The following is a 72,089-nucleotide window of genomic DNA, read 5'->3' on the forward strand; positions in this document are numbered from 1 at the left end:
GATAAAGTCAGAGAGGCTAAAGTATTAATAGAACGCCCCATATAGTTGGACTCTGTGCTCAAACTGTGAGCTGGCCTGGGAGCCTTACGGGACCTCTTCCTGTAGCAGGTGTTCTGCCTTGAGGGCTCCAAGGGGGGAAGTTGAGTAAGTTCATCTGAGAAAAGGTCAGTTCTATGGTGTCTGCAAAGGATCAAACTGCTCTGCAGTGCGATTACGGCGCGTTCTGTGGATATAACTGGAGCCTGTCTGCTTGAGCGTGAGAGGCTGACAGGCTCTCCTCAAGGAGCCCTGTTAAGGTAGAAGGTATAGAGTCAGAGGCACACGCACACACACACACACGCACGCACGCACGCACGCACGCACACACTCATAATACACACACACTCATAATACAGACACACACACACACACACACACACACACACACACACACACACACACACACACACACACACACACACACACACACACACACACACACACACACACACACACACAGAGTCCAGGGTGTGTGTGGACATAGTAGCTCTCATTCATCTGCTTGCGGTAGCTGCCTGTCTCCCCCTCCTCCTCCTCCTCCTCCTCCTCCAGTCCCTTCAGCAGCTTTTTTCATCCTTTCCTCCTCTTTCTCCTCCTCCCTCCCTCCTGCCCGGCCAGACCACGGCCATTTTAAGTTCTGTAAAGGTGGAAAAACAGACAGACGGATGGACAGACAGACAGACAGACAGACAGACAGACGGGCGGTCTGGACAGACCCATAACACAACGCCGGGCCGTCAGTGAGACACTGACAGCCGCCACACCGTATTAAGCTGCGTGTCCACAGGGGAACCTCTCTTCTGCACGGCTGGCTTCTTTTCCTCTCGTTATTTTCAGCCAAAGGACACTCTGTTGCGTGTTTACACCAGGCCCCCGAGAACAGAGTGTGTTTTTATGGCTCGGGGCCGTTTGAGCGCTAGAAACTAAAATTGTTTTTGACTCTTTTTATTTAGCAAAAAGAGCGCTTCCTTCCAGCATGGTAAACAATAGTCATTTAGCATCTTTGAAAGTCATGGCTGGAGGTTTGTTCGACATGGCTGACCCAAACGAACCAGAGAGGCGTCCACCATCCTGCTAAAATGTTCAGTTTGGATGTAACGTCCTCGTTATTGTCATGTTAAAATTAGAAGTTGTATCAGTAATGTTGTTACAGTTTGTCACCGCTCTGGTTTGAATGAATCAATCAGCAATGACGCTTTGCAGGTCCTCTCATTGTCTGTCTCCCCGTCAACCTTTCTCTCTCAAGTGTGGGTGTTAGTTTTTGCCCCCCGGTTGTCACCACCATGGCAGCGCAATAGGTGGGCGGAGGGCTACTGATCTGCCACAGCTGGATGCTGCCACAGCCACTGTGTGTGTGTGTGTGTGTGTGTGTGTGTGTGTGTGTGTGTGTGTGTGTGTGTGTGTGTGTGTGTGTGTGTGTGTGTGTGTGTGTGTGTGTGTGTGTGTGTGTGTGTGTGTGTGTGTGTGTGTGTGTGTGTGTGTGTGTGTGTGATGTAATGGAGATGTGAGGGAAACCCTTCAAAGTGAGGACATTTTGGCTGGCATGGTAGTGAATTTAGGCTTGGGTAGGCCTACTGTGTGTGTGTGTGTGTGTGTGTGTGTGTGTGTGTGTGTGTGTGTGTGTGTGTGTGTGTGTGTGTGTGTGTGTGTGTGTGTGTGTGTGTGTGTGTGTGTGTGTGTGTGTGTGTGTGTTAATTGGTGTGAAGTGGGGGGTCTATGATTGGAGGCTCTGGGAAAACAAACTCCCCCCTGTAGTAACAGATCGGTGAAAGTGAAAGAGGAGGTACTCCCTCAAAACTCATTCCACTTTGGCCTGCAGCAATGAGGCCGCTTCAGATTCCTCCCTTAACATGTCAGTGACAGGGAGTGCAGCACAGTTCAGTTCCCAATACCCTTCCCCACAATCAGTGGTGTAAAGTACATTTACACAGTACTTAAGTACAATTTTGAGGTACTTTTACTTTACTGGTGTATTTCCAATTGTCTATACTTTTACTTCTACTCCACTACATCTCAGAGGCAAATATTGTACTTTTACTCCACTACAATTATTTTAGTTACTAGTTACTTTGTAGATATACAGTATTACATTATAAAACATACATTAACCACTTTAGCCCTATTTTATACCTAGGCTATTTGAAAATAGCCGATCTACAAGCTCACAACGTGTCGCATCACAACGCGTTGTGAGCTTGTAGATCTTCTATTTTCAAACATTTTGTACTTTTACTTTTGGTACTTTAAGTACATTTTGTACCAATACTTTTGTACTTTTACTCAATTCCGGACCTTAACTTGTAATGGAGTACTTCTACAGAGTTGCAGTCTGGCCTGGCCATCTGTACATCTGGACTGACCCAGTTATAATGTATGTGCTATAAATAGATAAATATAGATATAAGTATCACGTATCTATCACCAATAATATGGGCATACATCTATCGTCCAAGAAGGGATATTATACAGTACATTATATGTATAGATTATCGACAGTGGATATGATGTGAGACTGATAGTCAATATATACAGTGTGAGCCAGCTACAGTACACAGTGGGAATATTTATAAACATTTACAGTCAATCCACGGTGATTATATACAATCGATTGATGGTGAAACATTGACAGCAGTTAGCCTAAACAGGCCTCAAATGATGATACTAGAGTACATTCCAGTAGTCGCTGAGCTGGGGTCATGAATCCAAGGACAGGACGGAACGCATGGTGGCTTGGTTATGTAGGACAGTGGTTCTCAAAGTGGGGTCCGGGGACCCCCAGGGGTCCTTGAGGGGATTCCAGGGCGTCCCTATAGCTAAAAACCAAATGGACCTTTAACCAGTCTGACTATAACACTCAGATTTAATGGGTGTTCCGTGGCCTAAATTCTAAATCTTATCTCGGAGCACAGTGCACACAACAATTTAATTGAATCTCAGGTAACCTAAGTATCCACTGCATTTTACTGGGTCATTGGCTTTGGATTTATGAGGCTGAAACAGGGAAGACTGAGAGCTATTATGCGGTTAGATTTCAGAGCGAGTCATTTGCATTAAAAGAGTAGCTCACCCAAAAGATTACTTATTTTCTATCAATTACACACAAGCCTCGAATTCATGGAGATTTTTTTGTTTTTGTCGCATTCGTGAGCCAATGATTTGGGCCAATAACTTTAAAGGCCTACAAAAGTCTGACGCTTTAGGGCAACAGATATTTTTTAACCTGGTGAGACAGAGAGGGCTTTCGGACTCCTGTATTGGGGTACCGTGGAATATTACATGGCTAGATGCAATAGTGAAGCAAAACCTGGGGGTCCTTGAAATAATAAAAAAAAGTAGGATAATGGCTACCGGCACGAATCTCCCAAGTCTCTCAGTCAGTGTTGAGGGGTTCTCCTCATCCTCCGTCCTGCAACCCCCTCCAGACTGTCGCGTTTATATGCTACCAGCTTTCCTCCTCATCTTGTTCAGCTGAATGTATGAATGGGGGTAAGTGTGCAAATGTATGGTACTATGTGTTCTCAAACCTTTTCATGTCAAGGATCCCCAAATTGATATGTACATGGCCGCGGTCCCCCATTTGAAAATGCCATTTGAAAATGAGAAGATATGTTTAAAAAAAAAAAAAAAAAAAAAAAAAACGGTATTTTTCAAAGATTTTCCAAAAGATTGTGATGCTATGTTGACACTTTTAGCTGGGGACCCCCTGGTACCCCCTCAAAGATCCCTGGGGGTACCCGGACCCCACTTTGAGAACTCCACTACCCCAATCTCGCGATGTCTGACATAACACCTGCAACCATGGCAATATTTGTGCTTCTCAGCTGTTGCGCACAACAGTAACACCTTCTATGAAATCATTGAAATGTCTATAATGCTTTAAAAAAAAAAACTCATAAAGCAATAATCAGCTTATAACACCATATAACTATAGTTATAAGCACTCATAATGCTTTATATCAATAATTATAACATATTACAGAGCATTTTATAATTAAAGTATCATAATACTTCATAATCCCTCAGACTTTTTCATTTGGCCAAGATTGTAGTGTATTATAATTCTAATAATTGTGTTTTAATACATTATAATCATTTTATAATCACTGTTATTATTGTCTAAAGGGCTAAGTGGTCATTTAGGTGCTTTAAGAAAAGTGGGAAACAATGGCATTAACTCTATGTGAGAACAACACTCAAAAGGTTTCTATCTACCCCTCCAGGAATGTCATTACTTTACTTAAAGCACCCAATGACCGATATAGTGACTTATGCTTACTCAATAATATATTTAAACAGTGATAATATCGATTATTATATATCATTGCTTCATAATGTGTTATGATTATTGACGTTACTATAATTATACACTTACGTACATGGATGCTTCCATTGCCAGTTCAGACATCATAACACTCAGAAGGATGTGGTATAGCGGTTGCACAGCTATTCAACACGTTTGGGATCTTTTCCAGTGGTGGATAAAGTACTCAAATGATTTCCTTAAGTAAAATTATATCAATACTGCAATATAGAAATACTCTGTTACAAGTAAAAGTCCAGAATTCAAAATTTACTTGAGTAAAGGTTCAAAAGTATTGGCATCAGAATGTACCTAAAGTACCAAAAGTAAAAGTACTTACATTTTTGAAAATAGCCTAGGTATAAAATAGGGCTAAAGTGGTTAATGTATGTTTCATAATATTATATAGCACATATTTATATCTGAAAAGTAACTAGTAACTAACGTTTTCAAATAATTGTAGTGGAGTAAAAGTACAATATTTGCCTCTGAGATGTAGTGGAGTAGAAGTAAAAGTATTGGAAATTGGAAATACTCAAGTAAAGTACAAATACCTCAAAATTGTACTTAAGTACAGTACTTAAGTAAATTTACTTAGTTACTTTCCACCACTGACCTTTTCAGACATCTTCCTTCAGCTGAAAAAAATATATTTATACATTGTCAAGCAGACGTGTTGGTCGACAAATATGATATTTTCCCCGGCAAAAACAAAAACTAATTGGAATGGCCAACAATAGACCTTTGTGTGGCTTGGACAAATACTGTATTTGTGATGGCCTAAGGGGGAATAGATATTTGCATGATGGCTGTTTATGATGATCAGGAGGTGGATGATGATGCAATTGATTGATTGATTGATTGATTGATGCATTGTAAATTAGAATTGTGTGTACTACTTTATGTGCATTATTGCACAGGGATGTGGATGCATTTCAGTTTGTGTAGAAGCGTGTTCTGCTGTGAGCACAACAAGCCTAAGCACATTTAGTGTGCACGCTGGAATCTTGGGATATCAGGCTGATTCCCTCATTGCTAGCTAAGATTTCTTGTGTTAATATAACACAGAAATGATTCTAAGGAATTGGAATTCTCGGGCACAATACACCCCACAGTACTGCACCAGTGCACCATAGTCCCACCTCTTATATTGTCCCCAATCCCCATCTATATGTCTGTCTGTGTGTGTGTCCAGCTGTTCACACACCAAGCTAATGAACTCCAAGTGTCCCGTCCCAGTTGGCACAGTGGTGTGAGTGTCCCCGTAGTTCTGGTCAAAGGTCCATTCTTGCCTGTATTCTGCCTTGTTAACCACTTAAACCCCAGCACCCATACTGTGGGGAAAGCTTTCGCAGGAAATAGCTGATCGACAAGCTTGTCGATCTGCTATTTTCTGTGAAAGCTTTCCCCACAGTAACAGAAAACAGAAACACACTAGTATACACTCTTGGCTTGTTTCCTTTACAAAGCATGGCAGTAGGTCAGGGAGCCCAGATTATCTCGCTGACGGGGGGAAAGGTAGAGATAGACAGAGAGATAGACAGATGGATGGACAGATACAACACAGGCAGACAGACAGAGAAGAATACAGACAAGCAGAGAGAAAGATGCCCAACGAAACAGTAAGACAAGCAGAGGGACACACTCAGACAAATGGATGAGTGAGAGACAGACGACAAACGACCGATGGACAGGCATGATATTACAGATTTGAAAAAGCACACTTTCATTGTGCTGCATCTGCTGGCACTGTCAAATGTGTGCACGCACACACACACACACACACACACACACACACACACACACACACACACACACACACACACACTGACATACATTCTGGGGTGGGGTTCCCAACAGGTGAGGTTTGTAACTTGTACACCTGTGATGGCTGATAAGATTACTAGAGTGTGTGTGTGTGTGTGTGCGTGTGTGTGTGTGTGTGTGTGTGTGTGTGTGTGTGTGTGTGTGTGTGTGTGTGTGTGTGTGTGTGTGTGTGTGTGTGTGTGTGTGTGTGTGTGTGTGTGTGTGTGCGTGCGTGCGTGCGTGCGTGCGTGCGTGCGCGCGCACGCGTGTGTGCATGAACTTGTGCTTGTGCAGTTGAGCATGCGTTTGTATTCCCTGTGTCCCTCTCAATGTGCGGTTGCGCATTTGTTTGTGAGGGTGTGAACTTTTCTTCATCTATTGTTTGTTACATCTAATCTGTGGATTGTTTGTGTGGATGTGTATTTGCTCTGCCAAAAGCGGTCACGGAAAACGGATTCAGGACTTTTATTCACATGAATATCCGTTATGATGCTTCTGTTTCACCCATTTTCTTTGTTATTGTACGTACGTTTACAGCTCCTGTTCACGGACAAATTAAACAAAAACAAACATTAAGCGCACACACACACAAACACACACACACACAAACACACACAAACACACACAAATGGCCTTAAGTGACATGTAAATTGATTTCAGAGAAAGTCACAGTTGAATGTATTTTCCCCTGTCTTTATCTATGTTGTATGCGTATGGTATGTCTGTACGTTTACACGTCTACAAGTGATTATGTGTGTCATGTGGTCGACCTTAAAGGATAACACATGAGAAAATAACTTGCATTGCTTCTTCTATGTATTTTTTAAATCTGTCGTCACCCTACTTTCCTCTTCTAAAGTGGAGACAAACTTGATGATGGAAGCAAAACTGCCTCTGTGTCCCGGGGGCCATTTTACATACAAGAGTTGTTTCTTTGTCCATGAATATATTACACAGATTAAGGTTACACAAAACAAATATTTCAGTAAGTGCAGTATTAAACAATCAGAGATTTTCTTTACACTAAACAAAGATACATTATTTGATTCGCAGCAAATATTTGCAGCAAATAATCAGAGTCAGGAGGATATTTGCTGAGCTATCCTTGCCATAATATTGCCTTCTTAAATAACAGAAGTCTCATTCTCAAGTGAACTATCCTATCATATATTTACAAAATAATGGAAATTGTTAAATGATAGCAGATAATTTAAACAAATCCATAGCAGTGTTACCGATTTGAACTGGATACGTTAGGGATATTGGTTGATTGTGGTAATGATCTAGGTAAATATTTATTTCCCTCATAATGGACTTTGAAATAAACCTCTTCCTTTATTTGAAGGATATTTATTTAATAAACTGGATTTATAGATCACTTATTGAAACAACGTTACAAAGTGCTTTACATCAAAAAGATAAATCAATTCAAAGAACAGGAAAGAAAACATGGCAATTCTTGATGACAATGTGCACAAAAGGTGCAATGTGTAATACAAACATAAAGAGAACCAACATTCAAATGTCAACATCTAAATTATGGATAGGCTCTTCGCCAAAAAGCAAAGCAATAACACCAGATTACCAACATAAACCAAAATGGAAACCAAACGACACCCACTATTCCTTTGGACCTTAATCAGGCAAGAAAGAACTCCCAGGTAAAACCCCTTGACAGGAAAACAGGAAGCAACCTTGGTTCACAAAAGAGGGGCGGACAGGTGTGCAATAGATGCTGAGTGGGCATTGGGCAACATGATGTAAAACCAACAAAGAACAAAATGGTAAACTATTATCATCAGGCTTAATGAGGATATGCCAAAACTTTGAACCCGACCGATATATTCGTTTGGCAGATATACCTGTATAGTGTATAATTCATTATTTGACCTTTTTGATGATATCGGTAACAGCAATTCGGCAGCCGATGTGTAGTTTTCAAATAATTTCAAAATATCTACGAGCTGTGAGTTTGTAGCTATTGAACGTTTTTCAATAGAGCTTACATGGTATCTTATTGTTTTCTTGTTCATTGTATAATTAGTTAAATGTTCTTTTCATAATGAAATGTAATATAAAAACATATAAAAACGAAGATAAAAGACTCTCTTTGATAGAGTATCTATCAAACTATAAAGACTACCCCCCCAAAAAAAGGCACTTTTTTTTCTTTTTTACAAAATGTCGGCCAAAACAACGGCCAATTGAAGAAGACTGAGACGCAAGAGAAAAACGTCTTGCCCACCAAAGAAGTCGTTGAACAGGAGAAGGCAGCATCATGAAGACATCATTGATGCCTACATTTTGGCATATCCTTCATTATGCCTTACGTTTTGGCTTGTGTCTTGGCTTAATTGTGTAATGCTGTCTTTATTCTTTTGTTATTTTTATTGTTAAATTAGTTTTTCTGTTTTCCATATTTCTGCATTATCACACAGTATACCACCAGCAACAAATGACTGGATAGATTGGAGATGGAGAGACTCAATGACATACAGAAGTTATTCTTGGTACCCATAAGTACCCAAGGTGTCAGTCAAAGTAAAATGGTCCACGCACGCCGCACAAATACACTTTCTGGGTCACTCTCCCCACCTTGCACACCTTTCCTTCAGCATCTAAACAGATTTCGTCATAACGTTTTCCCCCTGCTTTAGCAGCACATGGCACAGACAGTTAGCCTACATCAGATCCTGTGTATTGGTAAAATAGAGACATTCATTGTAGAAATCCAGTCCCATCTTATCTAAAAGCGCTCTTATTACCCCTTCTGACAAGGTGTGTGTGTGTGTGTGTGTGTGTGTGTGTGTGTGTGTGTGTGTGTGTGTGTGTGTGTGTGTGTGTGTGTGTGTGTGTGTGTGTGTGTGTGTGTGTGTGTGTGTGTGTGTGTGTGTGTGTGTGTGTGTGTGTGTGCGTGCGTGCGTGCGTGCGTGCGTGCGTGCGTGTGTGTCTGTGTGTCTGTGTGTGTGTGTCTCTTGTGCTTGCATGAACGTGTATCTGTCCATATGTGTGTGTATCTGTCTGTGTGTCAGCAGCATGTCTCAGTGTTCGTGATTTACAGGGCAGTGGACAGTGGTAGTTGTCATGTCAATTCTAGCAGTGTTGTCTTAAGGTCTAGCCACTGCACAGCACGCACACACACACACACACACACACACACACACACACACACACACACACACACACACACACACACACACACACACACACACACACACACACACACACACACACACACACACACACACTTCTATTCCCTGTGACTCAACACATGCACTCCAGATGTCAGGGAACATTCCAGAAAGCCTCATCTCACCCATGGACACTGTGACCCTTCTCGCACCATCCTGACAATGACACCGTCTGGGATCCAATGGTAGAGGCCATGCCAGGGCCACCCAATTACTGGCAATAAAAATTAAGGGCACTCTTGAATCCACCGCGCCGCCATTCTCAACCACGTCTAACTCCACCGCAAACTACTTGAAACAACAACTTTGTGGTCCCGTCGATTTTTTTTTTTTTTTTTAACAACCAAAGACATGTCGACCATTTATTACCTGCCATGGCTTCCTTGCTTGTCGGCGCGGAAAAGTTGGCTCCATCTGAACATTGGGGAGACTTCGCTCCTTGGCTGCCAATTTCATACATGTCTCACTTATTACGGCAATGCCGTAACGCTACAGCTGAACGTCTACAGCTAAAGCTACAATTGTAAATTGTAAGTCGTCCAGTTCAAATAGTCACTGGATGTGCACAATGTGGCTCCTACCAGTGCAAACACATACTCAGGAAGCCCTTCTTTTTTGCCTGTCTAACATCAGCACACTGCTGGTGCACATGCCCCAGCCACTGTATTTTCTTTCCCAGCTTGAGCTGGACTTAGATGTTGAAGACAGGAACCCTGGTTAAGAAAGACGACTGTGAGCTTGTATTTCTTGGTCAGAAGATGTTTTCCTGGGCGATCGAATGGGAGACTACATTTCCTGATCGTACGGGCCCATCGTATGACAGTGTCAGTGTATATCCAAGCCTATGGTTAAATCATCCATGTGATAATAGTTTACACGATGGTTTCGTATTTGTTCGTCATTTATCTTTCGGATATGCCAGATAGCATCTGACTTTCGAGGAAGAATGTCAGATGAGAATATCAGGTTCTCTGGCACACACTGTAGTTTATTTACATTAGAACCACAACATTTACATACTGTCTGTATCTGTCAGATGGCATTATACCTGCCTCATAAATCATTCAAGTCATAATTGCCCCAGGGGTGAAGCATTTTTTTTTTTTTAATCTCATTTAAAGCTTTGATATACATCTGTGCCTCAATAATGAGTATGGGAGACAGTGAGGAGTTTGGGGACATCTGCAGTATGACATTTTTGACTCCCTTCAGCTGGGGGCTCCTCAGCGGCCGCCATATTTAAGATTTTTAACCCTTAACGATGAAAGCTCCTTGAAAGGAACTGATGACTGCTTAATTGTTTATTATAAACATAATATGTTGATACTTAAAGGACGACTTCATCCATTTTCAACCTATCTTAATATAATTGGTCCTCACTAATGCTCATGATAAAATGGTAAAAAAAAAATAAACTCAGTCTGTGTCTCATAGGAGGAGGGCTGTGGACACTTCAGAAACACGCCTACCAGTGACATCATCATTAGGCAAGGTTATTTCTTCCCCTGATTTTTTATTTTCATTTTTATTAACAAGAGAACAAACGCTTCTATTATAGCACGTTACCTTCCAGGAATAGAAAGCCTGCATCTATTAGCCTGGATTCCCCATCGATGATTTCTGAACTGTCCACAGCCCTCCTCTGAGACACAGACAGGTATACAAAAATGGTACCATATAATAATGAGCATTAGTGAGGGCCAATTATATGAAGATAGGTTGAAAATGGGTGAAGTCATCCTTTAAAAGTGACTTGAACTCTAATGAATCAGCTGCAACACTGCTCACAATCTTATATGCAGCCACACTGGCCTGGGGACTTGTATTTTGAAACATAAGTGTTAAATTAATATGACATAAAAATGTAATTGTTCAATATTCATTCAGGCTACTTAAACACCTGACGTAGATAGCAATTAGCTGTGATATTAATTCAGAATGACTTGAGGTACTACTGTACTGCAGTAAGTTACCACTCTGTCCAACAACACAATCTTCTCAGTTCTTACTGAGTCAATGCTACTGTTTCGATCAATTCCCTCTCTTTCCCTCTCGCCCTCCTCCCATTCTCCTGGTTAAATGTAATCAGTTACCTCCTCTGTGTCCCTCTCTCAGGCCGTAGGTTTTTTTTATCTTCGGCCTCTTTGCCAACACCCACAGAGCAAAGTCCAGGGCCCTTATCTCTACCTCTGCTGGCTAGGAGCACTGTCTGTCTGTCTGTCTGCCTGTCTGTCTGTCTGTCTGTCTGTCTGCCTGCCTGACTGAACGAGAGTCTGACAAACGGACTGTCTAACTCAGTGGTTCTCAAACCCCCAGTTTTGTATGCATTAGGCCACGGACCCCCATAGGGGTCCAATTGGTTTCATTTGTACACACTGCGTTACAAACCTGTTCCATTTAGGTTCCTAATCAATCCTATCAATCATTTAGCTGGGGACTCCCTGGAACCCCCTCAAGTACCCCTGGGAATTCCCGGGGCCCCACACCAACTGAGAACCACTGGTCTTAACTGTCTCTCTCTTTGCGTGTGTAATGGAGTGACTTGTTGTGTTCGTCTCTCTGTGCATGGGTCCCCAGAGGGACAGTGCAGTCCGTCATGTCTTCCTGTCCGTCACTCTGTCCGTCTTTCTGCCTGTATGTACCCTGCAGAGCTTGTATTCCTTTTAGTCACTTGCACTGTCCGTCTGTCTATCTAATTTAGCTATAATGTAGGCTATGCATATATATACACACATTATGTGGCATTTTATAATTGATTTACAAGACTGTTAACCACTTAAACCCTGTATACCGTATACTTAATTGACTGGAGTTCACAGGGATCTATACTACTGTAGGTACGCTCCTTTTTCCCCTCTACACCAAATGTCTGTACCAAAACTAACCGATCTACAAGCTCTCTCCCCCCCACGTGAGGGTTTATATGGTCAGGAGCATTATCTGAAGGAATACATTTGAACAACTTTTGGAAACATTTGGCGTACTGGAAATGCTATTAGAAAACACTTCATGGCAGAGCTTCTTGTTAGTGTATTTTCCAGGCGTTATCAGGCATTGTTGTAGTTCTGTGGTTACAGTATGTACGCTCCTACTTGCCAAAGACTATGGTCTCTGTTTCTTACCTTTAGTCAAATAGAGAGTGGTTGCCTGAGGGTTGAACTGTAGGTGCCCCCCCCCCCCCTCCCCCCTCCACCCCGCTCTCTCTTCTCTTCCCTCCCTCTCCTCAGGGCAATAAGTAAAGTAAACAGTGCATCCACCTAACAGGATCCATGGCTGTGTCCAGGATGCTCTGCCTCATTTGAATGTAAGAAACACCTACTACCTCTTTCTGTCTGTGTCTGTGTGTGTGTGTGTGTGTGTGTGTGTGTGTGTGTGTGTGTGTGTGTGTGTGTGTGTGTGTGTGTGTGTGTGTGTGTGTGTGTGTGTGTGTGTGTGTGTGTGTGTGTGTGTGTGTGTGTGTGTGTGTGTGTGTGTGTGTGTGTGTGCTAGCGAGCATGGGTGCATGCATGCATGAATGCTTATGTGTGTGTGTGTGTGTGTACCCGTTGGCCATAGATGTATGTGTCATTCATTGTCACACCCATTTAGTTTTACGGAATAATTTTAGTAATCACGAACCACTTTTATAAGGCACGTCAGTATAGCAGCACACAGTAACACTGAACAAAGCAGAAAACATACCAATACAAGAATTTAACTTCATGCAGGTTTTGACCATAACAGAGAGCTCTTGCTAGAAAACCTATAAAGTTAAGATTACACTTTTGTGTGCAAGAGAAGACCTAACAATCCATGTTCTTTTTTATCATGTTCTAGTATTTTATTATATATTAAATATTTGTTTGTACACATATATTTGGATTTTTTTTTTCACCCAATATGTGTATGTATTTTTAAAACACAAACATTTTGGTTACTGAAATGTCACTTTATTAAAGGTCGATATATTTCACAACTTGAATTATATTTAGTTTGTTATTAATTAATGCCAGCTCAAGCAATTATTTTGTCTAGGTATGTGCCACATTTTTCAGACGGTGGACATTTTGAGTAAAGATCTTCATTTGAGCATGGAAGGTCTTTTTACAGGTGTCCAACATCTATTTAGACAGGCCACTTTTGGAAGATTGCCTTTTGAGTTTTCACTTAATGATTGTTTGCCCATGCATATTGTCACTTATGTTGAAAAGGAGACATTTGCCTGATGCACTTACTGCCTTGTTTGGTTGCTCCGAAGCTTCTCTCGCTCTGCCGTACTCTGTTCAACAGACTCTTATGCTTGGTACACTTGTAGCAAAGAGAATACTTTTAACAGAGTGGAAGACTTCCACCGTTCCTTGTTTCACTAGATGGCTTAATGAGTTTGTATCATTGATACATCTGGAGAGGCTGCGTTGCAACAAACAAGACAGTTTAACAACATTTGAGTACATCTGGGTTCCTATCACGCGTCATCTTGACTCTGCTGTGTGACTGCTCTGCTTTGTATAGGCCTAATTGTTAATGTGTCCAACTTTCAACTTTTGAATTGTGGTACCACTAATCATCATGATAGGTTAAGTACTCAATTAATGCTGAAGCATGTTTATTATGCATTATAGTCTGGTGTGTGTTTGTTTTCTTGTTATGTCTTGTGACTATTGTTGATGTACCTGTCTGTTATGTCTTATACAATCAATACAAATGTACTGTGTATATATAAAAAAGAAAAGGAGTTATTTAGTCTACCGGTAATAAATACGTTTCATTGGCCCAAATTTGGGTCAGAGTACACAGTAAAATCCTCAGTGCTAATTTATCCAATTGTAACTCTGAGAATGAACAAATGTATCCTTCCAAATATTTACCATTTACCCATTACGTTTGTTTACATTTGTACACGCTCAGAGTTAGTGCGCTGTAAATGAACACTGAGAATTTTACTGTGCAGGGTGTCACTGTTTGCGAGAAAATCCAAATCAAATGCAAAAACCTTAGGAATGTTAACGTCTCCAAGTACATGTCTTGCATAATGGACACATGTTCCACTAAAGACCAGTAGTCATAGGTTGCAGTCCCTTAGGGGAACCTTCAACTTTTTGTTAGAAAGAGAGAGACTGACTGTTTGCACCCTAAGGAGATACTCATTATGCAAAATGTGACAAGAGTATCACTCTTAAAAGTTGCCCTCTGGCCTGGCCTGCACACCAAATTTGTCGTTCTGCAAAAATAAAAGTTCTACGGGCCTCCAAAGCCCACATACAGTATATGATTATGCAAAACAGGTAGTTGACCCCACCTTCACTGAAGTACTCCCCTGGGTTCAGTTGAAGGAATATACGTGCCTTGCTTAAGGACATATTGCTTGAAGCCTTTACCCCAATCAACCTTTCCCACTTGGTCTTGAATTGGCAGTCCTCCAGACCCAAGTCAAATCACAGACAACCCCCCTTTATATATTTTGCCATGGGGCATTTTTCAGAGGAGATGGTGATGTTGTGAAATATAACATGTTATCAGTGCTCCATTATCTGTTTTTGGAGTGTGGTTTGGAAACTGGGTCAGCTCCAGGTCGCAGATTCAATTGTAAGAGTTACAAATGGACTTTTTCTTTTTAGTGCCTAAATTATTCTGCTCTGTGGTGCTGAGTTGTTGTTGGTGCCTTTCACAATTCATCAGTAGAAATATTGTCATCCATTTCCTTTTCAAAAGTAGGGGAAAACAACTCTGCACAGGTATAGGGTTAAACATAGACACGATCAGCATAGTCACATGATTCTAGTGTCAGGATATATCACAGTGACATTTTAGAATTTGGTAGGTTAGACTTTCCTGTGTGTGTGTGTGTGTGTGTGTGTGTGTGTGTGTGTGTGTGCGTGCGTGTGTGCGCGTCGCACGCGCATGTGTGCATGTAAGCTCATTCATCTTTGAGTGTGTCTTTGCCTACATGCATGTGTGTGTCTGTCCATATGTCTCCCCGTCTGTGTGTCTGTGTAGCTGTGGAGACCGTATCAGACAAGCGCCTACCTATCTTATCAAGCCAACTGCTCTGAAGGGACTATTGTGTGTGCAAGGTGACAAACCACCTTAGATTCCCAGAGACCATTTCTTTTCATATTCCAGTGACTGCGTGAGTGTATGCGTGTGTGATGTGTCCATGTGTTTGTGTAGGGTTTTAGACGTAGAACTAGCATGATGAAGATTATGATGCTTTATGTATCTTGAACGCCCTTAAACCAAGTTGAAACCTATAATTGACTCGACCTGTCAGAGGGTTGAAGTGGGTGTCACCGTTACGTGACAAGTCTGACAACAGAGGGCTGGGTTGAACAAACTGTCAACAGGCTAACAGACAGGCAGGTGGTTAGACAGGAGGCCAGGTGACATGACGGAAAGCAGACAGACAGGCAGGCAGGCAGACAGACAGACAGACAGGACAGCAGAGGACTGTTGCAGAAAACAGGATCAATAAGTTAACTAGCCACCCCTATTTCTGCTGACATTTGCTAAATATAACTTATCTGCCTAAAGATAAGGTATGATCTCCATTTAATTTAGCTTGTAAGTTCATGTTAATAGTGTGATTTCAGATGTCTTACTCTCAGAAGTCTTAATGCAAACATCACAGACTACTCCTATTAAACGCTAACAGTCATCTGACATCGTGTCTCCATTTATTTATTTATTTAGTGCTATTTTGATAGTTGGCCTAGTGAAGGGTCAAGAGACGTGCATGTTCACATGCGTTTGTGTGCGTTTGTGCTATTGTATGCTGCCATATGTGTGTGACGGAGAGACAGAAACATGGGTCTGTAGTTTATGCAGAGGTCTGTGTTTGGGGGCTCCTCAGTGTGAGCCCTTCTATGTTTAGTCTAACAACCCAACATGTCATGTCACACACCAGAGTCATTTGGTCAGGAGCTGTTTCAACAAGACGATACTATGCGCACAGCACTGCCGTGCTAGCCAGCTCGAGTCACAATGTGTTCATGGATGACCGATGGGACTGATTTCATCTAAGTTCCATCAAAGGTTCCTGCTGCGAGATATCTAGCAACTGGAATCAACTAGAAGAGTGGTTTTCAACCTTTTCAGGCCGCAACCCCCCAAAATAATCTTATTTCAACTGGCGAACCCCCACCTTGACAAGCGCTTGGAATTGTAGAGTTGAGGAGTTGAATTTGGTTTGACTCGGTTCCACAGATAAATATTGTGAAAATAGCAGATCTACAAGCTTACAATGTGAGGCGTTGCGAGCTTGTAGATCCGCTATTTTCACAATTTTTGTCTCTTTCTTTTATTATTTGTAAATTTGGCCATGTTTGACCAGTTTAGTATAGTTTGTTAATTACTTGTGGTGCAGTAATGGTCTTATTTCTTTTTTTTTAGGTATTAAAAAAGTCCTTAAATTGTTACTTTACTGTAATCTGGGGACCCCTCCCAAAAAATCATGTGTGGACCCCCTTGGGGGTCTGGACCCATAGGTTTAGAACCACTGAACTAGAACAATCTTTTGTTGCAACTTTAGTTTCTGGGTCAGAATAGTTTTGCATTTTGTGTGTCAACACAACAAAAAGTGTTCTGCTTATTTTAATTGCCAAAGATTGACTGCAACTAGGCTGAGATAATTTGTTGTTATTTCAAAGCAACTTTGCATCCTTCGCAAGATGATATACTTATGTATATCAAGCAAACATCTATCACGCAACATTGGAAATGTGTTTTTTCTTTTTCAGTCTTTCAGTTGCCTCACTTTTAGTGGTCTCAAAATATTAACTCTTGCCATAATATGCATGCATAATTTGTTTTCTGTAACTGAAAGGAAAAGACAACAGCACTGTTTCTCCCCATAATTTTTGCCTTTTTAATAAGAAAAGAAAACATGAATCAATCCAATCACAACATTCAAACCAACAACAAATGACAAAAAAAATAAAATAAAAATACAATATATTATATCAACACACTTTCCAAAGTCTGAAAAGCATCATAGCTTAAATAAAATACACCTTTCTTCAAAACTGGAATAAACTGAACAAAGAACAGCGTATGACCTGAAAACTCTGCGTCCTCTGTAAAATATACAACGATAATCCTTCAATAGACTGTCAGTTTAAATTGATCTTACAAGATCAACATAATTGTCATTAAAAAAAAGCACTTTTTGAGTATGAGGCTTCCGCAACATCAGAGATTGACGCAGCCCAGCTTTTGACATCATCACAGAGATCCTACTGAGTCGAAGACTTGATCCAATGAGAGAAGTCATTAGTAAGCATTGTTGTAACACACACACACTATCAGGCCCACCCCAGCACAGTGGGAGCTCACATAGTGCAAAGTACTGTATGTAAATCTTCCAGTAGTGCATCTCTCCTCCCTTCTACTATCTTTAGTAACCGACTGAACTCAGACACACACATTCATCACCCTGGTATCAGTTGTGAAATATTCAAATTATAGGAGTTTGAGACAAAATATTACTTTTTTTTTTGGTGTAATGTCTACTGGAAGTAACAATAAAAACAGGGCCTGTTGGAAGATGGAAGGGGGGGGGGGGGGAGAAAGCATAGAAAAACTGACATGCTAATTACCACAGTTACTGTCTCTGCTTTTATTTTTTTCTTCTTCTAAGCGCCTCCCATGGTGCAGGGGAAGCAGCTATTCTTCATATCAACCGTCCACCATTTTGTTTAAACAAACTGTATGAGCTACCCGCGAGTTGACGGATGTGTGATCTGAGATACATGACTATAACACATCAATATAACAAGATTTAAGTCTGTAAAAGAAATGTTGTAACACAAAAAAAGAATCATCTGGACTTCACTGTATCCTACTGCAGTAACAACCACTTAGAGCAGTAACCTGAAATTCACCTCTCTTTGGCTAAAAAACAAAAACACCTCACATTTGGGTTGTAACTGGTCAACACAGCATACTATACAAGATATATTAAAATTTATTCCCCTTCATAAATAAATGCAAATAATCCTTTTACACCCACATTAGCTCTATTTACAAATTGTACAAATCACAATTTTCTTCATCTCGTACTTCTATGTGGCTGAAGAAACTGTTCTATTGACAAAATGCTTAGGAAAAGTACAAATGGCAAGCAACAACTAGCGAGGAATGGTATTAGCTTCTATATAGACTTACACAGATGAGATAAATGTCTTCATCATCAGCTCAGTATTGATAATATCCAGTTTTCAAGTTGATATCAATTCTCAGGTTCCTAGATTCCATGAAACTTGCACGTCCCCTTGTTCTTCTGTGACCGCCCACCCAGATGTAAAAAAGAGTTCTTTGGTCCCTCAAACACGGCAGCCATTTTAGATGAATGTATGTCTCTCTCTCAGACAGACAGAGAAAATAATAGAATCTAAGAAAGAGAGCGAGAGAAAGGAAAGGACTCAACGATGGAAAGAGAGCCCTCACAGGTGTCCTTTTCTTAACCACTGAGAAAGACTGAGACAGCGTTAAAAAGACATGACAGTCCTTGCCTCCTCCACAGGCCTCTGTTTCGTGTCCCTTCAGCTGACAGGTAGGAGGGAAGGAGGTGTCCCTCCATATTAGGAGGCATTGAGCATTGAGCGGCTGTACAGGGTCTGGTAGTAGGCCCCTGAGTCCATGGCCGCCGGCCCCTGGTCGTAGATCTGTTTGGCCCCCATCGGCGAGCTGGTGGCGTAGCCGTTGTAGGCCATCACCTGGTCCTGGTAGGACTTCAGGTCCATCTTCTGCTCGTTGGACATGAGGTTGGTGATGGAGAAGGGGTGGTTGAAGTTGTAGTGAGGGTCCAGGGACTTGAGGGCGTCGCCCTGCAGGTCCAGGTGCTGCTGCATGGGGCTGGAGAGGAGGTGGGGGCTGCCGCCCCCTAAGGCGTGGCCGTGGAGCAGGGAGTTGGAGATGGAGGAGGACATGCTCATGGAGGACGGAGGGATGGAGCCGGCGGAGGAGGAGGGGGGGGGAGGGAGGGAGCCGGGCGGGCTGTGGAGGTGTGCGGAAGGAGGTGGCGGCGGGGGGGCGCAGTCTAAGGGAACCATGGAACTCCTGGCGTGTTGTTGTTGCTGCTCCTCGGGGGAAGAGGAGCCGGGGTGAGAATTGTCAGAGTGGGCGGAGTCTGCTCCCTCGGAGCCTCCCACGGGGCTGTGCTCCTCGAGGAGGTTCTCTCCGCCATGGCCTCCTTTCGCCGACCCGCCCTCCTGGCCCTTCCCGCCCTTGCTCTTCGCCGACTTGTCCTCGATCTTGAAGCGCTTCTGGCGCCGCAGGTAGCAGCCGTTCTCAAACATGTTGCCCGAGTTGGGGTGCAGCGCCCAGTAGGAGCCCTTGCCCGGCTTGTCCGGCGAGCGAGCCACCTTGACGAAGCAGTCGTTGAAGGAGAGCGAGTGGCGAATGGAGTTCTGCCAGCGCTGCTGGTTCTCGCGGTAGTAGGGGAACAGGTCCATGATCCACTGGTAGATCTCGTTCAGCGTCAGCATCTTGCTGCCGCTCTGCTGGATCGCCATGGTGATGAGGGAGATGTACGAGTAGGGCGGCTTGGCGTGCGTCAGCGAGCGCCGATAGGGCTTCGGGACCTCCTTGGGCCCGGCCCGGCTGAGGGAGGTGGGCGAGGGGTAGCCCAGCTGGCCCATGGACTGTCCCATGTTCTGGTAGTGAGACAGCGAGCCCAGGGAAGCAGGGGTGGGGGATCCCAGCTGAGTGAGGGAGCCCGGGTTGAGGGAGGAGGCCACCGGGGATAGAGACATGTGTCCGGGCCCGGAGCCCATGGAGGTGAGTGGTGAGCTGCTGAGGCTGGAGCTGGGGTAGGCGGCCATGTTCATGCCTGCCGGAGCGCCAGTGGGGTTCAGGTTGATGTAGCTGTTGATGGTTCCCATGGCGCCCATGGAACCAAGACCCGAGTTCATGGTGCTAGCAGAGGAATACATCTGGAGAGAGAGAAGATAAACAGCATAGACATGCATTAGTGGTTGTTTAATTGTGAGTGATTTTTTTTACCCATTACGAATGCTTTCTAAATCAGTAGTTCTCACACTTTCAAGATTTTTCAAAAATGCTCAAAAATAGCAGATGTACAAGCTCGCAGTGCAGCATGAAGTGACACCCTGTGAACTTGTATATCTGCTATTTTCGAATAGCCCGCGCAAAAACCTAAAATGACACAGATGCCTTCCCAGTTTTAATAAATTAACAAAGAGAGAGAAAAGTTGCATTTATAGCAAATGATTGAATAATCTAAATATTATTCAATATAAACTGTAAATGCTGTTTTAATACATAAGACTATGTTTTCTAACTCTAATTGTACATCTCGGTAGTTAACATAATAGAAAAAAATATATCTATGAATAATAATATCAAGAAAAAAGCGGTTGGTTTTCCACTGACAAAATAAGCCTTATCAATGGACAATGCAGCCCTTGGTATGCGCGGACAGGACATGGATTTCACATGGCAATGTTAACCTGAAAACGCGTAAAATGCGCGTCATGGCTGCAGTTCCTTTCAAACAGCTTCTTGCAACCATTTCATGGAACAACTTCGTGTAAAGGGAAATGCATTAGTCCACTACAGGGTTATCAGATTCATGAAAAACAATCATTAATTTTAATAATTATTTTTAAAGAAATATATTATAATGGATGGTCGTTATAAAGCGACTGAAAAATACATACTAAATACTAATATCCGAAAAAGACAAAAAGGCAATAAAAAGGAGAGAAATAGTGATTACTATTTAAGTAAAGAAAAACTAAACGAAGAGAAATCTCAGATAAAAGCACAACAATGACCACTGTTTAAATATGACCTGAAGCTATCTTCTCTTTAATTGAATCAAGTCTCGGGGATCTGAGAGGTGTGGAGTTTATTGATGGAATTAACTCTAATCGAATTACCGAGAAAATCTGCCATTTCCTTGCGATGGTGTTTGTAGTCTTATTGAATTCCAAATGGAATTGTCTCTAAATTACTCCGAGGCTAAGAACAAAAAGGATATGGTTGTTTACAAACTGACAATTTTTATTTCGTTTAGTCTTCCATTTGTTGGAGTATAGGCCTACCGTTTATTAAATTTAGTCTTCTAGGCCAGTGGTTCCCAAACTTTTTAGCACAAGACCCAAAATAAAACTTAGACGTTTGCCTGGGAGTGGGACCCAATCTAGTGAAAATAGCAGATCTACAAGCTCAAATTGTAGATCTGCTATTTTCACTACTTCTTAAATATATATATTTTTTAATGTATGGAATTATATTCTATACATCACATTTATTGTTATAAAGTAAAAAATAATGACCCGATTGGATTATGTAAACGGTTATAGCTATAACCAATCTAGTCAGCGTAAAGCCTACTAATGTAGGCCTACTTAGTATAATAGTTGTGTTATAATGGTTGATTTAGACGCATCTTTACCTCACTGGCTTCGCTGTAGAAGGTATTCCACTCTGGAAGATCGTGAGATTCCATCTTCACGGAGCTCAACATCCCCGACAACACTCTTTGAAGTAGGAAAACGCTACACTCGGCCAAATGTTGAAGAAGAAAAAAAATCCAAATGTTGCAAAAAAGTTGGTGAAACGAACTGACTTGATGTTCTGAAAAATTCCAATTGATAGTTGCTTTCCTTCTCCGAAAAGGACAGGAGAAAAAAAGTTACCAAAGAATGGGGTGAAAAATGTGATGTTGACGTCCTCGTATTAGTAAAGTAAATATTTCTTATTTGTCAATCATCCATTTGTTTATCGTCGATAGATTGTAGACTAGAGCTACAGAAAAATCCTCACAATGTCCCACTGGGGGCCCGGGTCGCTCTGGGTTGACTTGACGGCCGAAATATAGTCCAAAAAAGCTTGCCGTCCTCTCTTATAAGGCAGGCAGGTGAAGGCCCGCCCCCGCACTTGAGATTTGAATACGGTGGCAGGATCCAGGAAAGGCCGGGTTGGGGGAAAAGGGCTCTGCGGCCCCCTGGCGTGCTGTATATTGGCCTGGGCCGCAGCAGACAGTCAGACATGCAGACACCCAGATGTTGGCCTGCTGCATTCTCCAGCTAGTCTTTTGTTTTGTTTTGTTTATTGTATATACAGTGGTGGACAGTAACTTAGTACATTTACTTGAGTACTGTACTTAAGTACATTGAGTATTATTATTATTATTATTATTGCAAGCTCATTCAAGTACAAATATTGTACTTTTGACTCCACTACATGTCTGGAAAAGGGACTCTTAGGACCCAAACTTACAAAAATATTTTATTAATTCAAATATATAGTGAAAATAGCCGATTCAAGCTCACAGTGCGTGCAACATGTGATAGGATAGCTGCTATTTTTGAAAATGCATTCTTTGGAAATGTCCAACATTTCAGTACAAATGCATATTCCTAATATGCATTTGTAATAATTCCTAATGTGGCTAACATGTGAATACTTATATACTTATATACTTATTTCATATATGAAAAAATAGAAATTGCACTGTTTGAGCAATAATGTGAGCATTCATGTGATCAGGAGACGAGGTGTTGTTTTGAAGTGAGTGAGGCTCATCAGAGATATTGGGGCTGTGAAGGAATCCCTGAGGACAGCGTGTGAGAGTCGTTAATTTTCCTGGCTATCACTTCTGATAGTGGATATACCAGGTGTTATTCATCAAGAACAACCCAAGATTCAGGCCCCGCACTGTGTTTTTTAAAAAAAAGATACAATCATAAAAACCGTTTAGGCTAGGCCTAATACCACTTGGCAAAAATAAATGTCATGCTGGTGCACAACCTTGAATTTGCTATTATGCAAAGATAATTCGATTTAAAAAAGCTAGTTTGCATTGTAAAATTCTCTATTCATTCGGAAGGTTCAAACTTTTTTTACACTCCTCTTGCATTCAACATGTAGGCCTAAATCATATATATATATATATATATATATATATATATATATATATATATATATATATATATATATATATATAGAGCCTATAAATGAAAGCGAACATTTGTAACTCAAATCTTTGCTTCTGGGGGATCCCTGGAACAAAATATTTTGAGATGGGGGGGGGGGGGGGGGGTCTGCGGCCAAATACATATCATTTTGGGGTTCCTTGACATGGAAAAAAAGTTTGAGAACCACTGGTGTAACGGAACGGACCCCCCACTGGTCCCCAGGGTTGTTTCCTTGCCTGTTAGAATACACATCTCTCCACTTTGACGCAGACGGAGGGCCTCTGAATGTCAAAGCCTGGGCCTAATGGCCGCTCAATGGACATGTAATGGATGCGCAGGCGGGTGGTCGATGGGATCACCTCTGAGACAAGATCCCAAGGAAATAAACCACCAGGAAGGAGGGCTGTGCGTCTGTAAAAATGCATTTTCCACAACGTTAAGAATATGCACCATGTTGTTAGCCTATACTACACTATTACGTATTTATTTATGGAGAAGATTTGGTCCCAGAGCTGCATCAGATGTTTAGTTGTCAGTGGTTCTCAAACTTTTTCATGTCAAGGACCCCCAGATTGACACTTATTATTAGCCCGTGGACCCCCATTTGAAAATATATGCCAGGGACGCCCATAAGAGAAGTTTTTTTTTTTTTTTTACAGCTCTAGCATGCAGTGATTCTCAACCATTTGGATTTATTTCAAGGACCCCCAGTTTGATATGCATTAGGCTACGGACCCCCATCTAATGGCATTTCTATCTCTGGGACCCCAATTTAAATTGTAAAATCAATTTTAATTTAACTCTGAGAGTGTACAAATGGAACCAAATGGATCCTAACGGGTCCATTTGGTTCCATTTGTACACTCTCAGAGTTACAGACCCATAAGGGTCCATTTGGTTCATAAATGATTTAGCTGGGGACCCCCTCAAACTCCCCCAAGAACCCCTGGCTGGGGTCCCCGGACCCCACTTTGAGAACCACTGGTTTAGGTTATGCATATTGCAAATCTAAGCATCGTATATCCTGACCACCGTCACCTCTCAACAACCCAACCATTATCGCCTGTTTGCAAAACGTTAAGTCGATTAACGACTTGAGAGCTATAACACGTCCAATGTATGCAATGATGTAATTAAGCCTCGACAGACGTAAACTTTCATAAGAGACATAACTCAAGATACGAAATGGGCATCAGACAGTGCTGGGAAAAGTAGCCTAATAAAAGTATCTGCAATGCCGAAATAGTCCGTTACAAGTAAAAGTCCGGTATTCAAAGTGTAGCCTATTGAGTAAAAGTATAAACATCCTGAAAGTAGCAAAATTTCAATAGGGCTGAAGTGGTTAATGTATATTAAATATATATATAATAGTGGAGTAAAATGTACAGTATTTGACTCTGAGATGCAGTGGAGTAGAAGTGATTTTTTTTAATGGAAATACATCAGTAAGGTAAAAGTAGGCTACCTCAAATTGTACTTAAGTACAGTAGTCTACGTAAAAGTGACTTTCCTCACTGGCATCAGAGGTATAGGAATGCATCATTTGGTGTATTTCGATAAGCAGACAGACACAGGAAAATCAACAGGCTGGGTTCATCCGCCGGTCTCATCCATATTAACAACACATAGCACCATGTATGTAGAAGGTATTAGGCCTTGGCCTTCAGGTTAAATAAGTGCGTCACGTGTGCTTCTTTATACCTGTATAGTGACAAATAACCCTCTTGATTCTTTTGGCATATAGACAATAGATACAGGACATCTCATTGAGGTGAGTCTCACCTCAATGTAAAATTGGCTATTTTGTCCAACATGTAAAATTAGATAGTAGAAAAAGTAATACAGCGTATACATAACATGCATGGTAGGCCTACAAAATTATCAGACTTAAATGTATCCTTCAACTTCTTGTTGATGCCCCAACACATGACTGATATACAGGTTGTGTAGCAGAAATATTATACCTTAATTGTTCTAATCATATAATACATTACTTTAAAAAAAAAACATTTTCCAAATATTTTATTTTTTAACATTTTGGCCATATCTAACAGCGAAGTGCCCACTCTTCTTTAGTGCCCACCTATCCTGTTACCTATAGAACATAAGAGTAAGATCAACTGGAGGAGTGGGCCTCAGCCCTCAGTCAGTGTTCTATAGGCTGTCTGGGTGGTTAAAGCTCGGGATGGGGTGCATGGCTTTTTCTCTCTTCACACGCTTTTGAGATGGTGAATTTCCTTCTCCTCTTTGCAACACACACCGCCATATCCTCCTGCAGCCAAGCTGTTGTTCATGCCAATGGCCCCGACTCCGTCCATTAACACCTCTATAATTGCTTTAACAATAGCCTTAATGAGTTGACACTAATAGAGGAAACGACAGATCAGCCTGCTGTGGCTCTATGCATTCAGACAGACACTCTCCCACAACAATAAACATGCGCCACGAACACCAAGACTTGGTTATTGTGACACATCGTTTAGTGGTCTTTTATTTATTTACTAACGCTTAAATCAGTGGTTCTCAAACGTTTTCATGTCAAGCACCCCTAAATTGACACTTATTAGCCCGCAGAACCCCCATTTGAAAATATATACCAGGGACCCCAATAATAAGAGAACATTTTTTACGGCTCTAGCAGTGATTCTCAACCATTTTAATTTCAAGGACCCCCAGTTTGACATGCATTAGGCCACGGACCCCCATTTAATGGCATTTCTATCTCTGGGACCCGTAAAATAAAATAAATATACCGTAAAATAAATGTTGATTTAACTCTGAGATTTACACTCAGAGTTACAGGCCCATAAGGGTCCATTTGGTTAGAATGTCCCATTGCATCATGTTACATCATAATGGTTGGATTAGTAACCCATTAATGTGTTCATAGTAGCTGGTAAAGGTGGGGCCACTTGCTTTATATGCTGGGCAGTTTAACTTACAACAGATATCATGTATGAGTTTGTTTTCCATTAATAGCCTACTATAGAGCTAAATCTGAAAAGTAATGAAGTAACAGTGGTGTAAAAATAGGCTACAGTATTTGCCTCTGAGTAGAAGTAAAGTGGTATATAAAAATGGAAAAATCACATAAAGGAAGTATCTCAAACGTACTCAAGTGCAGTGCTTGAGTAAAGGTACTTAATTACTTTCCACCAGTCAGTTTTACGTCCCTCTACAAAGAACAGGCAAGACAAAGTGTTGCCAGATTTTGTGAGAGAAATAAGCAACTAGGTATAGGGAAACAAGCCCAAAAGAAGCAACTAGGCCACACGAGCACTTTATCGGCTATATGAAATAGCCGACCTACAACGCTTGTAGATCTGCTATTTTCAAAAACTCGTGAAATAAAATGTGGAATATTTTTTAAACATTCTAAAACAAATGCTCCCTGGCACAAAACATTTTCATGGACATATTTGAGAACCACTGGTTTAAATAATAATTAAAACATTTGAAAACAAGCAATACGCAAGTACACTTTGGAAACAAGCTAAAAAAAACGCAACTACCCATTTTTACAAGCAACTTTACAGAAAAAGAAGCCCAAAGTCGCTTATACTAAGCCGGCATGGCAACACTGCAACGAACGCACACTACGGGCGTCGTTCTGTCATTACATACTTAGAGAAAAGTCAAAGGCCGCCATCTAGTGGCCAAGGGAAAACCCTTCGTTTGAGAATGATATTCGACTGGTCCCCAAACCAGGAGCTTTGCAGCTCGTCATTCCATCCTGATTTACTGATTAATATATCGTTTTCACGACAGTCACACTGATTTACAGTGGTGGAAAAAGTACTCAGATGTTTTAAGTAAACGTATCAATACTGCAATGTAGAAATACTCTGTTACAAGTAAAAGTCTGGAATTAAAAATGTACTGGAGTAAAAGTACAAAAGTATTGGTATCAAAAGTACTTAAAGTACCAACATTAGAAAGTACTCATTATGCAGAACACTATTTTCAGATTGCCGAAATGTATACAGAGCTGAAGTGGTTAATGTATGTTTTGTAATAATCAAAATCTATAAAGTATAATATTTGCCTCTGAGATGTACTGGAGTTGAAGTAAAAGTACTGAAAATTAGAAGTACCCAGTAAAGTCAAAATAGCAAAAAATGGTAGGCTGCTTAAGTACAGTACTTGAGTAAATGTACTTAGTTACTTTACACCACTGGAATTTACATAAATATGCTCTGTTTAGTGTAGCAGAGCCTTTATATGAATGCCACACAACCTAATATGTATCATTGGTAACACCTGTAACATTACACTACTATTATGTCGATATAGTTGTTGTGAAAAGGTGTTTGTTTTCCAATGGGCGTGAAACAAATCTCTCAGAATACATGTCTTATACACTGTCATTGCTCACATTCTAATACTTATACACTTGTGCTAATTTTGCAAGAGGGAACTTGTAGGGGCGAAAAACAAACCTTGATTTCAACCAATATACAAAAATCATTTGAACTCAGCCGCTTCTCAAACTTTTTCATGCCAGGGACCCCCAAATTGATATATATTTGGCCGGGAACCCCCATCTGAAAATATGTTGTGCCAGGGACCCCCCAGAAGCAAAGATTTGTGTTAAAAGGTTTGCTTTAAAATAAATATATTCAAAGATTTGCAAAAATCTTCAAGATTTTTCAGAAATAGCAGATCTACAAGCTCATAGCGCGGCACTCGGTGCCGCGCTATGAGCTTGTATATCTGCTATTTTTGAATAGCCAAAGTATAAAAGGTTAAAACTATTGTGATGCTATTTTCACACATTTTGCTGGGGACCCCCTGGAACCCCCTCGGGGTCCCCGGACCCCACTTTGAGAACCTATGTGCTAGAGTCAGTCGACTTACTTAAGTATACACTTAGAGAAAATGGATGCAACTTTATCATTCCATTTATTCATGTTTTCATGTTTTGTACATAAAGAAAATGAAAACCATCACATATAACAATGACATGTGACAGAAAACTACAACATAGGCATAAAAGACCATACCCCAAACAAATGAATGGCCTACCTCCCCTGCAAAGGTTTAGGATAAAAGCAAATAACCATCAAAGACAACTGAAAAGAAAACAGATTTTGGTTAATTATTCACATGACTCAATAATAATAATACACAAAAAAAAAAGCCATTGCACTCCTACTTCCCCTGAGGATCCCAGACAGACTTATAGACGGTAAACATCTTATAAAGGCACTTCTGAAGGATTGCATGACATGTCAGTGCAATTAAAATGTAATTCTTCTTTTAAAAGAAAAAAAAAAATCTACGACAGACCTGATCTGTAGGCTGTAACTAAATATAGAAGCCCTATAGATTTCTATACTAAATTCTATACATTTGTATGTAAATTTCTGTAAGGAAACTACTAAGGCCATGTGGGGCCAGTAAACTGGATGAATACAAATTTATTTTTAAGACCTGGTCAAGATATACAGCTATATATTTTTTTTCCATAATAAATGTACATCCCTAGATAACCGTTTGGACATAAAACTACCTTTGGTTCTTGTGCTTTAGTAATGAGGGCATGTATATATATATACAGTATTGCACTTAAAAGTGAAAAACTGGCCCCCTATTGTTGTTGAATTGTTCCGTTTGTGAACATGAACAACTCTCATAAAACCTGGAACCAGAGAACCACTCTTTGGATTTACTCTGCAGATCCCATTCTTGTTTTCCCAGAAAGAAAGCCTATGGAATTTTGAAGCGAAAAGAGGATAGAATTGGGCTGGGCCACTGACATTTTTGCTGAACAATATACAGTAAGTTTGTTTTTTTGATGGTTCCTACACGGTCAGAAAAACACAGTCCTAACACTCTACTGCACCACTCACACGTCACAATTTAGCCATTCAGAGAGGAGTGACATTTGAGGGCTGGCCACGCAAGACTATGCTGCAGACAGTGAATGCACACTCATTTCATAAACTTACAAATCATCCCAGCAAACTCTTATAAATGTAGTGCTAACTATATTTGAACTACAAAATGTGCTTTGATCTAAAAAAAATAAAAAATAAAATAAGGTCCATGGTCATAAACGTGGACTCAACGCTCCAGGATCATATGAATAGCATAAATTATTCAGTTTGATTTTCAAACAACATACAGGGGGTAAGCAATCCAACAACCGTCTTTCATTATATATTCCATATTGCTTATACTTTTAACTATAGATTGCAGATACACACTATTGTGATCCTATACAGTATATGCTATTTAACATTCTCGTATAAAATAGGCCTAATCAATAGAACCTCTGATGTACATTCTTAAACGCCTCCAGTCTGGCCCCAATACACACCATTCTCTTTTTCTCATCGTATTGTAGAGAATATTTAAATTGAACTCTTTAAGATTGTAATATTTCCCCGAAATAAGTGCTACTTGCTGGATCATATCTGTGCTTTTCCAATGGACCTTTGTGACTCAGCTGCCAGCCTTTTGCATGGAGATTGCAGTGACATTCCCTTTTGTACAATGAGAAACAGAGACAATGGTGTGCATCAGTCCAAAGGCTGTATTAAATCTGACAAGAAGCCAAATGTTCAGAGAGAGTCAGACTCTGAGACGAGGTTGATGCCGCGACGCACATTAACTTGTTTCTACAAGGCAACACTGTCCGTTCTTCAGGTCACTTACAGTCAGCTTAATGTGAAGCTGCAATATAATGATAAACAAACGGATCCCTGTTCTGGCGTTGTTGTTTTTTTGGTGGCTTTTTTTTTTCTTTCTGTAAAAATCCCTGATTGTGTGAGACAATACACAGAGTCATTTGCAAATATGAACGCAAATACATGGGAATACTGAGGCTTCAAATAACATATTTGAATAGTGAAAAACAAAAATGTGACGAAGAACACCCGTCAGTCAGAGATCTCATATTAACAACGTTGATCAAATCAGGTGATGTGAGATGTAGTTAGGACCTGTGTGACGGCTATCTCAATGAAGGGTTGGTAATCTCTGTTACTTCTAGTCTGGATCAGTCCGGGTCCAGAGATGCCACCCTCTGGTATGAGACACGACTCTGGAGAGACAAAGACACACAATTATATAATGCCACCACCAACATGAACTGTGAGTTACTATTTATTCTTGGGGAATTAATTAGAATGCTTGTGATACTTCCTGATATAAATCGGGATCATGATTAGTATTTGGTTTGTAAGTAGCCTTGGGAACCAACGGTTCTCAAGCTCCTGTACATCAAGTACAAGTACTGTACATCCCCCAGCCATAACATACAAGTACACTACACCTAGTGTTGCCAGATTCTGTGAGAGAAACAAGCAACCAGGTCTAGGAAAACCAGCCCAAAAGAAGCGACTATGGGCCACATGAGCACTTTGAGAAAAAGATGAGGCTCGCAACTCACTTTTGTGCTCCAGGTTTTATTCAAACAAACAGCTCATGATACGACGTTTCGACCCTTTCGGTCTTTTTCAAGTATAAAAAAAGTATACTTGAAAAAGACCGAAAGGGTCGAAACGTCGTATCATGAGCTGTTTTGTTTGAATAAAACCTGGAGCACAAAAGTGAGTTGCGAGCCTCATCTTTTTCTCATTGTTACTGTTTTTACAGTTAAAGCTCAGCACCAAAAGAACGGAGGATGTGCGTTATTTGTTTTTTCCACATGAGCACTTTAACATATACATCAGCTATTTGAAAATAGCAGATCTACAAGCTCACAATGCGTCACGATGCGACGCGTTGTGAGCTTGTAGATCGGCTATTTTCAAATAAAATCTTGCAGGGAAATTATAATAAGCACATCTGGCAACCCTGACTACACCCGCTGGACATGACGCTGGTATGTCCCAGGGACTTATCCCCAATCCAACCCTTGATGCAGAGTGCCAAGCTGAGGCATTGGGTCCCAGATGGGTCACATCTTTGGTATGACCCGTCCAGGGGAACAGCACAAATCTGTGCATGATAAAACTGAAACATTTGGCAATTCTAACGTTTACAGTCAGTGCAGTAAGTTTGACATTCGTCAACTGCCCAACATGGGGATCTTATTTGTCCATCCAGTCTTTCAAGTGGCAAGAATCTAATCAAGAACCCTTTGATTACAAACCACGACACCAAAAGACCCTTCAAATATTCGGTCATATCTAGTAGTTCAAAGGATTGGCACGCTCAACTCACAAGACTTGGATTCATGACAGGTGCAGATTCTTAAAGATGCATAATCAAAAAAAGGGAGCAGCCGCACTCAAAGGATAAGTTTAAATGCTTATTTTTATTCATGGCTGGAGTCAAACAAACTAACGGGTGTCTTCCCTCTGGCCTTTATCAGCATTTGGAACATCTTAACTGGACCAGCTGTAAGCTATAAACATTTCATCCCCAACCATTAACACATCAAATAGCATAGGGTGCTACAGTTTCCTCATAAAAGGTTTTTAATAACTTTAAGTCCAAACACTATAATGTTACCTCAAGGGGAGTCTCACATTATAGCATGAGCATACTTTATCAAGACTTATTACACGGCTTGGTTGAATGCGTGATTATGACTGGTCAATCACTGAATTCAGCAGTGTGTTCTTTCTGTTTATTACACGGCTTGGTTGAATGCTTGATTCTGATTGGTCAATCGCTGAATTCAGCGCTGTGTTATTTCTGAATAATGACCGAGCTCTATAACAGACCTGTCTAATCAAAGACTCAGAGCACCTGCTACACTGCTTGATTTTGTGCTGTACCCAACATGACAGCCACGTAAACCAAAACGCAATGTCATGTAGGCTACAACTCTCAAGAATGTTTTTGAAAACATTTGAAGCGAGAAAAAGACGATGCAGTTACCGAATTTTCTTTTTTCAACACTTCCTTTTTTCCCGAGGCGACCGTGTCCGCCCAGCACAACGCTTATGGAATACTCTCATTACCGTAAGCAAGGACACACTTTGTTTTGTTGGTCATTTTGGGTCAATTTATTAAGTAGCCATGTAATAAGCGGGATAATTGCCGGTCAGCCGGTCATTGTTGAGAAATAAAACCCTTCAGGGAGATTATGTCACCCTGTCGGGTTTTATTTCTCATTATCCCTTGCAAAAGCGATGTCTGTGTGGACCTACCTGTTCCTGCTTGGAGTCCTGGTTTGAACATCGACCACCATCATGTCTCCCTCTCTTTCTTGACAGTGACATCCCCACTTCCAGCGCCACTAGAACCACTCCCAGCGCCAGAACCAGCTCCTGCTGAGGACGAGGCCGCAGAAGACGCAGCTGCACCGGGCCCACCGGTACCCAGTATGGTGGAGACTTCTCCCTGCATGAAGGCCCAAGGGGGGCTGTTGGGGGAGCCATCCAGGGGACAGCGCTCTCCACTGGGGCAGTACACCTCGCCATCACCCCTCCGGCTCTGGATGTATGTTCTAGTGCATGGGAAGCAGAACCTAGATGGAGGAAGATATAAGTTATAAGGTTATACTGATTTTTTTTTTAAATGACATATTTTAACCCATTCAAACCGGGAACGCTTCTGTGTAACCACTTATACCATTATTTTATACTTTAGCTGTTTAAAAATAGCAGATATAGATCTGCTATTTTTGAAAAATCGTGAAAATGAGTGCAAATCTTTGAATATAGATCCGAGGCCAAATACATATACTTTTGGGGGCACTTGAGATGAAAAAGATTGAGAACCACTGACAGACATTTTTAGAATCGGCTTCAGGTCATAATGGGTTAAATGCATTGGTTTGAAAATGGGATAGTGATAAAATACATAACAAAATTCCCAGCACCAAACAGATATTCATAGTAGAAAGTTGAAAAGGCTATCAGAACTGCTTAATTTTTAAAACAACAAACCTATGCCCCGGCACAGACGGACACTGAACGAAGTGCGTGTCTTCCAGCCTCTCGTGACACAGGGTGCAGGAAAGGGTGGTTCCAGAGGAAAGGGTGTTGCCAGCCGACGCCGATCCCAGCTCCGATGCTCCCGAGTGGGGTAAGGCTGCGGCCGCGGTGGCGGCCTCTGCAGAAGTGCTGGATCCCAGGGGCTCGCCTCCGGACCTGGCGGTCAGCGGACGCGGCTGCCTGGCCGGGGAGGAGGCAGGCTTCGGGCTGGTCTGGCTCACGCCTCCGGCCGCGGCGGACGGGGGAAGGCCGGCGTTCTTGGTGCCGCCACTGCCCGCCACGACCGTGTGGACCTGGGTCAGTGTCTTGGTCTGTGACGAGCTCAGTTCACGCTCCAGCTCTGGGGTGATAAACGGCGCGATGCCCATCCCTATGCCCATCTGTCGCCGGCTCATCTCCGCGAGCACGGGGGCGGGGAAGATCAGAGGGCCGCTCATGGGCGCCGTCCTGGCGGTCAGACCGGCTGGCATGCCCGTCAAGAGCCCGTGCGGAATACCCGCGATACCCTGAGTCACTAAACTCGGGGGGATGGCAGCGCCAATCATTGGTCTCCGGCTGCTGCTGGGGCTTTGACGGTTCACTTCTTGCAGCGGCTGTCCATCGCGATGCAGCCCGTTGGGTGGCACGCGCACGATGGTCTCTCCTCGTCCTCCTCTTTCAAAGCGGTCTGAATGCAACCTGCCCACGTCTGTCGCCACGTCTCCTCTCCCACCTGCAGTGATGGAAAAAGTACTCACATTTTTTACAAATTCCACAATGTAGAAATACTCTGTTACAAGTTCGGTATTCAACATTTACTTGAGTAAAAGTACAAAAGTATTGGCATCAAAATATGCTTAAAGCACCAAAAGCAAAAGTAGTCATTATGCAGAATGTCCCATTTCACAAGTTTTCAAATGTATAAAAATGTTTTGAAAATAGCAGATCTACAAGCTCACAACGGTTTTGTGAGCTTGTAGATCGGCTATTTTCAAATTGCCAAAGTAGGCCTATATATAGGTCTGAAGTGGTTTGGTAATAATAATCAAAATCTACAAAGTAACTAGTAACTAAAGTTTTCAAATAATTATAGTGGAGTAAAAGTACAATATATGCCTCTGAGATGCAGCGGAGTAGAAGTAAAATGATTGAAAATTAGAAGTACTCCATTAAAGTAAAAAAAAAAGTACCTCAAAATTGTACTTCAGTACAGTACTCGAGTTTGGGTAAAAATGCCCTTCGCTACTTTCCACCACTGACCTGTGCCGTATTTATTAGGAGAGGGACCGGGCGACCCTCTGACGTTGCCGTCCTGCATCCCGTGGCTTCTCTTCAGCTGCCTGGCGCTGGCGATCAGGAACTCTATCTGGTTGGCTCCCTCGTAGTTCACACAGCCCCGACACACCACCTCGCTGAAGTCCCACACCACGGTCCACGGCATCTTGGGCAGGTCGCACAGGTAGCACCACTGGCGCCTGGAGGATGAGGGGGATGACATCTCACCCCAAAACACGGTCGCCCCGGGGCAAAATCCGGCGACCTCGGGAACGGTCGCCACCTGGTATTCCTAAAATGCCTAAATCTAAAACCCTATTCCAAAACGTGACCTCAGCAAAACGGTGCCAAAACCTCACCTTGTTCCTAAACCTAACCTCAGATAACTATGCCCAAACCTAACCTTATTCCTTAACGTAACCTCAGTAAAACGGTGCCAAAACCTAACCTTGTTATTCCTAAACTTAACCTCGGTAAAACGGTGCCAAAACCTAAACGTATTCCTAAACGTAACCTCAGTAAACTATTCGTAACCCTAAACTTTTATTTCTAACCTCAGGAAAATAAGAATACAAAAACGGCTGGGGCGAGCGGTCCGCGAAAAAAAAAAAAGAGAAAATGGGGGCGAGCGTGTTTTGGGGCGAGACTTACGGTTACCGGCCAGCTAGCTAACGTTAGCGGAATCAAAGAGAGCCAGCTAGCTCCAGCTAACGTGTTAGCTCACGTTTAACCTAGTTAGGTTTGACAGGTGCACGACTCCTCGCCGCGGTCCACTTTCTATCTCAACGAGTTTCGCGGAACTTCGCAACGGCGTCACATGTTCTAAAACGGCCCGAAAACGACGACACTTTCGAGTTGTCGCGACTTTTCTTTTGACAAGTTTCGTTTTGTTTACCACTCTGACTTCGGTCTCTTCTTCTTCTCGCCTGGCTGTCAACCGCTGCTTCCCCGACGCGACTGACGCTGGAGCGGTTACGCAATTTGCCGACGTGCATTGTGGGTGCTGGAGTTTTCCCATGAATCAGGTATAAACTCTATGGGTATAAACAAAAACACGACATACAGTGGCGTAAAGCAGTGGTTTTCAACCTTTTTTTGCGTCAAGGACCCCCAAATTGACACATATTAGCCCAGGGACCCCCATTGGAAAAGATATGCCATGGAACTCAAACTTTTAGGTTTATTGGGGGTCCCAATCTACACTGTAGTATCATCATTAGTGTTCATTTAACTCTGAGAGTGTACAAATGAAACCAAATGGACCCATTAGGGCCCATTTGGTTCCATTTGTACACTCTCAGAGTTACAGACATACAAGGGTCAATTTGGTTCCTAAAGTATTAGTTTGGTTGGGGACCCCCTGGAACCCCCTCATGGGCCACTGGTGGTCCCCGGACCACTGGTTGAAACCCCCTGGCGTAAAGTAACTAAGTACATTTACTCAACTACTTCCGGACTTGTACTTGTAACTAAGTATTTTTTACATTGCAGCATTGATACTTGTTGCAGCCAATTTGATATATTTTAATATTTGAATATGAAGGTATTTTGATGGTGATGTGATTATATACTGGGCATAGGCGGGACTCAGCCAATTTCAGGGTACATCCTACTATTTGAGAATGTCACAGGTGCACAGCATTAGGGATTGGGAATCAGACCAGAGGGAAGCCACACAGTTTTTCAACCGTGCGTGTTTTTGTTTGTTTTCTGTTTGTTTTGAGTTATTTTCTGTTTATTTTCTTTATCACAGTTAGTTGTTTAGTTACAGTTAAACACCCGGCTTTTGTTTTGCTGTCATTCATCCTGCAATCAAAATAAACATCCTTAAATGCACTCAAGAGAAGACCTGATTTACTTTAAACACCACGCGTCTGGAAAAGCTTCACACCATCCCTCAGTGGCAATTATTTGTGGTTAGTTTGCCACTACAATACTTTTAAAATGTAGTACTTTTCCCACCACAACGAAAACACGACAGGACTACAATCAGGATCAATTGGCTCAGCGGGTTGCTGATCCGGCCTGGGGTCTAGAGCGGATGCGGAAACGGTACTTTGGATGTATGTTTGCGTGCAAATTACAGGATACAGTGGGCGGGCCTTAGACCAGATCACAATGGTTAATTCAGAAATGAAGGCTTTCCACAGCCACTGCGGAAAGCCTGCTGCTGACGCGAGGTTTAGGACTACAAGAGAAACTGGAACGGAAGTAATGTATGTGAAGAAGGCAGTGTTTAGCCTGGTGAAGCCCCTCCCTCCGGAAAATCTCATTTAATAAATTACAAATGAGATTTCCGGAGGGAGGGTTTACCAGGCTAGGCAGTGTTGCCATGTCTGCTCATTGTAAGCGACCATGGGCTTATTTTTTCTGTGAAGTTGCTTGTAAATATTGGTTTGATTGATTGATTGATTGATTTAATATTTTATTTAGAAGTTTGCAGAGAGAAAAGGCACATGGAAGTACAGTTCAAAATACAAGGGCAACTAAAAAGGATAAAAAACCCAAGGAAGCTCGACACTAGATTTGTGTTGTTGAATGTTTCAAAAATCTTACAAATATTCCACATTTTATTTCAAGATATTTTGAAAATAGCCGATCTACAAGCTCACAATTGCATCACGATGCGTTGTGAGCCTGTATATTGGCTATTTTCAATGTATAAAGCGGTCATATAAATGACCTAGGGCCTAGGCCCAGGCCCTAGTTTGCCCCTTTTGGGCTTGTTTTCCTAGACCTGGTTACGTATTTCTCTCACACAATCTGGCAACACTGGAAGAAGTTCAGAGTTCATCCCTGTCTGTCAACACGTGTCTGTGATGTTGCCATGCGTATGAGTCGTTTCCTGGACACTCTAACCCGTAAACATGTCTAAAGACACATCATCTTCATCGAGTGAAGAAGAAGAAGATCAGGATTCCTCTGCACCATCACCACCAACACAACAGCAAGCAAAGGGTCAGTTTATACAGATCTTGTTTCTCAAAGAAGATAATGGCTTTAGCGTATAGTTCTGGTCCACAGCATTAAGAGTCCTCCTTAACGCTATGTTACAACTTGCTTTCGAGACCTTGCCGTCACACCCCCCGGTAGCGCAGCCTCTCGTCTTTAGTAAAAACAAATAAAGAATACACTTTCCCTACTCACCAAAACAAAGACTGTTTTAAGATGTTGGAAAGCCTACTTTCCTTAGTGGGGACACTCTGGGTCCCCCACCTCAAGTCTAAAATGCACATTTTGGGCATATTTCATTGGAAGGAACATTGTTTTTAGTTACTCCACTGCGTCCCCTACAGATCTGATCAATTGAATCTTTCTTTCGACAAGATCTGTAGGGGGCGCAGTGGAGCAACTAATTGTTGTTTTCCTTCATTCAGAGCTAGCTTTAGCCCAGTACGCTATTCTGAGGAATGGAATCGAACTGATCTGTTCAGTAGATGGTTTGCTAAAGTATAGTATATTCACCCTAAACCAGGGGTCTTCAACGTTTTCAGGCCAAGGACCCCCTAGCTGAGTGAGAGATGAAGCAGGGACCCCCTCTATATTGTATAAAATTGTGTTTCAGATTTTTTTATTTTATTTTTGTCGTTTAGGTCTGCTCTTTTTTTCCCTCTACACCTATACCTCTTTGCCAAAAATAGCCGATCTACAAGCTTAGCGCGAGGCGTTGTGAGCTTGTAGATCTGCTATTTTTGGCTAAAGTTCTCCTCAGAAAAGGGATGCTAGGGTTGAAGTCGTTAAGGGGGAAAAAATCATATCACACAAAGATTTGGCGGACCCCCTGTAGTAACTCTGAGGACCCCCTAGGGGCCCCGGACCCCCTGTGGAAGACCCCTGCCCTAAACTATATCTGTTAGTGTGCTCTTGGAGAAAGATATTCACGCTGATGGATCGAGTCACATTTGAAGTGAGGCTTTGTTTATCCAGATATTAAGTCACTGTTATTATCAGCTTCATTAGCATGCAGTGGTGGAAAAAGTACGCACATTTTTTACTTAAATAAAAGTACCAATTCTGAAATGTAGAAATACTCTATTACAAGTTAATGTCCGGTATTCAAAATTGGTACAAAAATGTATTGGTAAAAAGTACTGGTACTCATTATGCGGAATATCCCATTTCACAAGTTTTCAAATGTATAAAAATCTTTTGAAGATTATACAAGCTCACTGTAGATTGGCTATTTTCAAATGGCCGAAATGTATGTAGGGCTGAAGTGGTTAATATGTGTTTTGTAAATATAATCAAAATCTATAAAATAACTAGTAACTGATGTTTTCAAATACTAGTGGAGTAAAAGTACAATATATATATCTCTAAGATGTAGTGGAGTAGAAGTAAAAGTACTTAAAATTAGAAATAATCAAGTAAAGTAAAAACAAAATAACTCAAAATTGTATTGAAGTACAGTACTTGAGTAAATGTATAGTTAGTTACTTTACACCTCTGTGCCCCTGTACAGCACAATGACATGACGTAGTCTTTCATGAGTCCTCTGTTTAACATGATTTTCTTATCTGCAAATGCTTGCAGCAGTGATTGCATTTAATTAGGGTTAGGTTATTTAATTCTTATTTTTGCCTGATTTAACCGATTTATTATCAAAACAAATGTTTTTATTTTTTGTTTTTTTTAAAGTGGGGGGTATGAAATCACGGATCTGTGAGAGTGAGGGTGTCGCCTCGTACGCACAGTGAATGGCCGTGACGCCCCTGCCTTCTACAATACATAGCATACATAGTGCAGTTATGAGTCCATTTTGGTCCATCATGGTCCATCATGACAACATATCAACAACAACAACACTAAAACAATAATAAATGGGACTATGTACTGTTAATACCTATTGTTATAATAATAATAATAATTATTTTTAGTATTATGCCCAGAATAAAGATGCTAGGGTTCATGTTTTTGAACATCCTTTCCATTTAACATCTGTGGTGGAAGGTGCCCACTTTATTGCCATCTGCACATACCTGATATGATAAGCCGTGTTTTTAGCTTAACCAGAAACAGCTGAGGGGATGCTTACATCACTCCATGTGCATTTGTAATTTGCTTGAGTATGGTTGTTGCTCAGATGTATGTTTGGTCCAGTCAATATACATTAAATGTCTCATGTTCTCATCCACAGCAAAGAGGCCCACAAAATACCAATGCCCTGCTGAATATGTCACCTTCAGCCATAAGCCATGCAGCAGCCTTCTAACGGACAGCTTAACGAAAGGCAACCAGGAATTATGGCTCCTTAAAGCCCCTGCTAGCTTCAACCCTGAATGGTATGCAACCACGTTTTATCCATTTTCTTCATTTTATTTATTTCTGTCCTTTTCTCGTTCTCAAAGCCTATTCGTATTTCTTTACCAAAGCTGGCTAAGAGTGTCGTGTCTAGTAGGCCTGTCAAAATATTACATTTGTAATCGTGACAGCCCTATGTGTCACTCTTAGTTTGACACTAATGGCTACGTTCCGTTCTGCCCCCCACCCTCCATCCAGTTTCAGCGGTGTAAAGGTGCCCCTGTCGGGTCTCCAGACGCTACGGGTTCCCACCGCCGAAGGTGGGGGGAGCCAGCAGATCTACAGCATCCTAGCCGCCCCTCAAGGAACCCCGCAGCTCCGCCTCCTCACCAGCCACGGCCAATCCCCGGAGGACATGGTGTGTGCGCCCGCCTTCTCCGGCCTCCTCAACGTGTGCGAAAGCTACGGCGACGTCGGCGCCAACCAGGCCCCGCGGGCCATCCCGGCGGCGCCGGCTCCGTCCATACCGCCCGGACTGAAGCAGCGGTTCAAGCCCTTCGGCAGCAAGACTCCCACGCTCACCTGCGTGGCGGAGAGCGAGGCGGACTGCGCCGACAGCAACGCGCCGTCTTCGGCGACGCTTCTGCCACGAGTGGTGAAGCGCTTTACAGAGGAGCCGGAGGAGGATGAGGAAGAAGAGGGCAGGAAGAAGAAGAAGAAAAAGAAAGAGAAGAGGATAAAGGTGGAGGAAGTGGAGGCAGAGGAGGTGAAGGAGGAACCCGTGATGCAGACTATTGAGTTTGACCCCTTCCAGGACGCCGACATTTCAGTGGAGAAGAGGAAAAAGAAGAAGAAAAAGAAGGACAAGGAGAGAGGAGAGGCGGGGGAGGAGGAAGTGGAGGCCCCCCCACCCCTAGAAGAGGTCAATGTCAAAAGTGAGCCTATGGACATTTCATACGGGGACGTAGAGGCCTCGGGGAAGAAGAAGAAGAAGAAAAGGAAAAGCAAAGCCGATGAAGAAGACTAGTCCATTGTTTTGATTTTCAATGTTTGCATTTAGAATTTGGTGGGAATTCGCTTTTAGATTATCAGGTTCAAAGTTACTATCTTGATACATCTGTTTGAAGAATGCCTTTGTTTCAGGAAAAGATACTTTTACAAATGTATATATTTGAAAGTGAATTGACCCCACTGCTGTCATGGACACTATTCCTTCATCTATGACGTCAGAGAGGGATGGGACACACGCACAGTACGCGCGCACACACACACACACACACACACACACACACACACACACACACACACACACACACACACACACACACACACACACACACACACACACACACACACACACACACACACACACACACACACACACAGGTGCACAAGGCTTGTGTAAATGAATGCCCATTGTGCTGTATATAACAGTAAATGTACTCAGATATACACAGATGACAAGCTTATTTTTCCATAAATACAGTATATTCTACTTTTCAAACTCAATAGTCTGCATCACAGGTACCTCCAGCACCACCTGCCTCCTTTTCCTCCCTCTTTTTCCTCTTTTTTTGTTGTGTATACGTTTACACAGCAGACCAATGGGATATGATTGGGTCAGCATTCAGAGACGCTGGGTTAGAATTAAGTCAGTTTGTTCTTTTTGACCATCGGAATAGATTTCAGTATGTTACAATGCATATATGTTGACTATTGTGTTGATAAGCATTATTTGTCAACAAACCATGAGACACATAATAAACTGAAAGAATTGATTGAAAAATGTATATCATGTTTTTCTTCACACTATAGACACGTTCGGTACATACAGCAGGCCACCATAGCCCACAATGCAGTATGACCCCTGAAAACTACAATAGCACATCACCAGATCAGTGAGACCAAGAAACCCAGACAACATTGTGCTTTTAAAAATGATGCTCAGTTTAAATGTAGCCATAATTGGTTGTCTGGTTGTATAGCAAATGTATTTATTTTTCTTCTGAATTTGAGAGCCTGTTGTGGTTAGTGAATATGTACTTTTAATATTGAAAGTACATAGATATAGATATGGGATGTATTAGTCTAGTGAGCCTATACTGTATAATGCTGTATAGTGGCCTTTATATGCATTCTATAGATGGAAAATGAAGTCTGCGGCTTGCACTCTTGTCTTGCATTGTGCAAGGCTCTGACATCGCTGCTTCATGTGTGTCAGTATGCTAAACTGTAAAAGTTGTGAACTTTAAATAAATGCCAGCATAGAGGGGGAAAAAAATCCTCGCAGTTTTATTATACTTGGGAGACTCTGATATGCCGCTGATGCCGTGTCCTGACAGGAAGGGGGCGCCATACCACTGTCTTTCACTCTGGCGGCTATGTGCAGCCTGTGACCAGCCTCTGTGGCTTCATTTACATTATGATCTCAAACCCTTTTTTCCACTCGCATGACATAGACCTTTCCATTGCAGCATAAACATGGACGGGAACACATGTATTCATGACAACAGTGGAACAGCCCATCTGTGTGTCCCAAACGCAGGTGAAAAAAATCACAGATTTGAGCTAGACATGCGAGCCAAAGCCTGTAACACCCCCCCCCCCCCTCCCTCCCATCCTCTGCCCCCCCCCCCTGCTCTGCACTGGAGTATGGTCCTGATTCTTAATGAGCCAGGGGCAACTCTGGCGCTATCGCTCTCTCACCATCTGTAGCTCACATACACACATTGCACTATTGATCCAGCCATACAGTATAGATTGTTTTAAAATATAATAAAGCTTAATGTATACGCCGTCACACAACAGAGTCTAAATTAGATTTAGGGTGAGACTGACCCATTCCATTACCCCAGTGGAATAAATACAGCTAATATCTATGGGAGATTCTTGTTCACTTTTCCCCCACAACTGAATAGCTCAAGGAGAGGTGATTAAATGTGACCAGTGCTTTCTGCTAATATTATTATTCTTTATTGGTTCAGCAGGCAACCAGGACAGCACAGCGGTATGTCGGCTCCTGCTGTGTCAAGCATCTTCCCATATGACACATCTAATACCAGAGTTCTGGGTGTACTACAGGTATACACACACACACACACACACACACACACACACACACACACACACACACACACACACACACACACACACACACACACGTATATGTCTGTAATAACTTTATGTAATAATACTCTCGCTTTGAGCTGGAAAGGTAAGAAAGAAATAGTGCTTGTTATGGCTTCAACGGTGAAACCATACAATTATTCTATTCTGCCTGCTGGGGTGGCTCTAGGTTATGCAGAATAAAGAGGGCAACTGGCAGCACCTGCAGCATTCTAACCCCAGAGTGCTCACAATACAGTGGTGTGCATATGTATGATATGGCTACAATTTTAAAACAATTCTACAAAAAACTAAAACAAACAAAAAATTGTATGTGTCAAAGTTTTCCCCTTGCTCCGTATGTGATGTCCCACGTGTGTCCATATCTGTAATGCAAAACTCAATACATTATTTAAAAAAAAATTGGTCTAAGCACCTACATCACCAAGAAATGTTAAAACGCATTTATTGCACTTAGTAATCAAGTAATTCTTATTTGAGTGATGGAGAAACCCAACGGTGGCAAACGGTTTTGGGAAACAGCCGTCGGATATGCAAAAGAGATTAATTTGAGCTTTCTACTCCACTGCAACAGTTGGTTCGGAGATTGATATATTTTCCATCTGATCATTGTTTGGTAACAGCTGCAACCAGTTTTTAATTTAACACATTGATTAAACATTGGAAAGAAATAAACTAAGCGCTGGTGTTCCAGGATCCCTGGCAGTGAGATGCTCGAATAAGTTAATCTAATCATGAATTATCTGATGTTATATATAATCACTCACAATGTATTTTCTAGCCACAATAGTTTTTCATATTTAGTATGGTAAATTAGCATCCATGCCTCAACTCGCTGCTCATTGTATAGCACTTAGTCACACACACACACACACACACACACACACACACACACACACACACACACACACACACACACACACACACACACACACACACACACACACACACACACACAGTCTTCCTGCAGCTAACTAGGTGATCCACTTTTAAAACCTTTTGAAATGTTCAGGCAAGGAGGCGTAGTCGAAGATGACTGACGTTTTAAAATGCCATTATCTGAAGACTTTTCATTTGGAGTATTACATGCACAAAGAAAACAGTATCTCTGTACTCTGTGTTAATTTAAGTCAAACAACTTGGTTTGTCTGCACGCCTCAAGCTGTTGAAACATTTATGGACAAAATAAATTGACATGGATTTAGTTGTTCCCAGTGTCCATAATTTATGGCACTGGGCATGTCTCGCTGTTTAACCAGGAACATGTTCTCGTAGTCATAATTGGACTTCTTGCTGCCCAGATGGGGAAGAAAAAATATACCAAAACAGACGGCAACCTCCAAGACTGTATCAGTCTGTCATCCAGCAGAGCCCGCCCACCCTTTACGGCTCAGCGGAGAAACCGGAAGGTCATGGAGTCAAATCTCAGCCGAGGCAGTGAGGGAGACCGCTCCAGTTCCTGTGAGCCGCGATACAACAACTGTATCTCAGACCGTAATCTTACACCTGACAGTATCCACAGTGCCTGTAGCCCCGTATCTCCACCATAATGCATTATACTGCTCTAAGGTAATAGAATGATGCATTATACTGCACCATGCAATACCGTGTGCTAGCTGTGGAGGTTCTCTGTATGGCGTGTGTATGCACGCACACATACACACACAGGCACATGCACACGCACGCACACAGGCATGTGGTGTCCCTGCGTGTGTGCTGTGTCTATCTCTAAATGGGTATGCATGCACTTTATACTCTATATTCTGTACTTTATGTAAGCGTGCGTGTGTTTGTGTGTGTGTGTGTGTGTGTGTGTGTGTGTGTGTGTGTGTGTGTGTGTGTGTGACTGTGTGTGTGTGTGTGTGTGTGTGTGTGTGTGTGTGTGTGTGTGTGTGTGTGTGTGTGTGTGTGTGTGTGTGTGTGTGTGTGTGTGTGTGTGACTGTGTGTGTGTGACTGCGCGCGTGTGTGTGTGTGTGTGTGTGTGTGTGTGTGTGTGTGTGTGTGTGTGTGTGTGACTGTGTGTGTGTGTGTACGTTTGCAGGCGTACTTAGTGGTGATCCGGGCATTGGGCTGTGTTGTGCAGCCTGTCGAAGAAGAGAGGGAGAATGAATAATTGAATGCAGTCTGAAGTTTGGTTCCAACGTGGTCTGACTACTGAGCAGAGCATGGGCCTTTTCACAGCCCGGACGATGCGAATGATAAGATTGGGGTGTGTGTGTGCGTATATGTGTGCATGTGTGGGTGTGTGGGTGGGGGTTGTAGGGGTAATGAATCGGAGAACCAATTCTCGCCTGCCACGTCCCCCCCCCCTCTTCTCCTCTCCTCTCCTCCATCTCCACCCTCCCTCTGCAGTGGTCTCTCTCTCTCTCTCTCTCTCTCTCTCTCTCTCTCTCTCTCTCTCTCTCTCTCTCTCTCTCTCTCTCTCTCTCTGCTCTCTCTCTCTCTCTCTCTCTCTCTCTCTCTCTCTCTCTCTCTCTCTCTCTCTCCCTCTCTCCCTCCCTCCCTGTCTCACTCTGTTCTTTTTCAACCAGCGCGCTTCTCTCTAGCCAGCCTGCGGCAATGTGAGCATTTCCATGGCAACGCAGGCCCGCCAAGGACCATAGCAATGGAGAGGGAGAGAGAGAGAGAGAGTGTAACAGTTAGAAAGGAAGAGAGGGGCAGCTCATCAATGTCTAGGTGCCCCCCCCCCCCCCCTCCATTCCCCTCATTTCAGATACACTAGACTCTATAAAGCAGCGATTCCCAACCTGTGTGCCGGGGCCCACTGGTGGGTTGTGAGGGTGTTGCGAGTGGGCCCCCAAATAATTGGCAAGACAAAGAAATCGCTCGTTGTGATACCGATAAATAGGAACTTAAAGTATACGACGTTAGTTCTATTGATCCCAGGTGGAACACAATAGATTGATCATTAGAATAAACATGCTCTGAAAATGCACGTGGCCCACCCATCTGAGTCAAAATGGTCAGATGGGTGGGCGGCCCTGATCCATAAAAGGTCGGGAACAGTGTTGATTTCATCGACTAAAACTCTGACGAAAAATGCTCGTCGACTACCTTTTTTCACTCACGAAAACGAAATAAAAACTAAGCTATGATGACTAAAACTAAGATTTCGTCAACAAATAAAGACTAGACTAAAATGTTAGTGAGGGACTAGTGGAGAAGAGATCCAGTGGAACTAAGGCAAGTCATTTAATGTTTGGTTGCGCTCGGGTGTTGTGCTCTGAAATAGCAGATCTACAAGCTCACAACGCGTCGCAGCGCGACACGTCGTGAGCTTGTAGATATGCTATTTTCAGCATGCAACCAAGTGTAAAATCAGCCATTACGACACCATCATGTCACCACCAATCAACTGTAGATTTAGTTGATAATCTTATGATATAGTCGACTAAAACTGGACTAACAGTAAAACATTTCAGATGATTAAAATATGACTAAAACTAAATGGAATTGTATTCAAAAGACTATGACTAAAACCGAATAAAAATTTGCTGTCAAAATCAACACTGCCAAGTTGGTAACTGCTGCTCTAATGATCACAGGAACAAACATGGCAGAACAGAACATAGAGTCCACATATGCGGCAGCGCAATGAGGGTGTGAGCGATGGAGAGAAACGGCGGAGGAGAGAAATACAAATCGACGTCTCCTTTCTTTTCTCCTCGTGTGCCTGAAAAATACCTTTCCTCTGTGCAGGTGTATGCGTTTCTGTGTTGGTTTTAATCATGTGCAGATTGATCAACCTATTGTCCTTTGTTACAGAATTCCCCATTCTCATCTTATCTCTTCACTCCTCACATCATAAGATTATTTTTCCATCTCCGTGTGTTCTCTCCTCTAATCGATTCGTTTTTATGTCAATCGTCTACCTGCACCTGACCGTCAAGATAACGCTGAAATCATATAACGATTATAGCATCCAGGGCTGGGGCTGGTGTATGTACATAATCAGAGCTACTTTCCAGCCCCCCCCCCCCCCAATACCAGTCACTGAATAACAGCCTGTAATCAAAATGAAAGCTTGCCACTGATCAATAGTGGGACATGTGGCACCGCAATTTACAAGATGACATTGAAATTGTTGTCCACTTATTTTTTCCCCCATCTCTTTTCAGTTCAGACAATGGCCGGGGGGAGGGGGGGGGGGGGGGGTTGTGGTGTCATTGAAAGATGTGTGTGTGTGTGTGTGTGTGTGTGTGTGTGTGTGTGTGTGTGTTGTGTGTGTGTGTGTGTGTGTGTGTGTGTGTGTGTGTGTGTGTGTGTGTGTGTGTGTGTGTGTGTGTGTGTGTGTGTGTGTGTGTGTGCGTGCGTGCGTGCGTGCGTGCGTGCGTGCGTGTTTGTTTGTGTGTGTTGGACGCACATGTGTGTCTATCTCTGTGACATTGCTGTGTAATTTTGAAAGGCAGCAGCAGCAGCCGTCAGCAGACAACAAGCCTTACCGCACCAGCAACTTGATTGCATACTAATGTTTTGGCATGACGTATCCCGTCTCTCTCTCTCTTTCTCTCTCTCTCTCTCTCAAACCTCACTTCTTCCCTCAATCCACCACTTATAACCCCCCCCCCCCCCCCCCCCCCCCCACCCAACACCCCTCATTCCCCCCGCCTCTGCCTTGCTTTCCCTCTCATCCCTGTTATCTTCCCTCGCCCTCACCCCCTCCACCTCCCTCTGAGCTCCTCATATTGTTAAGGTGTGATGTGGCACAGAGGCTGCTCTCTCCTCCACACACAGTACAAAATAACGTACTCAGTGTACACATGTGACCACATGGAGCCGTTAAATCTGTATTAGAACCCTCTGTTAACATATCCATCTGTATACTCTCAGAGTTACACAGGGATAAGTTAACAGAGGAGTGTAATGTGCGACAACCTTGTCTCCCTCACATGCAGGAATTCATTTGCAGTGCACGTTCAGAATGAAAGAGATGGGCGCCCGCTGGCCTAGCGGTCCAGGCACATACCACATCGGCTAGTAATCCAGCTTGACAGCGTGTCGCGGGTTCCACTCCCGATCCCGACGACCTTTGCTGTGTGTCACCCCCTGTCTCTCTCCCCATTTCCTGTATCAAGGCAGAAAAAGCCCCAAAAATATATTTTAAAAAAAAATAATGAAAGAGATGTTACAGAGGCTGAGTACAGTGTCTAACCTATAATCTAAATTATATGTAGATTTTTACTGACCTTCCTATACGTTGAGAGTCGACGCCGTAATAGGATTAATAAATCATAATAATAATAATGTTGTCAATTATGAAGTTATATATTTGTTTTGAGTTTTTCTGCAAATTTTTACTTTTAAGAAAGAACGAAAGGGTATGTATTTGTATTTTGTGAAAATAGGCACAAAGAGCCCTCCCATTTCCTCTGTCAAGAGTTATGGATATCGTCTCTGTCGGGTGGAAACCTCATATAAAGCTGTTACTTTTCAATATTCAAATTCAAAAATAGCAAAAGCAAAATCAGATCTACAAGCTCAAAACATGTTGCTTTAAGTCGCGTTTTGAGCTTGCGGATCTGCTACTTTTTATACTTTTGTTTGACACCGTAGTATGAGCAAGTAGGGCAGGGCGGGTGGGAAACTTTGATGATGGAGCCGGCCACTATATTTCCACACTCACTCCAGAGGGCCACATTGCATATACTGTTGGGCAGAAACCTCACATCTCCGTATTTTAACTTTTTTGTAGATTAATGCCATACTTTACCATTCTATGTCACACAAAAATAGCAAAAATATCCGATTTTCAAGCTCAAAGCGTGTTTTGAGCTTGAAGATCTGCTTTCTGTTTTTTTGCTTTTTTTGAATTGGAGTCCTGAAAAGTAAATTCTTTATTTAATTTCAAATGCATTTAGTTATACTTATGTTAACTTTTTGAACTTAAATACAAATACATTGGACATAAAAAAGACAGTATAATTTTTATACTAGTCATTTAAGCTACTAATATAGACTGAAGAAATTTAAGTGGGTCATGTTTGCATGTTTGTAATTGTAACAGCTGAAATCAATAATATATTAGTATTCCAATATTACAAAAAAGCACAAAAAAATGTATTAAATATGGAGATTAGAGCCTTGGTTCTCAAAGTGGGGTCCGGGGACCCAAGTCAAACGGCAAAATAGTGACTGTGGTGTCAGACGGCATGATAGGCTGTGGACGGAATCTGTTGCTATGCTCAGTGTGAACAGACCAGTCAAGTCTGACATATGTTTTCAAAGCACAGCTCTTAGAGGCTTGCAGCAGTTGCCATGGAAACCACCGTGCCATTTCCCCCCATTGTTTGGACCGCTCGATGTCCTGAAAGCATTCTCAGAGTCCTGGCTTATTAGAGCCTGTGTGTGTGTGTGTGTGTGTGTGTGTGTGTGTGTGTGTGTGTGTTGTGTGTGTGTGTGTGTGTGTGTGTGTGTGTGTGTGTGTGTGTGTGTGTGTGTGTGTGTGTGTGTGTGTGTGTGTGTGTGTGTGTGTGTGTGTGTGTGTGTGTGTGTGTGTGAGTGTGTGGTGTGTGTGTGTGTGTGTGTGTCCGTGTGTGTTTGTTTGTTTGTTTCCTTTTGTGTGCTTTTCACTTTGGAGGACAAGTGTATTTGTGTGTGTGTGTGAAGTTGAAAAAGGAGCGCTCGTTTTCACCCCCCCTCGCTTCCCCCTTTGTTATCGATTCACTTTGATTGTGACTGGTGACGTTAATCTGTCTATGTAATCAACACACCTGTTACTAGGCAATTCTGTAGAACCAACACTAGAGGGTAATGCAAGCCACACTCGAGCAGATCTACAAGCCCACAACGCCTCGCTTGTAGATCGGCTATTTTTGGCAAAGAGGTATAGGGGGAAAAAAGAGCAGATCAAGTAAACAAAAAAAAGTATAATTTACTTGAGCACCTGCCCCTCAAAATGTCTGTGCACGCCACTGCATATCGTCTCTGTCGAGTGGAAACCTCATATGTCCAAAACTGTTCTTTTTCACGATTCTAATACAAAAATTGCAAAAGTAGCAGATCTACAAGCTCGAAACGCGTCGCTTAGCGCCACCTTTCGAGGTTGCAGAGCTGCTACTTTAGATGCTTTTGTGTGACGTTGTAGTATGATTAAGTAGGCCATTAAAGTAAATAACACACAAAGTTAAAATATGGAGATAAGAGTTTTCTGCCCGACACCAACGATACGCACAGTATGTGAGTTTACGTGCACATGTACACAGAGTAGTCTTGTGGAAGTTGAATGCCTGAGTGTGTGCATTGTAATTCAGGTCAGTTCCACATGAAAGTGTTGCCTTGTTGAAGGTCATAGCAGGGAAGTAGCCAGTGATCCCCATGGGGGAGACGTCCTTCTTTTGACCTTCACAGCCATACTGCTTGTGCTCAGCTACCAGCTTCAATGGCTTTATAAACATGGCTGCTTAGAAGCTACAGTACGATTCATGAATGCAATTAATCTGTGGAGGGACCTTGAGAAAGGATTTTCACAATGTTTTAGGGATATGAAATAAATGGGTTGATTGAATGTAAAACATAAATAAAAAACGTTTAATGTTTGTACAATAAATACAATCCTGAAAGCCAGTATTGGGATAATAGTGTTGCTAATAGTGTCTCCATTTGTACTTTAATTCTCAGAGAGGATGTCCTAGAAATGGAATTGAAAAGTGGCAATTATTGTGAGGTCGTTTATTTATATATTTTTGATAGCTTATTTATGTGTTAGTGTAAAATATCCTTGGCCCTCCTATTAGTTAGGAGGCTCACTTATTCTCTTTTGTCTTTTCATGATCTTCTGTGCTTCTCCCATCCCTTCAATATTTTAACATGTACTCAATGTGCACATGTTTACATGTGTGTGAGAGAGAATATGGCTTGTGTGAAAGGCAGATAATGAAATCTGAAATGCCTTGTTCTCAAGTATTTTAATGCATAATGTAATATGCCTTGAAAAAATAAGTAGCCTAAATAATATTACAGTAACAGAATTGCATATGATTCTAGCATCTTGCCTGTTGTTAGAAGGATACCTGGCTAATAAGCCTTAAATGCCTTAATACAGTGATATTCAACTAGCGGCCCGCAGGCCAAATACGGCCCCAGTGGAACTTCCTTGTGGCCCCTGGACCACATGCTATAATCCAATGTAAAAATGATGGTTGGTTGTACAGAATGACAATTTTCAATATTTTTCATAACCGTTAACTGAAGCTCGATAATGGTTAAGCAACCATTAACCGATAAGAATACAATGTAGGCTACTGTTTAGAATTGAGGAATGTTTGTGACTCACTTAGTGTCCTAAATTAACATCCACCAGTACTGCAGTACATACAAGAACCCAAATGTGTGAAAATGTAATCTTTGGTGAATATGTATTTCCTAATGTACTACTGTAGATCTGCTGTGCTGCGTGTTGTCGTAACACGTCTATATTAGGTAGAAAGTTGGGGGCCACAAGACAACAAAAATTAACAAATGGTCATGGTTAACCGTTTAACCGCAAACCATTAAGAAATCTACAGATGGACAACATCCATCTGTAGATTTTACACAGTATGTTTCATTCGTTATCAATAGCGTCCTGGGCTGACCCATTTTTATGGGTCACTCTGACACTCTCAACTGATGGTTCTTGAAATACATCATAAGAGCTTGTGCTCTTATCAGCCGGGTGCTAAAAAAAATAAAGTAAACACCTTTCCTTCATACGAACATGTAAACACTTTCACCTTCCCAGCCAGCCTCCACCACTCTTCTAACAAAGATGTGTCCATGCCAGGGACCATTGCACAGAACACATTGAAATATCCACTTCGTATTTTCTCAATATCCAAATCAAAGCCTGTGTATTATAAAGAACTGGCACAGAAATTATCCTATCAAACACCAAAAGGCATAAATGCAGTATGAAGCTGCCCCTAATAAGTTACCATAATGGACATAATTTGGCCATTGTTGTGTCCTATAGCACACAACAAACGGCCATACATTAACCACGAACACGGTCTTGTGGCCCTCGACTTCAAGTAATTTACAATTGTGGCCCCCTGTCTAATCTAGTTGAATACCACTGCTTTAAAAGGATCCTTTCTGTGTGGAGTTTGCATGTTCTCTCCGTGTCCCCTAGGGTAGGTAGTATGTACCCTCACAAAAAACATGCAGTAATCCTGGTCTATATACTGCCTCCCTCTGGTCAGCAGGGGCGCCTGATGAAGGGGAAAGGAACTGTTTGGAATTTAACGTGTTCCTTCCACGCGCTGTAAGGTGATAAGAAGCGGCCTGCTCACTCCTCATGCGTTGAGGGAAGCATGAGCTCAGTTCAGGGCTCTCCCCAGGCCGGCAGAGGGAGAGTAGCGCCCAGGATTACAAGCTTAGACATTGGCACTGGGTGAAAAATAGTTTACAAAATCAGGGGATAAAAAATGTATAAAAAAATAATAAAGATCCCTGGCTAATAAGCCTTACATACCTTAATACATTATAATTGTGTAAAGTGCTATAGCAAGGATTCACAAACCTTTCAGGCTGTGAACCCCCCAAAAAAAAACATGTTTTAACTGGGGACCCCCCACACTGACAAGCACTTGGAATCGTAGGAGTTGCGTTGATTGATTTAGTTCCGGTTCCACAGATAAATGTACTGTGAAAATAGCCGAACCACAAGCTCACAACGCCTTGCACTGCGGGGCGTTGTGAGCTTGTAGTTGCCTCTTTCTTACGTAATATTTGACAATTTGGCCAATTTGGTATTAAAAAGGTCTGTAAAGATTAACTTAAGAAATGTGCAGACATCTACATTATACTGTATGTTGGTTTGTTTACTGCTGAGTGAGAAGACAATGTTGCGCATTAAGCTAATCATCTGGGGACCATCCAAAATCATTTGAGGACCCCCCTTGGGGTCCCGACCCCCATTTTGGGAACCACTGCTATATAGGACACAACAGTGGACATATTATGTCCATTATGGTAACTTATTGGGGCCGACTTCATACTGCATTCATGCATTTTGATGTTTGAAAGGATCATTTCGTTTTTTCTTTTTTCTTTTTTATCTGTTTATTGTTTTTTTGTGTCTTTGTGAGAAGAAAAGTGGATGCAGGCTGGCAAGGTGAAGGTTATTTTTTTAAATGTTTTTGAGCATCCGACTGATAAGGGCACAAGCTCTAATAATGATCTAATGATCAGTTCAGACCATCATTCAGCTCAGGACGCTATTGAGGATGAATGAATCATACTGTAATGACATAGTGTAATGTCAAGCTGAACTACTTGAAAGCTACATTATTCTGAAATAATGAGAAGTAAACAACATTTCTGGCTGTTTTGTTTCTTTGTACCATGAAAAGGTATTTTCTTAAGTACATATGACGTGAGCTGCTTGACACATTTTGATCCAAGTGATTTTCTTATGGGTGATTTTTTAGTTTATACTGGAGTAAAATATCTTTCAAGTAAGATATCTGTACCTTTACTATGGTTTTTATACATCGCTATTTATTTCTCCATGTATAACATGTAAGGCAGAATTGGGCAGAAATCATGAAGCAGTTGCTGCAATTTGTATAATAATAATAATAATAATAATTTGTTATTGGATTTATTATTACACTGGAATATGGAATGTGTTCCAGGGGCCAAATGAAAGCTCCGCTGGGGCCAGGTGTGGCCCGCGGGCCGCCAGCTGAATATCACTGGTGTAGCCTATAGATGCGAGGAGTGAGGAATCTGAGGATACATTTTCACACTCACGTGTCAACCTGTTATGCAAATTAGCCATTTGGGTACTTGGCTCGTGAATCTATACGGGGGGGGGGGGGGGGGTCACGTTCGTGCGTGCGGGACTACCTTGCGCGTGAAAAAATGACTGCCCACACGCTGCCCTACTCTGTGTGGCCTCTACTGTAGATTAGTTAATTGATTGTTTAGTGGGAAGCTGGGAGAAGGATCTTATTATGAATGTAATAAGGGATAATCATTGGAGGGGGTTAAGAAGGGATGAGAAATTCAAAGAGAGTTTCAACTTGATAATGTAGCCATGTGACATTGTGGATGGTCATTATCTAAGGCTTTGTGAAATCAAATGGTCATAGAAAAGTTGGCAGCTCGAATCATTGGACCAGCTGGGAAATTGTAGGCAGAGATAATTGACGCTGCCATACAAACTAGTGTCAAAGAAGCACTGTTAAGGAAAGCATTATGCCTTCAGTGACCAACACCAGAAAACCCTGACTGTACTGGGCTTTGTGTAGAGAGTGAGTGTTAGTGACTGTGAAGTGGGATGGTGCTGAAATTAAGCACGTGCATTTTAGCTCACATTCACTGTACAAAATGCATTACTTAATATACATTTACTTAAGTGCTGTACTTAAGTACAATGTTGAGGTACGTATTTGTACTTTACTGGAGTATTTTCAATTTTCAATGCTTTTACTTCTACTCCACTACATCTCAGAGGCAAATATTGTACTTTTACTCCACTACAATTATTTGAAAACTTTAGTTACTAGTTACTTTTTTGTTTTGGATTATTATTACAAAACATACATTAACCACTTCAGCCGTATATACATTTCGGCCATTTGAAAATAGCCGATGTATAAGCTCACAATGCGTCGCGCGACACATTGTGAGCTTGTAGATCTGCTATTTTCTAAATTTGTACTTTAGAATTGAGTGCCATGGACGAGTTAACTCGGCGAATTCTGCTTTTTCTGCTTCTGTTTTTTTCACACAGAACCAGTAGATAACGTGATCCAAAGATTTACTGCTCCATTCATTTCCTGCTTAACTTATTACTTAAAAATCCTGCATCTCGGCTCCTGCCGGGTTGTTGTTTTTTGAAACATGCTATTTTTAACGGCATTTAACGGGAGGCAGGGACGTGCACAGATAGACTCTATGTTTTTTGTTTTTTTTTCAGTTTACAGGAGGGGTCTTCAACAGGGGGCACGGGACCCCTAGGGGGTCCTCAGAGTTACTACAGGGGGTCCGCCAAATCTTTATGTGATATGATTTTTCTTTTTACCATAACCACTCGAAACCTAGCATCCCTTTTCTGAGGAGAACTTTAGCCAAAAATAGCAGATCTACAAGGGCTAGATCGGCTATTTTTGGCAAAGAGGTATAGGTGTAGAGGGAAAAAGGAGCAGACGAAGTAAACAAAAAAATGTATAATTTACTTGAGCACCTGCCCCTCAAAAATGTCTGTGCACGCCACTGCTGTTTACACCCAATCATCTTGCCGTACCTCTCTATGACCTGTAGACATGTCTTCCCAGAGGGCCTTCTCTCCCCTCATTTAGACTGCAGGTCAGAGTCCAGATTGCTGGATGAGAGATGGATAGGCTGGCTGAGGATAGCCGTCACTGCCTTGGCCAATCCTGCTGGGCTGCCATCTGCCTCTTTGGTCCAGCTATATCCCTTCTGCTCTGAGGTTTCCAAACAGGGAGCTTGCCGTTCACATTTAGAATTGATGTTGTTATTGTCGTTTGCTAACCAATCAAAACACCATTTATGACTTGTAGTGTTGATTTTGACAGCAAATTTTGATTCAGTTTTAGTCATAGTCTATTGAATCAAATTCCATTTAGTTTTAGTCATATTTTAGTCATCTGAAATGTTTTAGTTTTTGTCTAGTTTTGTCTAGTAACTAAATATCATAAATCTAGTGACTAAATATCATAATATTATGGTGGACTAAATCTACAGTTGATTTAGTCGACCAAAATGTATTTTTGCGGTGCCTTGATGGCGTCGTAATGGCTGATTTTACACATTTGTTGACAAAATTGTCAATATATTTTTGTTTTGTTTTCGTCACTGAAAATAGGTAGTCTACGAACATTTTTCGTCGTAGTTTTAGTCGACAAAATCAACACTGATGATTTGTCTACCTGCATGATTATTCTACTATTTGAACGGCAATCCTATACCCCAGGTACTTGCAACATATAGCAAATCAAAACCACTTCCTCTTCTTTTCTTGTTCTCTTTTCTCTGCCCTCTCTTTCCCCTTCCCTTCTCTCAGTCATGATCATTCTTGAATCACGGATATGAATATTGTCGTGGTGCCATGACTCTGCAGTCTGCATGACACGGAGTCAGATTAACAATGGATTTTACTGTGTAGTCATGGTTTTATTATACAGTAGATTCATCATAATGTACATTCATCATATATTCCCCAAGGAACAGTGATAATGCATTGTACAACAATAAATACATAAATAATGGGAAAATCAATCAGTACTTAAAAAACTGGGGTGTAAAATGCAGTCCAGTGAGCGCACACGCACACGCACACGCACACACACACACGCACATGTACGCACACACACACACACACACACACACACACACACACACACACACACACACACACACACACACACACACACACACACACACACACACACACACACACACACACACACACACACACCATTATAATAACGGACCATGTTTGTGATATTCTAGGACTGAACCGCTCCTCTCCTGTTGTCAGAAAACATGCTACTCCATAATCTGACTTATGTAAAGGGGGATTAGTCTGCACTGAGTGTGTGTTGGATAAATAGTCTCTTTGTATTCTGACTGTTGATCGAGAAAATCTGCAGAGCTCTTTTCATTGTTCCATTTCCACTACAGGAACATAGATTGTACTTGACCCCCTGGCCTTCATAACAAGCGTCTCCATCTGAATCCACATGACTTCATTTCCTCAAATAAGTGTTTCACTGCTAGTCCTGTGACGGTCCAATATTGTGTGAAGACATTTTTGGAAGGGAGGAGCTGTAAACAAGAGTGGGGCAACGGTAGACTTCACTTAAGGGGAGAGCGAGGAGACCTTGAACTGGAAGGCAGTGGCGTGCACAGACATTTTGAGGGGCAGGTGCTCAAGTAAATTATTCTTTTTTTTGTTTACTTGGTCTGCTCTTTTTTCCCTCTACACCTATACCTCTTTGCCAAAAATAGCAGATCTACAAGCCCACAACGCCCTGCAGCGCGAGGCGTTGTGGGCTTGTAGATCTGCTGTTTTTGGCTAAAGTTCTCCTCAGAAAAGGGATGCTAGGTTTCGAGTGGTTATGGTAAAAAAAAAAATCACATAAAGATTTGGCGGACCCCCTGTAGTAACTCTGAGGACTCCCTAGGGGTCCCGGACCCCCTGTTGAAGACCCCTGCTGTAAACTTCTTTTTCAAAAGGGCACTTCTGGTCAAGAGGGCAAAGGGCAGGTGCTCTAGCACCACCTAGAGTCTATCTGTGCACGTCCCTGCTGGAAGGGAGACAGTTTTAAGTCCCTGGACCATGCTGGGGAAAGGGGGAATGGACAGGGAATGAGTAATGTTCTCTACAACTTCCAACAGCTACAGTATCAAGCTGCCGTTGAGCAAAGTGTTTAACCCTTTAAGACCTGAGGCCCGATTCCACAAATGCCTTCTAAATCAGTAGTTCTCACACTTTCAAGATTTTTCAAAAAGGTTCCAAAATTAGCAGACGTACAAGCTTGCAGCGCGGCGCGAAGTGACTCGCTGTGACACGCTGTGAGCTTGCACATCTGATATTTTTGAATTGCCCACGGAAAAAAAAATGTCACAGATGCTTTCCCTGAAAGGCAGGTATGCCAAGGTATGGCAGGTGCCTATGGCAGGTACCTTGGCTCCAGAAAAATAAAATAAATAAATATATATATATATATATAAGAAAAATAGTGGCCTAATGCAGGTGTTAGAGCATTGTATTTGTATTGTGGTATAGGTATAATGCATAGTTTTCTATGCATTCCAGGAGTGTTGGGGGGTGTATACCGTATGTGAAGTAGGGTGCTGCTGGAAATGAGTGTGCCGTGCACAGATACACAGCTGAATAGTTATTATCACGAGGGCATACTACCTGCTAAGGAAACGACTTGAGTTAGGGTTGGTTGGAGCATTGTTTTTCATGTAGAGAACTGTATGTAAGGTTCCTGTTTTATTTCAGGTATATTGAATGTTGTGAAAGGACGGGCAAAATTATTATGCAAAGGATTAATTAAATAATCATGCTTTAGAAACATACTTTGTGTCCGACATCGATTAAAGTAATACAAGGCAGGTCCACAAATAACGATGTTTATCAACCTCTGCTGGTCATTACCGTCACTGCAGGTCTTTCGTTTATTCCTGCATTACCCAGAATTCCATTTGTTTACACCGGAAGACGGAAGCGTTTCAAAAAGCGTTCTTTTAATTGTTTTATACTATCTACGGATCGTTTCTCTTAGCCAGTGGAACATTAGTTACCGTGAGCTGTGTTTTCTTTTTCCTGTTGTTTTTCCATCTTCAAATCCTATAATGTCTTAAAAACAGCACGAAATTCCTTTTTGTTATTAGCGCAGTAGTTCCTGGCCAAACAGGAAACCGGTGTGGTAGTTCCTGTTCAAACAGGAAACCGGTGCATTTCCGTTTCCGTTTTCCGGCCGAATGACGTCATTTTCGCGGGAAGGGCGGCCCGCCACCGTTTCTGTAGACATAGAAAAGGCTTTCGGGGGTGAAATTCATGGAGTGGGTGTTGTGAAACATTTGCCACTCACAAAAGATATACAATTGAACTTAATTTTTTTAAATTACTTTAAGTAGTGTGCTCTCCTATCATTAATTATTGTTAGTGTTTGTTTTTATTTATTAAGACTGCCCAAAGGGAGGGGTTTGATACAGTTTTTTTGTATATATTTACTGTACCTGGTGGAAAAAGTAGTCAATTTTTTAACGTATTTTAAGTATCAATACTGCAATACACAAGCTCACGCATTGTGAGCTTGTAGATCTGCTATTTTCAAATTGCCAAAATGTATATAGGGCTGAAGTGATTAATGTATGTTTTGTAATAATAATTTAAAAAAAACTAGTTTTCAAATAAGTGTAGTGGAGTAGAACTAAAAGTACAATATTTGCCTCTGCGATGTAGTCGAGAAGAAGTAAAAGTACCGAAAATTGGAAATACTCAAAATTATCTCAAAATTGTACTTAAGTACAGTAGTTGAGTAAATGTACTTAGTTACTTTACACCATTGCCTCTCTGCGACTCTGTGATTGTCACCTTATCCGACATGACTTAATTGTCTTTATTTTGTACACCCTGCCCGCTAGTGTTCAGAACCATTATAAATTGTTATCCAGGACTGCTTTGTGTGTGCTAGGAAAAAACAGCAGTGGTCCAAGTCCCTTTTGGACCCTATCTCTGAATTTGCTTGTGATGGTTAAAGCATTAAGGGCACGCAGTGAAGAATTTCCTTACAACAGTTGAAAAATGTGACACCTACCTTGGCAAAAATAGTGAGAAGTATTTAAAAGTCATTTGCTGTATGACCCTTGGAACATGTTATATATTTTGGCAAAGGTCTAGCTTAGCCAGCAACATTTTATTTGAAAGGTAAGTGATATATTTTTGTTAAAAGGTTAAAGCTCTATATTTTTGATTGATAGTAATCATTGCGATACAGTGTTTGTTCAGCAATAGGGGTTCCCCCATCTCTCCAACTCTTTAGTTAACAGAAAATACAGTACATTTTCAGGTCAGGATACCAATTTCATCCAATCAGAGGAGTGATCCCCACAAATTTTATTTATCAACTTCAATGTTCCCATTCCAATTTTGTCTGCTCATTCTTTTTGTGTCATCACTTGTTTCATGTCACTTGTATATCCTGTATCCTGCATGAGCTTAACTTTCAAAAAAAATATCAATCACACACTGTATATAACATGATTCTTTTCTTGTCTAAAAATGTTCAGCATTTTGAAGTGAAACCCTTAAGTTGCCTTTCTCCATTTACCTTTAAGCAATAAAGACTGCAGTCCCTTTCATCCTCTTTATTCCAGACCACTTAGCTTGATAAGAATATCTTTCTATTATTAAATGCAGAGGAAGCATATTAACTTAAAAGGGGAGGTTGGCAGAGAGCTGAGATTCAAGGTGAGTTCAAGATCATCTAACCACTAAATCTGTCATATTCCACTCAGTCTTACAGTTTATTCTCTTCCTAACTTTGTCTTAAATCGGCATACCTTTAGTCTTGTCCTCCTGTGAGTCCGTTAGTGTACCTGTCTGTGTGTTGACGGATTATGTGACTCTGTGTCACTCGTGGTAACTGGTATGACGAAAGAATAATGGTAGGGCTTTCAGTCTATGCAATCATAAGCCAGATCCCGCACTGTCCCCTCCACAGACCAGAGCCAAGTTCCCATCCAGTTACCAGCATGCACATGCGTTATGCACATATATCACAGGTCATTTAACCCTCTGTTTCCCAAACAGTGGGTTAGATGTTTGGGTCGCAGCCCAATTTTTATGGGTTGTGAGTAAATATCCCCTTTTTTTTAGTCTTTCATTAAAATATATATATTATTTCAAAAGATAAAAAAAGTAAAAAATCTCAACTTTTTATCAATTAAATAAATTCCAACATATTTCAAAAGTATTTCATAAATAGAATAATTTCTATAAATAAAACATTTAAATAAAATGTCTAAAGAAGTAGTGAAAATAGCAGATCTACAAGCTCACAACGCGGCGTGAAGCGACGCATTGCGAGCTTGTAGATCTGCTATTTTCCCTAGTTCGGGTCTCGGGCAAATTTCTCTTTTGGGTCTTGAGCTAAATCGTTTGGGAAGCACTGATCTAACCAGCAACCAGGCCCCAATACAACGACGCCCACCCCGAAAGACACATACCACTTAAAAATCCTCAATGTTATTTAACACGAGTTAAGTGTCAAACTGACAAATCCCGGACCATGTGTGAGTTCATTCAAGAATGGCCCATTTGGGTCCATTCTTACAACCTCAAGAGTTCAAATTAACTCGATTTTACCGTGCACAAAACACATGCGTTGCATATAAATTCTCCACAGTCTGCAACCTGTCTCCAAACACACGCGCCATTAAAGGAAGAAAAGGTACAGTAGGAAGAGATGGCTTATCTCGCAAAGGGTGTCTCCACCTTGCAGTGAATATTATATTATAGCCCACGGGAGCTGGGGCATAGTTTGTTCTTTCACTCTTGCTCTGAAGTCTTAACAGGCCAAGATCCCAACAAAGTCTACATACAGAAATAGATCTAAGACATTTAATTCTGTGTGAACCCCTTGCCTCCATCATGTCTATATACATACACTAGTCTTAATATTAACCCCTTCATGTCAACTCATGAAGTGGATACATTTTGTTGGCTTGTTCTATATTATTTAAGCCCGATTCATACGGAAATAGACGATCTACGAGCTCACAACGCGTCACATCTGCAAAGATTTCTGGTCTAGTCTGGTCCTGCTGTATAACGTCTCTGTATGGTGGAAACCTCATATGTCCAAAACTGTTACTTTTCAGGATTTAAATTCAAAAGCATCAAAAGTAGCAGATCGACAAGCTCGAAACGCGTCGCTTCGCGCCGCGTTTCGAGCTTGTGGATCTGCTACTTTTGATGCTTTGGTGTGACGCTGTGGTATGATCGAGTAGGGCGTTAATTTACGAAAAAAAAACACAAAAAGCTAGAATATGGAGATGGGAGGTTTCTGCCCATAGCGACTATATGGTGTGTGCTCTCTTCACGCGGGGGTTGAACTGGTTTCAACCGTAGACCAGTGAGAAGATGAATGTCTCCCAGGAGGGGTCAGTGACAGGTGGACTGTAGCAAATTTAGAGCGCTTAATTAGCTGACCCCTCAACATTTCCACTAGCCTTTGTTGTTTGCCAGTTGCTATTATTACAATGAAATGACTAACTGAAGATTTGGTTGTTACAACACAGTCAGTCATTCATTAATAAAAACACAGTAAATACTACATGCATTCTTTACTGATAGTTCCTTAAAATGTTACAATAAAGATGGCTTTTAGTGGCAAACAAGTTAACATTAAACTTATACAGCATTTCACATGATCTGAAAGTTGTAGAACTGTGTATACTCAGGATGTTGTCTGTGAGAGCCGGATAAATAATAATAGTAACAATAAAATTACAATTATTATTTTAATTCAAAACAAACAAACAAAAAATGCACATGTATGCCAGGTTACACAGTAGAATGTTTTATAATGTTATAAATAGAAAGGTTGTTGACAGTGAGTTCAAGTTTAAGTCTTTCATCACTTAAGCCGTTTTTATACGGTCGTACGACGGTGTAAGCTCACAGCGCGCCACATTGTGACACGTTGCGAGCTTATAGATCGGTTAATTTAGGTACTTATTCATTTAGCAATTTGTTATTGTACATGTATTTAAAAAACGTGCCTACAATGCAAGGACGCACGCGTGAACATTTAGTTTTTATTTCGGGTTTGTTACTTTTTGGGTGTTTTTTGTTACATTCATTTGGTTAATTTGGTTCCCCAATGGAACTGAGTATGTTCAAACCCCCCCGCCCGCCCTCACCCCTCCTGCGTCCCTGCTACAATGACAAGCCCAAAATAGGGATGTGATCTGAATAATTTGTTCGGAAACCAAATGCTTCTGGTTCTCTTCAAGTTCTAATCTACACTGTAGTACATGGGGTCTTCAACGTTTTCAGGCCAAGGACCCCCTAGCTGAGAGAGAGATGAAGCAGGGACCCCCTACTCTATATAGTATAACATTGTGTTTCAGATTAAAGTTTTTTTTTTTTACTTAGTTACTATTTTTTCCCTCTACACCTATAGCCTCTTTGCCAAAAATAGCCGATCTACAAGATCTCAACGCCTCGCAGCGCGAGGCGTTGAGAGCTTGTAGATCTGCTATTTTTGGCTAATGTTCCCCTCAGAAAAGGAATTCTAGGGTTCAAGTGGTTAATGTAAAAAAACTAAATCCTATCACACAAAGATTTGGTGGACCCCCTATAGTAGCTTTGAGGACCCCCTAGGGGTCCCGGACCCCCTGTTGAAGACCCCTGCTGTAGTACATGCTGTAGAATGTACAGTATGTGTTGTCTACTCTTCAGAGAGGCTGAGTTGGGCTCTTTCAGTCACTAATGACTAATGACTTGTGGCGGGGCTGTTCTGATGCGCTGGGAGTCTCAGAGACAGGTGGACTGGGCTAGGGTGCTGGGAAGGGAAGGGCAGGGCAGAACCCCTTGGTCAACACTATGACAGTAGACTGAGTTTATACACATATATAGTGAGCTAGAAAGTGTTCAGTGAGAGTGAGAGTACAAGCACAAGTTATAAGGAGTCATTGTTATCAGTGGCGTGCACAGATATTTTGAGGGGCAGGTGCTCAAGTAAATTATACTTTTTTTGGTTTGCTTGGTCTGCTCTTTTTTCCCTCTACACCTATACCTCTTTGCCAAAAATAGCCGATCTACAAGCCCACAACGCCTCGCGCTGCGAGGCGTTGTGGGCTTGTAGATCGGCTATTTTTGGTTTCGAGTGGTTATGATAAAAAGAAAAATCATATCACATAAAGATTTGCCGGACTCCCTGTAGTAACTCTGAAGACCCCCTGTTGAAGACCCCTGCTGTAAACTGGAAAAAAAAAATATTTTTTTTTCTTTTTTTCAAAAGGGCACTTCTGGTCAAGAGGGCAAAGGGCAGGTGCTCTAGCACCACCTAGAGTCTATCTGTGCACGTCCCTGAATTGTTATTGTAATATAAGTGATGTGAAAAGTTAAAGCACTCGCTTAGAATGTGGAAGTGAAGAACTTTCCGAGGACCAGGTGTTAGATGGAAGCGCTAATGGTTCTTTAAATAAAAATCACACCCTGTGTGAAGGAAGCGGTGCCTTTGGGGCGGGGCTTAACTCATTTCAGTTCGTCCCTATTGGTGGTCTGAGTCGACTTACCAAATTTGTACTTGGTAGCATGCTGCAAACTGGAATGATGGCTGTTTAAAGCCCAGCCAATGGGCAGACAGAGGGGGCGGGGCTTAAGTAATTACAGTTCGTCCCTATTGCTGGTTTTAGTCCATGTACAAAATTTGTACTCCGTAGCATGCTGCGAACTTGAGTTATGGCTGTTTGAAGGCCAGCCAATGGGAAGACAGAGGGGGCGGGGCTTCAGCAATTCATGCTGGTCCCTATTGGTGGTCGAAGTCCACATACCAAATGTGGACTTGGTGGCATGCTGCAAACTGGAGTTATAGCTGTTTAAAATCCCGTGCTCATCCCGTGCTCATACGGGCGCTGGGGGTCCCTGGACCCCTCTTTGATAACGTCAGCAAGTCATGCGCCTCGCTATTGGTGGTGTAAGTCCACATACCAAATTTGGACTTGGTGGCAGGCTTCAAACTGGAGTTATAGCTGTTTAAAATCCCGTGCCCTAAACGGGCGGACGGACATAGCATACGCGGGGGGTCCCTGGACCCCGCTTTGATAACTTCAGCAATTCATGCTCGTCCCTATTGGTGGTGTAAGTCCACATACCAAATTTGGACTTGGTGGCAGGCTTCAAACTGGAGTTATAGCTGTTTAAAATCCCGTGCCCTAAACGGGCGGACTGACATAGCATACGCGGGGGGTCCGTGGACCCCGCTTTGATAACTTCAGCAATTCATGCTCGTCCCTATTGGTGGTGTAAGTCCACATACCAAATTTGGACTTGGTGGCAGGCTTCAAACTGGAGTTATAGCTGTTTAAAATCCCGTGCCCTAAACGGGCGGACTGACATAGCATACGCGGGGGGTCCCTGGACCCCGCTTTGATAACTTCAGCAATTCATGCTCGTCCCTATTGGTGGTGTAAGTCCACATACCAAATTTGGACTTGGTGGCAGGCTTCAAACTGGAGTTATAGCTGTTTAAAATCCCGTGCCCTAAACGGGCGGACGGACATAACATACGCGGGGGGTCCCTGGACCCCTCTTTGCTAACTTCAGCAAGTCATGCTCGTCCCTATTGGTGGTCTAAGTCCACATACCATATTTGGACTTGGTGGCATGCTGCAATCTGGAGTTATAGCTGTGTAAAATCCCGTGCTCATCATCCCGTGCTGATACGGACGGACGGACATACGGACAAAGTCAAGCTTAGAGCGGTTGGCACCGCTAAAAAGCAGCAAACCATTTAGAGGCGCAGGGTTTCAAAGACTGATGTCCCCTGGCGGTGCATGATGTTCTGGGAGTCTCAGAGACAGGTGGACTATACAGCACAAGGACATTGTTCAGGGCAAGTACAGAATAAGACTGTAGCAACCATGTGAGACATTTTTAGCGGTGCCAACCGCTCTAAGCTTGACTTTGTCCGTATGTCCGTCCGTCCGTCCGTATCAGCACGGGATGATGAGCACGGGATTTTACACAGCTATAACTCCAGAGTGCAGCATGCCACCAAGTCCAAATATGGTATGTGGACTTAGACCACCAATAGGGACGAGCATGACTTTCTGAAGTTAGCAAAGAGGGGTCCAGGGACCCCCCGCGTATGTTATGTCCGTCCGCCCGTTTAGGGCACGGGATTTTAAACAGCTATAACTCCAGTTTGAAGCCTGCCACCAAGTCCAAATTTGGTATGTGGACTTACACCACCAATAGGGACGAGCATGAATTGCTGAAGTTATCAAAGCGGGGTCCAGGGACCCCCCGCGTATGCTATGTCAGTCCGCCCGTTTAGGGCACGGGATTTTAAACAGCTATAACTCCAGTTTGAAGCCTGCCACAAAGTCCAAATTTGGTATGTGGACTTACACCACCAATAGGGACGAGCATGAATTGCTGAAGTTATCAAAGCGGGGTCCAGGGACCCCCCGCGTATGCTATGTCCGTCCGCCCGTTTAGGGCACGGGATTTTAAACAGCTATAACTCCAGTTTGAAGCCTGCCACCAAGTCCAAATTTGGTATGTGGACTTACACCACCAATAGCGAGGCGCATGACTTGCTGACGTTATCAAAGAGGGGTCCAGGGACCCCCAGTGCCCGTATGAGCACGGGATGAGCACGGGATTTTAAACAGCTATAACTCCAGTTTGCAGCATGCCACCAAGTCCACATTTGGTATGTGGACTTAGACCACCAATAGGGACCAGCATGAATTGCTGAAGCCCCGCCCCCTCTGTCTTCCCATTGGCTGGCCTTCAAACAGCCATAACTCAAGTTCGCAGCATGCTACGGAGTACAAATTTTGTACATGGACTAAAACCAGCAATAGGGACGAACTGTAATTACTTAAGCCCCGCCCCCTCTGTCTGCCCATTGGCTGGGCTTTAAACAGCCATCATTCCAGTTTGCAGCATGCTACCAAGTACAAATTTGGTAAGTCGACTCAGATCACCAATAGGGACGAACTGAAATGAGTTAAGCCCCGCCCCAAAGGCACCGCTTCCTTCACACAGGGTGTGATTTTTAGTATCAGACAGAAAGTATTTCTTTGGATTTGATGATTACTATCAGTGGCGTGCACAGACATTTTGAGGGGCAGGTGCTCAAGTAAATGTAACTTTTTAGCTCTAGCGCCACCTAGAGTCTATCTGTGCACGTCCCTGATTATACCATTAACATTTCTTGTGCCACAGAGGAGCTTTTAAAAAAAAGGTCTTGTCATGATGTTTTACTTATTTTGATGTAGCGTGTCTATTCTTTTATTCTATACCACCACAGTGAAGACAGGCACCTTAATGACAATAACACGTCTATTCTATTCTATTCTGTGGTTTAGAGAACCATCCTCTCTAAAGGCATAGTACGTAGAAAATGTAATGTATTATATGGTACTACAAAGGCAGAGAGCTAGCTAGTAGGAGCCAGTAGTGGACATGAAAGGCAGGATGATACTCAGACAGAAGGACAGCTGGTCTATTATCAGTTAGTGAGGGGATGGCTGGACAGGGGTCTTATCTACTGAACAGTTAAGCCTAATGTATAATTCATCATACTGTATGACTGTGTCAGTCACCGACTTTCACTTATTTTGAAGTTAAACTTTTGGTAAACGGTTGTACGGCAAAGTAAATCTTGCTATTATCCAATCAGGCTTTATGCATGAAGCTAAACAAACCGAAGGTCCATTCGCCCCAAATAGGGCAAAGCAAAAAAATGAATTCCATTACGGTCAGCATGAACAAACCCAGTGTACAGCTGTGAACAAGGCTATTTTCTGTTCTGTTTGGTTTTCACTTGAAAAGCCACACAGTCGGATGACTTTCTGTCTAGGATCAGAAAGCAGACACGCCAATGAACCAACTGTCCCATGCAGAGGACAATGTGTCAGGCAGAAAAGTCTCATAAGTCAGGTTTAAAAAAAACAACATATTTATATATGTGTTAAGATTCAGTGATGAACAGAACAGTTTAACAGTTACTTTTTCTGAATTATGGTGTGATTAACCAATTTACAATATTATGCAGTATACAGTGTATCTATTTGATATGCCCTTGACGGAATTGTTATTTGAAGGTAGCCTACTAAAGAAATAATGATTAGCTGGTTTTGTCATTAAGGTACAAATGAACGATGCAACCTTTCTGACTGAACCCGTGCTCCTTGCGTAACAGTTAATTATAATGTCTGTCTGTTGTTTTGACCCTTTCACTGTGTTTCTGACTGCTTTTAATATTGGTGAAAAACAAACCTTTTAACCATACTGCATGCTACTGTTGCACCTGATCTTGGGTAAAGCATCTCCAAATCAGTAGTTGTTGTCAAACCTTTTAATTTCAAGGACCCCCGGGTTGTTATGCATATTAGGCCATGGACTCCCCATAACTCTTAACAGTGTACAAATGGATCCTTTGTACACTCTCAGAGTTACAGACCTGGTTCCTAACTATCAATCATTTAGCTGGGGACCCCCTGGAACCTCCCCCAAGGAACCCTGGTGGTCCCCGGACCCCACTTTGAGAATATTGTATCAATTTATGTAATGTTTGGATATTACTATACGCCATCCATGTGCTTGTGACGTTACAAATTATTTGGTAGTATTAGCAAAAAAAAACATTCCTTACTAGGGCTGCTACGCAATTATGACTGATTATTTTAGCTGAATATTGTAATCACAGTTATTAATCACAATCATATATTTTGCCAAGTCGTACACAATGGCCTTGAATTAATTGCCGAGTGTCACTATTAAATAATTGTGAAAACTAAAATGACAATTTTCAATTAAGCTTGATTAATCGTGCAGCCCTATTTCTTACCATACATATAATTATTTGAGCCAGTGTTAATTGCATTGTTTGAGAGCCACATTCATCAACAAGCACTATATTACAGATTTAGCTAAAGCAATATTTTCCATAAATCAATAGGACGTGTTACAAATGACTTGGCAGCTAGCAAGTCCTTTATTATGTAGTATGGGTGACTGACAGGGCTTGACAAAAGTCCCTTGACAAAAGTGACGTATTCAGCTTGGAAGTGATGTGTCTTACACATATTGCTGTCAGGGCTGTTGCTGCCAGGATTTCATAATTTACAGCAATTCTCTGGATCACAACAACCGCACGGAATGAAAGAAAAGCCTATTATGAAAATGTGGGGGTACACAACTAATCCTGCCCTTTCTTCTCATTCTCACACACATGATATTCACACATGGACACACACAGTACACATTTGTGATGTATGGTACGTACAGCCAATCCCTCTGTCCTTCACACAATCACACACGGAGACTCATATGAGTGTGCATGCGCACACACACACACACACACACACACACACACACACACACACACACACACACACACACACACACACACACACACACACACGCACAGTCATAGCACTTCTTTCTCACATGTATATAAGATTGCTTTGCGTTGGCATGCCACAGAACCTTGGAGAGAAAATTATCTATATTTTCATTATGCAAATCCGTCCTCCTCAGCCCACACAGCAGCCTCTGGATGTGACTGTTCTGTCTCTCTCTCTCTCTCTGCTCCCGCAGAGTGAGAAGAGCAGGCATTCCTATATTCTCATCCCACACGAATCAAAATACACCCTGTATACCGTAGCTCTCAAAATGATTCATTAGTAAAACACAACTGCAATGGAAGAGAGGCTTCCACTTAACTCCAAAAACTGTGTGTGTGTGTGTGTGTGTGTGTGTGTGTGTGTGTGTGTGTGTGTGTGTGTGTGTGTGTGTGTGTGTGTGTGTGTGTGTGTGTGTGTGTGTGTGTGTGTGTGTGGAGGGGGGGGGGGGGGTCACCTTTTCATTTATGTTTCACTTAATTCTGAAGAGAGAACAGTCATATTTAACTGTTACCGGAGGGGCCTCGCTATTCAAAACATTTTTTTCTGTTCACATCTGCGTGTTGAGCACTTTGTCTTTTTCCTTTCCCACGCAACATACTGTATGGGAATAACAACAAATAATAGCGACATACGTTGTCGTAACTATGTATGGTCTACATCTGCTGTATATTCTGCACTGAATACAGTAAAGCCCTGTTTTGCCTGCGTGCCCATATGCTCTCATGCCCCATATTGAACCAAAGTCACCAAGACAGTTTTGTGAGCGTAAATTGATATCAAAGCAAAGTTCCTTGTGACTCTGACAAGAAACTGTAGTTGTGCCACCACCAACAGATTATTTATTAAATGTCAGGAAGGGCACATCAAACACACGTCCCAATTATACAGTAGAAAATGTATTTATTAAAGCGTATGCTCAGAACAAAACATAAAAAAGAACAAACAACAACTGCAAAATTGCAGAACATCATGTACCATAAAATTGATAAAGAAATCACTGTACAAGCTACAGTGTTGTTGTTTTTTTATCACAGCTTTTGCATCGCAATTAAATGTGTTTATTCTCATTATATTTATACACACATAATAACTATCAAACAAAGATGTCTTTTTGGAACATGTATGAATTGGATGCACTTTCAAATATATGGATATTTATTTGTAAATAAGGGTTAGAAGTGTTACCACAGCAAAACGAAACATACAAAAGTACAATCATTGTTCATTATTTTGCTTAGCTGGCTGGCATTTTGAAAATGATAGAATAACTCTGAATGAAAGTCAATGATGAAAAATGGCATACAAATTTGTATTTGCACAGATGCTGCTAATATGTCAACTGATGATTTGTTTTGTATCTAAACCAACTTTCAGAAGGGTTAACCTTTTTAATAATTTAGGTGATATCCTAATCTTATTAGTAGTGCAATAGCTTCTTTCATTATTCTATGTTAATACATTAACAAGACTGTTCAATTATTTGTGTGTCATGTTTGAGAGGTCATGTCAATATCTTGTCTGTTTAATAATGAGGAAATATGTATCAAATGATGGAATCTTTGAGAATAATTACAATCTATGTGTGCTCTGGAATTACTGTATGCTCATCTCAGCAGATGCCCAGAAACCCTGTCGAAAACACTGTTGCCTGGTATCGTTAATACGAAGAGTATAATCACAATGACATTGGAACGAACAAATCCCTACAACCGAGAGAAAACCATGTACTGCATCTCCACTTTGGAAGCATTGAGTACGTTTAGTTAAATTAGTCAACCACTTAAACCCCCAGCATCCTGATTGTGGGGAAGGCTTTTGCAGAAAATAGCAAATTGTCGATCGGCTATTCTCTGCAAAAGCTTTCCCCACAATAACAGAAATCTGAAAATTCACTAGCATAGAGCCCTGGGGGACTCCGGTCAGACCATTTGGGGTTCAAGTGGTTTATCACATGACCCCTATATAGCATCCCTATTCTGGGGTGAACTGTTGACCAAAATAGAAGTCATTGTGTGCTTGAAGTTCTGCTAGGGTTTAAGTGGTTACATGAGCACATTTAACTAATAGTTCAATTTAGTTAATTAAGTTTATCATGGTCCCTCATGATCACAGGATCCATGAAACATGTTTGCTTCTACAATTCTAGAAAGACATGCTTGTCGATGAATGGAATAAATCCAGCTTTTCCTTATTCCAGAAACTTGACATTCGGAGATGGAAAGCCATCAGTCCAGTGAAGAATAGAATAAGAGAGAGGGATTGTTCACAAACGAAGACATGCCGTGGTAAAATGTTAGCCTATAGAGTAAATATCAACCCTATAACCTTGATTGCATCTTGCAGAGATTCTGGAATTACAGACTCTGGACTATGTCCAGATATCAATATTTTTCTTTCGTTTGTTGTTTTTTTGTGTGCCAAAAATAGACATTTCAATTTAAAATTGTATTAGTTTATAAATTATATTTTTTTCACCAGCCAATATCAATATCAAAATATTAAGTAATCTAAGAAGTAATCAACTTTGAATCTGATACAAAACACATTACATAAAAAAGCCTTTTTTTCCCCAACAAAGAAACAGTATTCTATGCAATAGCCTTATAATCTGAAAATTAATTCCTTGCTTGTTTTTATGTTAAATAGTCCAGTAATGGAATACTCATCATTATTTGTTTTATCGCCTGAACCTTATAATACAGGGTTTCATTAAAAAAGAAAAGTCTTTTTTTAATATTAATGGTTGTATTGTTCTTATTATCAATTTCTCCCAAATGGCAAATTTGAGTAAACAAAGGTTTAAAGACAGCTCATCGCCACAGTAAGATTTCATAATGCTCTCTACTTCACGGCAGCAACAATTCTGAAAGCATTGGTGCAAAGTTTTGCACACAAAGAGCATTAATTACTTTTGTGACATTCCATGAAATCAACACATTTTGTGACAGAGCTGAGCCAGCCTCTGTCCCTGAACAGACCTGTTACCAGGAATTCAATTACACTTCATGGCTCAGAGCTGATTCACCATGGATTAAGTGCCATGTGCATTTTCTTTTTAATTAAAACATCTGCTGTTTGTTCTGGCAAAACAGTCTCTCTCTCTTTGTGCCGAGAGTTAAGGATATTCTATTGGACACTGTATATACCAGGTCATGTTAAGGGTTAGGTTTTTACAGCTATAGCAGTGATTCTCAACCATTGTAATTTCAAGGACCCCCCAGTTTGATATGCATTGGGCCAGGGATCCCCATTTACAGTATACCATTTTGATCTCTTCACTCCAGTATCATTAGTGTTAATCTAACTCTGAGAGCGTAGACATGTATTTGTACACTCTGAGAGTTACAGACACAAAATGGTCATTAGTGTTAATCTAACTCTGAGAGCGTAGAAATTCATTTGTACGCTCTCAGAGTTACAGACACATAAGGGTCCAATAGGAGAGAGAGAGAGAGAGAGAGAGAGAGAGAGAGAGAGAGAGAGAGAGAGAGAGAGAGAGAGAGAGAGAGAGAGAGAGAGAGAGAGAGAGAGAGAGAGAGAGAGAGAGAGAGAGAGAGAGAGAGAGAGAGAGAGAGAGAGAGAGAGAGAGAGAGATTGAAGCATAGAGTACTAGAGTAGGTGGTGATAGGCACCATTCGGTCAGTTGCTGTAGACATTTTGTACCCTGTGTATCAGGGAAAGACGTATGCTATA

General features: G+C 41.8%; 3 protein-coding genes across 5 annotated transcripts; 1 reads left to right on the forward strand and 2 right to left on the reverse strand.

The window, feature by feature from the left end:
* Positions 1-17,155: 17,155 nt before the first annotated feature.
* On the reverse strand, positions 17,156-22,136 carry foxa3 (forkhead box A3). Its single transcript, XM_084063928.1, has 2 exons — positions 21,734-22,136; positions 17,156-20,246 (listed from the first exon to the last, which is right to left on the reverse strand). Exons 1-2 carry the CDS (start codon positions 21,803-21,805, stop codon positions 18,894-18,896), a joined length of 1,425 nt encoding a protein of 474 aa, XP_083920054.1. The 5' UTR covers positions 21,806-22,136; the 3' UTR covers positions 17,156-18,893.
* Positions 22,137-28,141: 6,005 nt separating this feature from the next.
* Positions 28,142-35,333, reverse strand: irf2bp1 (interferon regulatory factor 2 binding protein 1). 3 transcript variants are annotated; one of them, XR_014601250.1, is made up of 5 exons: positions 34,394-35,333; positions 33,107-33,866; positions 32,366-32,685; positions 30,206-30,306; positions 28,142-29,746 (listed from the first exon to the last, which is right to left on the reverse strand). XR_014601250.1 is itself a non-coding variant. In XM_084063735.1 (4 exons), exons 1-3 carry the CDS (start codon positions 34,629-34,631, stop codon positions 32,406-32,408), a joined length of 1,278 nt encoding a protein of 425 aa, XP_083919861.1. In that variant the 5' UTR covers positions 34,632-35,333; the 3' UTR covers positions 28,142-30,306; positions 32,366-32,405. The 3 variants fall into 3 exon arrangements, 1 of the variants encoding a protein (XP_083919861.1); XR_014601251.1 differs by having other exon boundaries at positions 28,142-30,021; XM_084063735.1 differs by having other exon boundaries at positions 28,142-30,306.
* A 1,879-nt stretch (positions 35,334-37,212) lies between these two features.
* LOC311050462 (uncharacterized protein) lies at positions 37,213-40,960 on the forward strand. Its single transcript, XM_084064548.1, has 3 exons — positions 37,213-37,366; positions 39,546-39,690; positions 39,908-40,960. Exons 1-3 carry the CDS (start codon positions 37,276-37,278, stop codon positions 40,674-40,676), a joined length of 1,005 nt encoding a protein of 334 aa, XP_083920674.1. The 5' UTR covers positions 37,213-37,275; the 3' UTR covers positions 40,677-40,960.
* The last annotated feature ends 31,129 nt before the right edge of the window (positions 40,961-72,089 follow it).

This window comes from Gymnoscopelus microlampas, assembly GCF_963454915.1.
Source record: "Gymnoscopelus microlampas genome assembly, chromosome: 8".
Taxonomy (NCBI): Eukaryota; Metazoa; Chordata; class Actinopteri; order Myctophiformes; family Myctophidae; genus Gymnoscopelus; species Gymnoscopelus microlampas.

Bases quoted from the DNA above. Each gene is read 5' to 3' on its own strand.
- irf2bp1 (XM_084063735.1), bottom strand. From the start codon at position 34,631: ATGTCATCCCCCTCATCCTCCAGGCGCCAGTGGTGCTACCTGTGCGAC. The intron at 33,867-34,393 runs GTCAGTGGTGGA...CCATCACTGCAG, and splicing joins TCCTAATAAATACGGCACAG to GTGGGAGAGGAGACGTGGCG. The intron at 32,686-33,106 runs GTTTGTTGTTTT...TCCTCCATCTAG, and splicing joins CCGTCTGTGCCGGGGCATAG to GTTCTGCTTCCCATGCACTA.
- foxa3 (XM_084063928.1), bottom strand. From the start codon at position 21,805: ATGTTGAGCTCCGTGAAGATGGAATCTCACGATCTTCCAGAGTGGAAT. The intron at 20,247-21,733 runs GTAAAGATGCGT...CTCTCTCTCCAG, and splicing joins TCTACAGCGAAGCCAGTGAG to ATGTATTCCTCTGCTAGCAC.
- LOC311050462 (XM_084064548.1), top strand. From the start codon at position 37,276: ATGTCTAAAGACACATCATCTTCATCGAGTGAAGAAGAAGAAGATCAG. The intron at 37,367-39,545 runs GTCAGTTTATAC...TCTCATCCACAG, and splicing joins AACACAACAGCAAGCAAAGG to CAAAGAGGCCCACAAAATAC. The intron at 39,691-39,907 runs GTATGCAACCAC...CCCTCCATCCAG, and splicing joins GCTAGCTTCAACCCTGAATG to TTTCAGCGGTGTAAAGGTGC.